The 71807-nt window shown below is 44.8% G+C and overlaps 2 protein-coding genes across 2 annotated transcripts; both read right to left on the reverse strand.

The window, feature by feature from the left end:
* Positions 1-1682: 1682 nt before the first annotated feature.
* GDF2 (growth differentiation factor 2) lies at positions 1683-4902 on the reverse strand. Its single transcript, XM_050960229.1, has 2 exons — positions 4557-4902; positions 1683-2629 (listed from the first exon to the last, which is right to left on the reverse strand). The coding sequence occupies exons 1-2, from the start codon at positions 4900-4902 to the stop codon at positions 1683-1685; spliced, it is 1293 nt and encodes a 430-aa protein (XP_050816186.1).
* Positions 4903-12339: 7437 nt separating this feature from the next.
* On the reverse strand, positions 12340-44966 carry GDF10 (growth differentiation factor 10). Its single transcript, XM_050960214.1, has 3 exons — positions 44635-44966; positions 30914-31821; positions 12340-13377 (listed from the first exon to the last, which is right to left on the reverse strand). The coding sequence occupies exons 1-3, from the start codon at positions 44927-44929 to the stop codon at positions 13186-13188; spliced, it is 1395 nt and encodes a 464-aa protein (XP_050816171.1). The 5' UTR covers positions 44930-44966; the 3' UTR covers positions 12340-13185.
* Positions 44967-71807: the final 26841 nt, after the last annotated feature.

Below are 71807 nucleotides of genomic sequence, written 5' to 3' on the forward strand. Positions count from 1 at the left end.
TTAATCTCACTTGCAACATCTGTTTCTCCTATTGTAAGATAATACTTCTGCCTTGGCATTATAAACCTCTGTAATTATGTAAACCACCAGACAGGAGGGAGATGTTAACTAGTGTGATTGGCAACCAAATGTGTTATGTCCTGCCCCACAGGGAAAGCCCATCAACACCAGACTGAATATACTGTGCAACATTAAACAGGACAAAAGGCTTTGTTGCTCTGCCCTCCCCCCACCATGAAGATGTCATGCAAGTGGATTCTGCCCATCAGCTGAATTTGCAGCTCAGCGCATATGGCAGGAAGGGAATAAAAACCCCAAACAGAAGGAACTGAGTATCTCTATGTCGCCTTGACCCTGCAGGGCAAGGTTTCTAGGCATAAGCAAGAGGTCCCCTGTTGTTTAGTCTGGGTTAGCCTTAGAACTTGCTGATTATAGAAGCTTCAATTATCTGTTTGATAATTTGTGTATCTGTTTACCTACTTTAATCTTGTAAACTCTCCCATTTCCTTTCCCTATTAATACATCTGTATATTGTTTGGCTACAAGCATTGTCTTTGGTGTAAGATCTAAGCTGCAATTGACCTGGGATAAGTGACTAGACCTCGGACTGGGAGTAACCTGAATATTGCTGTGATTCTTGGTGTAAGGGACCATCTATCACAAATGCAGTCTTACCTGGCTGGTGAGACAGATTGGAGTATCCAAGGGCACTGTCTGTTTCCATGTTAAGGCTGTTGCAGTGCTTGAGCAGTTTACACTTGATAATTGGTTGGTGAAATCTAAGGATGGAGCTCACAAGCATTCTGGGATTTGTGCCCTGCTTCTTAACAGTCTGCCCTGAGGTTACTACAGTGATGTAGGCAGCCTGACAACCTGTTCCAGTGTTAACTATACTTATGGTTAGAAAGGCTCCTATACAATCTGGGTAGGGGAAGGCATCTTAGAATGTGGTCCACAAAAGCCAGCACAATAGGCTGCCTAAGCTCCCCCATGAAGCCAGCCAATCAGAGATCCTGACAAGAAGGTTGTGTCCTAATTCCCAGTGCTCTCGTGGAGATCAGTGACAAAGGCCAGACTTCAGGGAGGCCCCTGTCTCTGCTGGCTCGTGGATTGCTCTGGGGCTTAGGTGGGAGATAGGCACCTAGGAAACCTTAACGGCAAAAACCTGGGTGCCAAGTGAGTTTAGGGGTCTATGGCATTAGGCGGCAGCTGAGCAGGGTTTTTTAGGATCATGGTGGTACCTGAAACTGGGACTTAGGCACTGGGTTGTAGGTGCCTAAGTACCTTTGTGGATCTGGGCCTTAGAGCCTCAGTTCCCATTACAATCAACTGGGCTTCTCAATCCCTTAGACTGCTCTGACAATCAGGAACCAGGCTGGCAAATCCAGCGATTTGCAACCACAAAGTTTAATTAAATTAACAGAAAACCATACTCAGATTCTGCAGAATGAATTGCAGTCTGTTATTAAATAATGTTTTGGGCTTTCAATTGCACAATATTGTAACATGGGTTTCATTGTTCCCCGTTACGTGCAATTTATTTACAGTGACTGCCATTCTGGAAAGTTTTGGTTTTAAAAACAAAAAAGCTTGCCTGTGTGGATGTACATTTACATCATTAATGTACAGATTTACACAACAGCAGAAAGGTTGGATCTTGCTGTCAAAGCTGCTGCCCTGTACTACCTGCACCCGCATTCTGCTACTTTCATCCCCTCGTAGTTATATTTCAAAGTGGGTACCCCAGCATCATCAGTGTAGAGGATGGAAATCGAATCCAATTTGGTAGGAACACAACAGGCCTTGGCAGCTTTCTTGGGGTTTTTGAGGTGCACTAAGGTTTGAACAATAGCATGTTTCGTAGGGGTCACGTTGTCCGTCAGAGGGAAAAAGCAGCCCCCTTTGCATTCAAATGCATCGTAATCTTTTGGAGCAATGACCCAGGAATCCCAGCCAATGTCTTTGAAGTTCACACGGAGGGAGGTTCTCCGGCAGTGATTGGTACCAGTGCTTCTCTTGCTTCTAGATGAAGGCTGGTGGAGTCCAGGGACGGATAAGGATTTCTCCTCTGTCTCCTCTTCCTCTTCAGGCAAAGTGCTGTTCTTTGCTAACTTCTTTAGCACGCTCTCCTGCTCATGAAGAATCATCTCCCGGAGCTCCACTCTGGTCTCCTTGGTCCCGTTGCTGCGGTCATTGGAGAACACTATTAACAAGGGCAAATTTTTAGTGTCGGGCATAACACTGATGTCCAGCTTCCCACAAGCGAAGTCACCCAGAGTTTTCCTCTCAACAACAACTTCAAGCTTGTTTTTAGTCTTTGATTTGTCTGCCCTGACCCATCTTTTCACAGCACTGGACACCTCAAACATTTCCCATCCACATTCCTGGATATCTTGGGTGGCAAGGAACGAGTTGGTGCTTTCTGGACTTTCCCAGAGGTCTTCATCCAGAACATCATAAATGACCATGTTGCCTTCCAGTCTAGAGAGAGGCCCAATGTCCCTATTACAGGATATGTGGATTCTCAGCTCCGCCCTGGTGACATCTTCGTGCCGTGGGATAGAGACGTTGAAGAGCAAGATGTGTTTCTGAATTGGGTGTTCTTCCAGGGAAGCCATAGAAACAACATCTGCAACAGGAAATTAAGAAACGCTGTCACCCTGCCTCCTATGAGAGAGGCGAACCCAATGAGGACAAAAGCATTTAGCAAGCTGCATGCTATATTTCAAAAGAAATGCCCACCCTCTACTAGAAGCTGCTGGGTGTGAAGTTACACCATGGCCACTAGCATTAAATAAAATGGACTGGCTTCACTCCAGAGTTATAGGTTTAAAACCCAGATGGCAGTCCCTAATGGTGGCAACTCCACTGGGGATCAAGTTGCAGAGGTCCACAGTAACCACACCTTCAGTTATGCTCTGTATGTGCATGAGTGTGGCGTGCTCACACATAAGGAGACAGCATAGCCCTGAAAGTAGGTGGTGTTGGCTTGTAATGGGGACATGACCGGGGCAGCGGGGGTGTGTGCAAACGTAGTGGCTTCCCATAGAGGCTCTGCCATGTGGCCTTTCTAAAGAGCACTGGCAGGAATTAAAGCTGTAAACCTCCATGGAGGTTTGTAATACAAATCCCACTGCCATTACCTTGGCCTTGGTTGAATCCCCCTCCAACCCCCCTCTCAGGTGTAGGGAGCTGTAATTTATATCTCTAGTTTATGCTCTCCTGGGCCAGCTTAGCTGAGTTCCCCAATACCGCTAGCACAAAAGCATCTTGCACTGGGGAAGAATTAGAGAAGACAATCCATTCTTTAAAAGTCTGAATTAGAAGCTCCAGGTTCTGGCTAGCTTGGTGGATATGGAGCTTCTCACCTCTAAGTCCCTGGTTCTGTTTCAGCCCAGATTGGTAGGGCTTGATATTCAGATGTAGGTAGAGCACCTGTAATTCCTGCTGAAGTCCATGGGAGCTGGAGGTGCTAGGCATGTCTGAAAGATCAGGCTGGTTGTGTTTTGGGAAGTTACCCCCAGCTAATAGCTGTGTACTGATCTATGTAAGATGAGTGGATGGGTGTCAGTCCAATCTAATGGACAAGTGTCCATCCTGCCAAAAGCATCTTCACAATGGCCAATGAGAGCAGAGGATGCAGCCATGGAGACTGCACTCTATAAGGGTCCTTCTGTGTTGGAGATGGTTGTGGGGGAACGTGGAGATGGCTATAGTGCTATTTGTAAGGGGTCTAGTCTGTAAATAAATGGAAGCTTGGATTCTTCTTGGCTGGTTCCTTTTGCCAGCACTAAATTCACTTAAGCTCTCCCACCGCCTGCTTTTATTGCTTCTTTTGATGGGGCTTTTTAAATCTTTTAGTTGTATGTTATCTTAGATGGACACAGTGTTTAATTTATAATGAAAGAGGTGCTGGAGCTCAAGCAATTACGTCCCGGGGCTCAAGCAAATTTTTTTACATTCATAACTAATGCAGCAAGCCCAGACGTGCTGGGGCTGAGCCCTGGCAAGCCCTGGCACAGATTAAGCACTGGATGGATGGACATTTTACTGATGGGCTAAGCTGAGCAGGGCCTGAACCTTTTGGGCCAGATCCAAACACTCCAGAACTCTGAGGGTGAGGGCAGATGTTCATAACTGAAATCTGGAGCCATATTTCCCGCTCGGCTTCTTTCTTTGCAAAGGGCTGGAGCAACACCCTGGAGCCAAACATCTTCAAATGTTCCAAAATCTAGACCCAAATTGTGCAGCTCAGCCCAAAATCTCTAGCTTTGAGAAACAAGTGCCGGGTTACCAAGTTGTGGTGATTCAACTGAATTGGTATGAAAAGAAAGGGGAAATGGTACAATGTGAAATCAGAGAAAAGGACTTAAGACCTTGAAAATTATAATAAAATAGGGAGCAGTGGAAAGGATAACAAAACAGACTATGGCTAGGATTTTCAAAGAAACCTAAGGGAATTAGGTTCCCAACTCCCTTTGAATTTCAATTGGATTTGAAACTGACTCTCATGCGTCTCTTAAAACCCCAACCTATATGCTTAAAACATCTCATACCTTCAGTACTGAAGCTCCGCACAATATTGGATGCAGGGATGGAAGACTTGTCTGTGGCATATCTGTTGTACAGGTCAATCATGAATTGTGGTGGCTCCTCTCTAGACCTCTCTTGCGAAGGGATGCCCGATAAGTTCAAACTCCTCAGGAAATCAGCTTTCATGTTTTCCAGGAAGGTTTTAAAGTTGAAATGGGTCTCGCCCTCCACCTCTCCGGGATCACCAAAGGATTTATCAGAGTTCTCCATAGCTGATAATTTGCCCCAGGCTTCCAAGGGCTTGCCTCTTGCCAAACAAGTGATGATGTTGAAAACAGACAATGCAGCCATCACCCCAAAATAGTGCATTTTTCATCTGTTCACTTTCCAGTGGAGAAGGGAAAAAAGAGAGGGATATTCCAGTTGATTAGCGCTCTCCTTTCATTTAGAGGCAGAAGAAAGGGAAACAGAAGGCAAACAACTTGAGCTCTGTTCCAGTCTGTTGCAAACCCCAGCCTCTTGTCAGTTGTCAAGCCTTATCTTAGCCATTGATGCCATGCTTCAGTTCTGTTATCTAGCAAAGCTCTTAAGTTAATGAAGATTCTATAAACATCTGAAAAAACAGGCTGGACACTGTATACTATAAAGAATTCACATTTCACCTCAGTGTCATTGCTTAATTATGTTCTTTGCCAACACTGAAAGGGCTTCAGGGGAATTTTTTTCGGGGGGGTGACAGGGGAAGGAAAAAGACTCTGGTTTTCCCCAGTCCCCCATAAAAATAAAATAATAGGGAGTAAGAACAAACAGCTCTATTAGCAGGGAGCAAATATCACCCCTCAAATCTATACCTTGGTCCCTTAATGCATGTCCTTCAAAAATCAGTCATCCGGTGGAACCTTGTTCTGCAAGCTGTGATCTCATGACAATGAAAACAGCCTTAAAATTCCCTTCCATTTATCAGCCAAGAGCTATTATTTGTACACAGTGAAATATCTGTTTTGTGTCAAGTTTGCCTCAAATTGTTTGCCTCAAATTGTCCATTTTTAGCTTACATCCTTTGGTGGAGGGGGTAAAAAAATTCTGTCGTTAGCATATGTTATGTAATGTATTTTCCTAGATTCTTGTACATGAGGTCGTTGGTTAAACTAGTTCACTCCTATGTCACTGCAACAATAACTGTTTGTTCTTGAAGATAAAGCCAGGCCTACTAAGCCTGAATGAAACATAAAGTCCCTATGAAGACACTGAAGACTAGCCAAGAGTATCTTTGTGCGCCATGTGAATATAGGCCAAGGCAAAAAATAAGAATTATGACATACTTTTGTGTGCCTTAAGGAGGACAAACTCCAGTTAAAATATTACAAATATTGCCTGATATTTAATCTAATTTAATATAATCATTCTAATGCTCTAATCTAAGTGTACATAATCATTTTACCTAATCTATCTGTGTATTATTTTTAGAGCACCAATTAACCCCTAGTCCTGGTGATATGTTGTCTCATTGGTACTATGAGACCTCAGATCACCTAAACAAAATATCTCACTGCAAAGACTCATGAAAGTTTCTGCCTCTAACTAGGTCTCATTGCTGATCATTCTTCAGATTTCTCGCAGGGCATATCTAGCCCACTGCATAATGCAAGCTCTCTGTAATTCAGTTGCTTCCACCTGTTTCTCTTCAAAGGCGACCTAGAATCCTTGGTTCTGGTTTCTGCAGCAGTTCCTAGAAGGTTCATAGATTCATAAAGCTTAAAGCCAGAAGGGACCACTCTATCACCTAGTCTGATCTCCTGTTTATCACAAGTCATTAAATTTCACCCATGTACCTGTGTGCTAAGCCCAGTGGGTTGCGTTTGACTACAGCATGTCTTCCAGAAAGGCATCCAGTCTTGATCAGAAGACACTAAGAGATGGAGAATCTATTCTCCCCTTGAGAGTTCATTCCAGTGGTTGATCACTCTTTCTGTTAAAAATTTGTGCTTAATTTCTCATTTGAATTTGTCTGGCTTCAGCTTCCAGCCATTGGTTCTTGTTATGTCTTTCTCTGATAGATTAAAGGTCCCCTTAGAACCTGGTATCTTCTACCTGTGAAGGTACTTAGACACTGTAATCAAGTCAGCTCTTAATCTTGTTGATAAACTCAACAGATTGAGCTCTTTAAGTCTGTCACCCCAAGGCATTTTCTCCAGCCCTCAGATAACTTTTGTGGTTTCTTGCTGCACCCTCTCCAATTTTTCAACATCTGTTTTAAAATATGGACACCAGAACTGGATGCAGTATTTCAGTATTAGTCTCACCAATGCTGTATATATAGAGAAAATCACCTCCCTACTCACTAGTCCCTAGTTTATGCATTTAACTATACATTAGCCTTTCTTGTCACAGCATTACACTGGGAGCTCATGGTCAGTTCTTTGTCCTCTCTGACTGCTAAATCCTTCTCAGACTCACCACTGTCAGGACACAGTCCACCATTCTGTACATATAGACTGCATGGCTTGTTCCTAGAAGTGGAACTTTGCTTTTGGCTGTACTAAAATGCATTTTGTTTGAAAGAGCCCACTTTACCAAGCAGTCCAGATTGCTCTGTTTGGCTGCCTTTTCCTCATCATTAATCGCTCCACCAACCTTTGTCATCCACAAATTTATTGTCAATGATTTTTTTTAATGTTTATTCAGATATCATTGAAAATGTTGAATACCATCAGGCCTAATAACAATTTCTGTAAAACAGCCCTTTTCAATGCTGATTCCCCATTGATAACTACTACTTGAGATCTGTCAGATAGCCAGAGCTTAATCCATTTAACACATTCTCTATTGATTTTTGTATAGTGAGAATTTTTTAAAATCAGAATGTTGTGTGGTACTTGGTCAAATACCTTAGATAAGGCAAAGTATATCACATCTATGCAATTACCTTTATCGACCAAACTTCTCATCTGAATATAATCAGGTTTGTTTGACCAGACCTATTTTCCATAGAGCCACATAAACTGGCATAACTTTATTCTCATCTTTTTGTTCTTTAGGAATTGAACCACAGATCACTTTGCCATTATCTTGTCCAGGACTGGTTTCCTGTTAACCAGCCGACAGTTATCCAGGTCATCTCACTTGCCCTTTTTGAATATTGGCACAACCTTATCTCTCCTCCAGTCTTCTGGAATTGCTCAGGTATTCTACAATTTATTAAACATGAACATCAATGGATCTCCTCAGCCAACTCTTTTCATATACTTGGTGCAAGTTTGCAGGGCCTGCTGATATAAAAAATGTTTACCCCTTGGAGATATTTTCTAATATTCTCCACAGTAAGTAACAGACTGGAAAGCATTTCCTCAGTTAATTTGGTCATCAGTGAAATGGGTTATGGAAGGATTTTAGCAAGAGAAGAGAACCTGAACGGAAGTGGTTGAGCAAATCCACTTCAAAAGAAGATCGGACACAGGAAACAGGAGCAAGGTTGTCATTCCCCTAACTGCAGCTGGTGACATCTGCACCATTAAGAATGATTTTAAATGGACCAGAGATGACATCTTAAGTTAAGAGCAAGTGCAGTTGCTAAAATGGTCATATTACAGCAAAGTCAACTGCCTCAAGGATCGAACCATCTCTCATTTGAACCAGTTATGAAAAAGTATTTTCCATACCTAGAAGAAATAATTTGAATAGGGAATGTTTAGTTAGATGCTATCAGTTTTATTTTTTATTTTGGCTTGTGGGTTTCCTCTGTGCTTACCCCGGATGCTTTTGTTTGCTTATTACCTTTAAGCTGAACCCTCAAGAAAACTATTTGGGGTGCTTAATTCTTGTAATTGTTTCTTTTAAGATCTAGCAAAAAGCCTAAGTTCCAGATGTATATTTTCCCTTTTAATTTTTAATACAATTTACCTTTTTTAAGAACAGGATTGGATTTTTGGTGTCCTAAGGGGTTTGTGCATGTTGTTTGATTAGTTGAAAGCCACAGCTAATTTCCTTTGTTTTTTTCTCAGCTCTTGGTTGGGTGTGTGTGTGTGTCCCAGTCCCAGTCCCAGTCCCAGTCCCACAGGGAGGAATTCCCAAGTGCTCCTTCCTGGGTTCAAAGGGGTTTTTTGCATGTGGGAGGTGACAGCGTTTACCAAGCCAAGGTCAGAGAGAAACTGTAAACTTGGGAGTTTAATACAAGCCTGGAGTGCCCAGTATTAATTTTTTAAATCCTTGCAGGCCCTCCACTTCCTGCACTCGAGGTGCCAGAGTGGGGATTCAGCCTTGACACCAGTTCTCTGAGCAAGGTATCCAACTGTGCCTAAACTAGGGCTTTTGCTGGCATAGTTATGCTGGGCAGGGGGGGTAGATTTATTTTGTTCATGCTTCTGACATAGCTCTGCAGGCATAACTTGTAAGTGTAGACCAGGTCTTATGCTTTTTAAATGCACCCATTGTGTACAGGGGAGGATTTTTTACCTGCAGACTACAGGCCTTATGTGGATCAGTTAGCTGTTGCTCACAGCTGCCTGCATTATTGTGATTTGGTGAGCAAGTCTGTGCCTCAGAAGCAGGCCCTGTACTTTTAAGTAAGACTCTTATCAGCACCCTGGCCTAAGATGTAGATACTCACATCAAACAAAAGCCTTTGGATCTTACCCTTCTATCTAAGGCCTGGTCTACACTACGATTTTAGGTCGAATTTAGCAGTGTTACCTCGATTTAACCCTGCACCCGTCCACACGATGAAGCCCCTTTTTTCAACTTAAAGGGCTCTTAAAATCGATTTCTTTACTCCACCTCTGACAAGGGAATTAGTGCTGAAATCGGCCTTGCTGGGTTGAATTTGGGGTAGTGTGGACGCAATTTGATGGTATTGGCCTCCGGGAGCTATCCCAGAGTGTTCCAGTGTGATCGCTCTGGACAGCACTCTCAACTCAGATGCACTGGTCAGGTAGACAGGAAAAGCCCCATGAACTTTAAAATTTCATCTCCTGTTTGGCCAGCGTAGTAAGCGGATCAGCACAGGTGACCAAGCAGAGCTCATCAGCACAGCTGACCATGGAGTCCCAGAATCACAAAAGAGCTCCAGCATGGACCGAACGGGAGGTACTACATCTGATCACTGTATGGGGAGACAAATCTGTGCTATCCAAACTCCGTTCCAAAAAAAAAAAAAAAAAGCCAGAATATTTGAAAAAATCTCCAAAGGCATGAAGGACAGAGGTTATAACAGGGACCTGCAGCAGTGCCGCGTGAAGCCTACCAAAGAACCAGAGAGGCAAACGGCCACTCCAGGTCAGAGCCCCAGACATGCCGCTTCTATGATGAGCCATTCTAGGGGGTGCCCCTACAACTACCCCACCCTGGTGCTTCCCTCCTCCCCCACCCCTCCCAGGCTACCTTGGCAGTTATCCCCCCATTAGTGTGATGAATTAATAAAGAATGCATGAATTTGAAACAACAATGACATTATTGCCTCTGCAAGTGGAGATCAAAGGGGGGAGGGGAGGGTGGTTGGCTTACAGGGAAGTAGAGCGAACCAAGGGGGCAGGTTTCCATCAAGCAGAAACAAACAGAACTTTCACACCGTAGCCTGGCCAGCCATGAAACTGGTTTTCAAAGCTTCTCTGATGCACAGCACACCCTGCTGTGCTCTTCTAACCGCTCTGGTGTCTGGCTGTGTGTAATCAGTGGCCAGGTGATTTGCCTCAACCTCCCACCCCGCCATAAACGTCTCCCCCTTACTCTCACAGATATTGTGGAGCACACAGAAAGCAGTAATAACTATGGGAATATTGGTTTCACTGAGGTCTAACCGAGTCAGTAAACTGCACTAGCGAGCTTTTAAACGTCCAAAGGCACATTCTAACACCATTCTGCATTTGCTCAGCCTATAGTTGAATTGCTCCTTACTACTGTCCAGGCTTCATGAGCCATGGGAGCAAGGAGTGGGCTGGGGTAGGTGCGACCATGCAGTAGTGCCGACTGGGAGAGCAGCCTGAGGCAGAAGCCTCCAGCTGGCATGATATTCCAGGCAGGACTGAATCTCTATTAGACAAAACTTAAAGAAGAGAATGACTTGGAGTCATTCCCGATTTTGTCCAGGCGCCCCCAACCGACCTCACCGAGGCCAGCCAGGAGTACCCTGGTCTGCCCAGGCACCCCCGACCAACCTAACCAAGGTCAGCCAGGAGCACCCACTGGACGACGATGATGGCTAGCAGTCATATTGCACCGTCTGCCATCCACAAGGCAAGGCAAGGCAAGGCAAGGCAAGGGGATGCTGCTGTGTAGCACTGAACTACCGCGTCTGCCAGCAGCACCCAGGAAACATACAATGACAGTGAGCTGAGTGGGCTTCATGCTTGCCGTGGTATGTCATCTGCACAGGTAACCCAGGAAAAAAAGTGAGAAATGATTTTTTGCCGTTGCTTTCACAGAGGGAAGGGAGAGGGAGGCCTGACAACATGTACCCAGAACCACCCACAACAATGTTTTTGCCCCATCATGCATTGGGAGCTCAACCCAGAATTTCAATGGGCTAGGGAGACTGAGGGGACCGTGGGATAGATACCAACAGTGCAATGCTCTGAAAGTCGACACTAGCCTTGGTACTGTGGACGCACACCACCGACTTTATGCACTTAATGGGGACATGCACAATTGACTGTATCAAATCTATTTAAAAAAAAATTGACTTCTATTAAATCAACCTAATTTCGTAGTGTAGACATACCCTAAGAGATTGAGTGCAGTCCTTGGATGTAGGAGCTGGGGAATATCAAGTAGGTGGTATTACTTCTGTATAAGGCATTAGTGAGACCGCTACTGGATACAGTGTCCTGTTCTGGTGTCCATTCGCCAAAGAATGATATTAAACTTGAGAGTTCAGAAAACAGCCATGAAAGAGATTTTTCTAGACCTCAAAACTACTTAGCAAGAAACTAAAGAAACTTTATTTGGTTTAACCAAGAGAATGGTAAGAGGTGACCTGATCATGGTATATGAGTACGGTAGAACCTCAGAGTTACGAACACCTCAGGAATGGAAGTTGTTCATAATGCTGTACATTATGGTTGTTCTTTCAAAAATGTACAGCTGAACATTGACTTAATACAGCTTTGAAGATTTACTATGCAGAAGAAAAATGCTGCTTTCCCTTTATCTATTTTTAGTAGTTTACATTTAACACAGTACTGTGCTGCATTTGGATTTTTTGTTTGTTTGTTTGTCTCTGCTGCTGCCTGATTGCATATTTCCAGTTCCAAATGAGGTGTGTGGTTGACTGGTCAGTTCATAACTCTGGTGTTTGTAACTCTGAGGTTCTACTGTACCTACATGGAAGAAACTTCTCATAGTAGACATCTTATATCTAGGAGAAAAAGATATAAGAGCCAGTGATTTGAAGCTGGACAAATTCAGACTAGAAATGAGGCACAGTTTTAACAAGGGATGGGGGCAAATAAACATTAGAACAACTTGCCTAGGGAGAAGATAGATTCTTCATCATTTGAAGGCTTTAAATCAAGGTTAGATATCTTTCAAAGACCTGCTCTAGCTCCAAACAGAAGTTATGGGTTTGATGCACAAATTAGTGGGTCAGGTTCTCTGGCCTGCATTATGAAGGAGGCCAGAAGAGATTATCAAAACAGTCCCTTCTAGCTTAAGATAATACAAATTATTATGACAAGCATAACTAGGCTTTTCCAAGTAAGATAACTTTGATTTCCTTCTAATTAGCACAATGCAATAATCTATATTTAGAGACATGAAACATGCATGAGATTTAGAGAACCATTTTAACTAGTTTAGATACTACTGTACCTTTAATTTATTTAGCTTTTGTTAAAAGCATTTAACAGTTGATCTAGAGGATATAAAGTATAACTTACAAAAATATAAATCTTGGTTATTTTTAGTACTTAAACATATTACTATATAGTTTGTGTTATTCAGCGAATATATATGTTTAACAATCTGAAATTAACCAGCAAACTAGTGACTGTGGGAAGGAGTTACATACGTCTTTTGTAATATATATATTAGGGAAAGGTAACCAAAAGTGGTTATATTAACATACTGTATATATAAAAGCTTATACAGTACACTAGATTTGAATCCCAAAGGAAAATGTACATATTAAGCCTTTTATTACAGCATTCTTTTTCAGTATAAATATGTGGATTAAAAGGTATAAGTGAGTGTTTAGGCAAAAAAAATTACAATTTTTGTACAAAAAATATGATTCTAGAGTAAGCCTGCCTTTGCAGAGTCCATTTTTCACCTTCTTGGTTAGCTGAAGAGATAAAACAGTCAAGAAAATAGCACGTACAAATGTATCTTAGTCCTCAGTTTATGGCAAACTGTTTAAGTAGAAGTGATTACACTGAATACCAGATTTCTTAGCTAGCCAGGTTTTGTTTGTTTGTTTGTTTTTTAAAGTGGGGAATTTCTGGCTGCTGAATCCCTGTTAATCTGCAAGACACATGGTGACATTAAGGGAGATCTTTTGAGGGGAGCTTGTGTATTACTTTAGAGTCTCCTCATTCTTTCTGAGGATGGAGTTGTACACCTGCATTCATTCATAAACACAGGCCAATTGATTTCCCATTCACAACTTTCCCAGTGTAGCCGGGCAGGGGGTGCTGGTCTCCTTAAAGGAGCATTGGCATACACTTATCGGCAGGCACAGGTCTCCACAGACATATTGGGGTACACCTTTAAAACCACATTTTTGTTCTCATCTAAGAACAGGACGCTGAGGGAGTTCATCTTGTCAGGAACGCAGCAGGGTTTGGGAATGCCTGGAATGATTCCCACAGCTTTTACAATGCTCTGGATTGTGGCATGATTCGATGGCCGGACAATCTGAAACAGAGAAGGAAATAAATTACCTCTTCATTTATGGGAAGTCACTTTCCCATGGGCTTGGAAAAGAACAGCAGGGTTTTTTTTCTTTTTTGAACAAATGAAAATATGAGCCCAGACCATAGGCTTCTCCCAGGCCAGTGAGTCAGAGGGGTGCAAAGCACAGAGACACCCTCACCCCCCGCCCCCTTACCTGGACTGGATTCCTACCCAAGAGGGTGCTATCAGTCATGCTGCAGTGCTCATACTCTCTTAGCTTATGCCTATAGGAGAGCACTGGCAGTAAAGCTAGCACTCCATGCCCTAGGATAGAAGGCATGGCTAGGCTACTACAGCTTGCAGCTGGAGTGAGGCATTTCCCTATCCCCGCTATGTAGACAGATCTCACTGCCTCCAGCCCCTGCCTGCTTCCCTTTTCCTCCACCTCAGCAGGCCTCTGGCACCCAGAGGCCTAACATGATGCTTGGAGGAAACCATTGGAACAAAAGGAAAAGTGGTATGAAGTGAGTTTGCAGTTCAACTGGTGCAACAGTGGTGCCTTAAACAATACATAGCTCATGTTACTTTTACTACTGATTTTCTAATAGCAACAGACCAATGCTGTTCAGCAATGGGGAGACTTTAAAAAGGTATGCCCAATGGAAATAGTTTAGTACAGGATAACAAATTAAGCCAGGAATAAGTTCTCAGTATTTGGATCCTGGTACTGAAAGCACACTTCATCCAGTACTCTGCAATCCAAAAAATGCAGTTCAGCTCCGGCTTGTTGCTCAGTTATGTTATTAGGCATGTAACAGCTCTTCGCCCATGCTGGCCAAGCCCAGCTGCAGGCGGTTTAGGTACAGGGTGGTACCACAATTCCAATTCATGTCATACACTACCCAATTTACATACAACTACCTTGGCAACTAACATCTTACTTCTTGCATGTAAGGACCAATTGCTTTGCAGATTTGAGGCAAGCTCATCCTCTCAGGGTATTCCTTCCTACTCTGCTTACTATAAACATACCCACAATAGTTAGTTTAGTTAGTTTCTGCCTCCCTTGTTTACTAACAATAGTTAATTGTTTCAGCATTTTCTTGTTCGGGCTTGTCTTAACTTGAGGATGCTTATACCTTAGTTAGCACTAAATTTGATAGTCAAACCTTGATCTGGCCCTATGGGGAAACATTTGCCACGAACAATTGTGTACCAAATCTGTGCACACAGTTTCCGCAAACACATGCCTGCAGATCTGAAAATCCAGGGTTGCATATGAAAGAAGTCCCTTCACCCACTATTGAAATGCAGCAGCCTCTAGGATGAACATGGCAGCTGTTGAACAGCACACAGCAGCATTACGCAGCTATTTAGGATAGAAACAACACCATATGCAGTTGAAACTGTAGGATGATTTAACAAGGCAGAGTCAGTTCTTCCCTGCGATAACAAGAACATTGCTGCTTTCACTGAAATGAAATACGTGGCATGCGCTTGATTTTTTTATATAGAGGAGAGGGTTTTAGGAGAAACAGGTTTGATCCTCCTACTTCAACAATCACAACATAATATCCCTTGCTGCTTTTTAGTGACAGCAGCACATCAGTACAAACTCAGCCAAATGCTCTCAACCTAAACCAAGGAACTTGGCACCACTATGAGGATATGCTATGTGCTGCTTCTTCAGGGTTCCAAGACAGTGTCCTTACAACAAGTCTTGTCTAGTGCCTTATGCTTATTCAGGCCAGGCTCAGAATTTTGCCAGTCTTGTAGGAAGCCCGGCCCAAGTTTTGAGGAACCGTGGGCTAGCTTTTGCTTTATCTTTGTGCCAATACATGCTGTTAAGGGAAAGCTCGCAAGACTTGGAGCTGAAGGCACAGCAGGGATGGTGCTGAGGCATGGTATAATCATGGGCCACATGTTACATGGTAGTGAGTTTAAGCTACACACGGCAGGCCAAATTTTGTCCTACTTTACTCCTTATCCAGTCCCACTTCAGGAGCAATTTGGTCCTAAGAGTACAGAAGGGAGGGGCTGAAGCAGGAAAAAATACAGCCAGGAGGTGTGAGATAAAGTAGCCATCCCACACCTTTTATCTTACACCTTCAGACCCTAATTAGTTGCTTTCCTCTCCTACAATCTCACCACATGAGAAGTTATACCTACTTATGCCAATTTCCTGACTTACACCACCCTAAGAATTGGGTGTTATCTCATGGCTTTGACTTCTCCCTCCACGGGAAAAAAGAAAAACCAGGCAACACTTAATTAGTTTCAGGAAAGTTTCTTTGTTGGCTCTGAGCCTTGGATAAAGTGAAACTCATGGGTTTGAAATTTTGCAATGGCTGAAAGTGAAAATAGCTCTCACTTGTGGCACAGTCTCCACAGTTACCAGACAGGACGAGGGTGTGTTGCAGCAGGGAGCTTAATAAATATAGGAACTTCCTGGTAGAGGGAGTTCTCTAGTTGTTGCTGAAAGGACGATTCTTGTGTTTACATCCTTACCCTACATGGTGTCAGCAGTGGATCCATCTCGTTAAAGGAGTAGAGGAAAGAAAAGAGACTTGGAAAATCAGAGGAGATCTCTGAAAGCAGCAGCAAAAAGGAGGCAGAGCCTTATCTCATCTCAGCAATGGAACCCATAATGCAAATGGCACCATCAGAGACATCTGATTTTGTCAACTCAGGCAGCTGGCCTGGCTGGAGCTGGAGATTTCAGCAATTCCAATAAATTTCTGGTTTAATAGAGAAGACAGAAGAGTACCAGGTAAATGCCCTGATATTTGCCATGGGTGTTGCTGATAACTTATGTGCCTTATCAGTCACTGATGAGGAAAAGAAAAAGTGCTCCAAAGTGAAAGAAGCTTTTGATGTCCATTTCTTAGGCAGATAGAATATTATATATGAAAGGGCCAAATGTAATAGGTGGTGCCCGGAACAATGGGAAACAGCTAAGACATATTACTGGAGTAATAGTAGTTCATAGCCTCGCAGAACATTGCAAATATGGAAGGTTAGAAGAACTAATAAGACACAGAATAGTTGTTAGTATAAGAAAGACCAATTTATCAGCACAGCTTCAGTTAGATCCTGATCTCACACTAGCAAAAGCTATAGCAAAAGTGAGAATGCAAGAAAACATAAAGAAACAGCAATGTGCTAGCAGCACAGGGAGACTGCATTAGAAAACATTGACACAGCAAACAGAAAAGGACATATGTGAATGGAGCAGTCAGACCAAATGTACAACATAAGAACAATGCACAACTGCCGCGGGGAGAGGCCAAAGAACTGCCATAGGAGGGAAGCTTGGAAAAGTTGTGGAAGGTATGGAAAGACACCATGCCACAAATGGCAACAACGTTCAGCAAAAGAGGAAGAACACGGGAGATGCGACTAAAGGGGACATTTTGCAATAGTGTGAAGTTCACCAAGAGTAGCGGTAATGATCCAAGAGCAAGTGTATTCATCAGACGACAATGAATCCAACCTTCTAGGTACTTCATCTCCAATAGAACACACAACGCCTTCGTACATAAGCATAAATATACAGTCAAACTCTTAAAGTTACTATTGATACTGGGGCAACAGTCACTGCAATTCCAAATACAAATTTTAATTGATCCCAGGATGGAGATCTGCAAAGACCAGGGATGGGCAAACTTTTTGGCCCAAGGGCCACATTGGGGTTGCAAAACTGTATGGAGGGCCAGGTAGGGAAGGCTGTGTCTCCCCAAACAGCCTGGCCACCACCCCCTATCTGCCCCTTCCCACTTCCCATCCCCTAACTGCCCCCCTCAGAATCCCTGACCCATCCAACCCCCACTGCTCCTTGTCCTCTAACCGCTCACTTCTAGGACCCCCTCACCCCTAACCATCCCCTGAGACTCCACCTCCTATCCAACCGCCCCGTTCCCCGTCCTGACTGCCCACCTGTCCCCTATCCACACCCCCGCCCCCTGACAGGCCCCCCGGGACTCCCACACTTATCCAACCCCCATCCCATTCCCCAACCCCTGACTGCCCCCCCCCAACCTCCACCCCTTATCCAACCCCTCAGCCCCAGCCCCAGCCCCCTTACCATGCCACTCAGAGCAGCATGTCTGGCAGCCGTGCCGTGCCGCCTGGCCAGAGCCAGACACACTGCCATGCTGCTCTGCAGGAGCACGCAGCCCCGCTGCACAAAGCACTGCCTGCGTGGCGGCGTGGCAGCGGAGGAGGGGCCGAGGGCAGCCTCCCTTGCCAGGAGCTCAGGGGCCAGGCAGGATGGTCCTGCTGGATGTGGTCCTCGGGCCGTAGTTTGCCCACCTCTGACAAAGACCAAATAAAATTTATGTGAGGCTAGTATACTGGATGTTTTGTGGCTAAGTTCCTAGGAAAACTGGAGATGGGACAGAAATTTCTATCTAGAGCCCCAGTTGAGCAGCCACCAATGGAAGAAGAAAAGGCTTTAGAGAAAGATCTCAAAGTCTACATTGATCTAGTTCTGGCAGCAATTTCAGCATCTGTTAGCTGACTTCAGCAAATTAGAGATGAACAACTAAAGGAAGAAACTTGCCAGAAACTGACTCAATTCTGCCAAAGAGGGTGGGATGGAAGGAGGCAACTTCCAATAGACCTATTACTGTACTGGCAGGAACAAAACAACCTTCACATTGCTGATTGCCTGCTTCTGAAAGGATAGCACATTCTTATCCCTTGGTACTTCAGAAAGAGGTGGTCTTCAAAATCCATAAGGGACACCAAGGTATAAACTTATGTGGGGCATGAGCACAACAATTCATATGGAGGCCTGGTCTGAGCAGGCAAATTCAGACCTTAGTAAAGGGCTGCAAGATATGAAACAAGAAAAACAAAACAAAATAAAATAATCACTAGAACCATTCCTCTCTACAAAGCTATCTGACCAGCCTTGGCAGCAGGTAGTCACAGATTCATTTTTCTGGAAAGGCCACACATACATTATTATAGTTTATTACTTCTCCAGATATATTGACTTGGCTGTAGTTTCACAGGCTTCATCAGCACAGGTCATCCAGAAATGAAAGTCAATATTAGCTAGCATGGAATTCCTGAAGGCCTCATAATAGATAATGGACCTCAATTTACCTTTGAGACATTCCTAGCATTTTCACAGGAGTTTGAACAACATACTAGTAGTCCATAATAACCCAGAGCAACAGGAAGGAGGAGAGAGCAGTGAGAGTTTCACAAGACTTACTCAAAATCAGTGGACCCATATAAAGCACTCGGCATTTTGGTCAACCACCACTTACATCTGAACTATCTCCAGCAGAAGTTCTGCTGGGAAGATGACGGAGGATGCCTCTACCTTAAACCTAAGTGGCATGACCTGAAGGAATTTTGAAAATAAGATGCTGAAATAAAAGTTCAGCAGCAACAAAATGTCAGTGTTCAACACATAACAAAAGCACTACCTGAACGGAGACCAGGGAACAAAGTGTGGAACAAAAGCATCCAGACATCTGAAACTTGGCAGAAACTCCTCGATCCTACCTAGAGGAGAGTCCAAAAGGACTTCTACAGAGGTATCGGGTTCATCTTCAATATTTCCCAGGAGTTCTCGAGTTGCTGCTTCAAGCACGGCTCTTTGTGTTCATACTCTCGCACTACAGCACTGATTTTTCCACAATGACGCAATGCTAGATAGATGCTCGTAGACATGGAGCCAGATCCATAGCTGGTGTAAGTCAGCATAGCTCCACTGAAGTCAATGCAGCAGTGATGATTTACATCACCAGAAGATATAGATGATTGATATTGACAAGGGTACGGTCCTGGAGATGTTGTTAGCAATATGTCCTCCCTGACATTAACCATGCCTCTCTGGAGGGAACTGGATGGCTCAGGAGATGGTAAGTGGCTACAGAGCTGCTCCCCATTAGTTAGTGTAGTAGAATCCAGTAGTGACTAAAAGTCATGAGGCTCATTTGTGAAATTCTCACTGATGATGGTGAACACTTATGTGAGTAGTCCTACTGAGAGGTTGCTTGCCAGCATGAGGAACGATTCCAGTTGTGTGGGATAAGTCTCATGACTGGAATACTGGTGCAGGTGGGATAAAAAAGGAGATGTTTGTTGCATTATACTTCAAGAATATATTCACTTGCGCTGAGGTCCAGAAGGAGGTGAGAGGAAAATCAGTTGATAGACTCTGGGTGAAGATAAAAGGGGGAAAAATAGAGGTGATATCATGATAGGGGTCTACTATAGCCTACCAAATCAGGAAGATGAGGTGGATGAGGCCTTTTTAGAACAAATAACAGAAATACTCAAAACACAAGACCTGATAGTAATGGGGGACTTTAACTACCCAGACATCTGTTGGAAAAGTATTATGGGAAACACAACATTTCTAGTAAGTTCTTGGAATGCACTGGGGACAATTTTTTGTTTCAGAAAATGGGGGAAGTAAGCAGGCAGACATCCATTTTAGACTTGATTCTGATCAACAGGGAGAAATTGGTAACAAATCTGAAGGCAAGCCCACTGATGGGGGGCAAAGGGGGCAATTGCCCAGGGGCCCGGGTGATTTAAAAAGGCCTGGGAGCCCCCAGCCACCATTGCCAGCAGCGCAGCAGGGCTAAGGCAGGCTTCCTTCCCATCCTCGCTCTACACTGCTCCTAGAAGCAGCCAGGGTGTCCCTGTGGCCCCTGGGAAGGGGATCTCCACACGTTGCCCTCACCCCGAGCGCAGACTCCGCAGCTCCCATTGGCTGGGAACTGCAGCCAATGGGAGCTGTTGGGGTGGTGCCTGTGGGCAGTGGTGCATGGAGACCCCCTGATCCCCCCACCTAGGACCCGGTACCAGAGGTGTGTGCCAGTCACTTTTGGTAGCCGCTTGAGATAAGCACTGACTCTCTGGCCCTTTCCTGCACCCCAAGCCCCTTTCCAAGTTTAAAGCCTGCCTCTCCTCCTGCACCCAAACCGACCCCGCACCCCCTCTCCCACTCAAACTCCCTCCCAGAGCCCACCCCCCCATCTGTACCCAAACTCCCAGAGTCTGACCCTGCACCTCCTCCCACATCCAAACTCCCTCCCAGAGCTTGCACCAGCACCCCCTCCCACATCCCAATTCCCTGCCCCAGGCTGGTGAAAGTGAGTGAGGGTGGGGGGCAGGATGGAATGAGCAGGGGGCAGGGCCTCAGAGAAGGGGTGGGACAGGGGCGTGGTCTCAGGGAAAGAATAGGGCAGGGGACAGGGTAAAGGTCTTTGCGTTTGCGCAACCCTACCAGGTGGGCATGTGAAAGCCCTGGCCATGCCAGAAGAGCACACCCAGCAGCACAGCCAGCAACTCGCTGGGCACCAGCGGCACAGCTGGCAGCTTGCTAGGCATCAGCCAGCATAGGTGCAGCACTGCCCAAATGTCAAGTGGCCCGTGTCCACGCAGGCATGGCTTGTGCATGCATGGGGGCCCGTTGATTGTTCTGCCCTGGGGCTTGGAGTTGCTGTCAGCAGGGCCTGTCTGAAGGTGAAAGGCATTTTGGGTGAAAGTGATCATGCATTACATCTATGACTTCTTCTAACAAAAAGAAGGAGTGAGACCAGCAAAATAAGGACAAGGGACTTCAAAAAAAGCAGATTTCAACAAATTCAGGGAACTGGTTGATGAGGTCCCATGGGAAGAAAATCACAGGGAAAAAGAAGTTCAGGAATGCTAGCAGTTTCTTAAGAAGACATTAAAGGCACAACTGCAAACTACCCTGATATGAGGGAAAGATAGCTTCAATAATAAAAAGCAATTCTGGCTCCACCAGAAGCTTTTTAATGACCTGAAAATCAAAAAGAAATCCTACAAGAAGTAAAAACATGGACAAATTTCTAAGGGGTGCAAAGGAATAGCACAAGAACAAAGGGAAAAAATCAGAAAGGCTAAGGCAGAAAATGAGTTACACTTAGCAATGGACATAAAAGGCAGTAAGGCGAGTTCTTTAAACATATTGGGAGCAAGAGCAAGACAAAAAGTGTAGGTCCTCTGCTTCAGTGGCTCTCACTTTATCCAGACTACTGTACCCCTTTCAGGAGTCTTTGCCTTGCTTACCCCCCAAGTTCCACTTCATTTAAAAACTACTTGCTTACAAAATCAGATATAAAAATACAAGCGTATCACAGCACACTGTATTGAAAAAGTCCTGACTTTCTCATTTTTTGCCATATAATTATAAAATCAATCAATTGGAATATAAATATTATACCTATATTTTAGTGTATAATGTATAGAGCTGTATAAATAAGTCGTACGAAATTTTAGATTATACTGGCTTTGCTAGTGCTTTTCATTTCACCTGTTGTAAAACTAGGCAAATAGCTAAATGAATTGCTGTACCCCCTGGAAGACCTCTGCATCCCCCAGGGATACAAATACCCCTGGTTAAGAACCATTGCTCTCCTTAGTAGGGAAGGTGTGCTCATAACTGATAATATCAAGAAGGCTGAGGTATTTAATGCCTATTTTTCTTCAATCTTCACTAAAAAGGTCAATGGCCACCAGATACTCAACACAATTAATATTTACAACAAGGGGGAAGCAACATAAGCCAAAACAGGAAAAGAAAAGATTAAAGACTATTTATATAAGTTCAATGTACTCAAATTGGAATGGCCAGATGAAATTCATCCTAGGGTACTTAAGGAACTAGCTGAAGTAATCTCAGGACCATTAGCAATTACCTCTGAGAACTCATGGAGGATGGGGGAGGTCCCAGAGGACAGGAGATGGGTAAATATAGTATCAATCTTTAAAAAGTGGAACAAAAAGAACCCTGGGAATTACTGATCAATCAGCCTAATTTTGATACTGGAAAATATACTGGAACAAATTATTAAGCAATCAATTTGAAATCACCCTGGAGGATAATAGGGTTATGAGGAACAGCCTGCATGGATTTGTCAAGAACAAATCATGCCAAACCAAACTAATTTCCTTTTTTGACAGGGTTACTGGCCTAGTGGATAGGATAGGTGGGAAGCAGTAGCTGTGATATATCTTTGTTTTGGTAAGGCTTTTGACACAGTCCCACATGACAGTCTCATAAGCAAACTAGGGAAATGTAGTCTAGATGAATTTATTATAAAGTGAATGCACAACTGGTTGAAAGACTATACTCAATATAAATTGTTTATTGTCATACTGGGTGGGTATATCTAGTGGGGTCCTTCAGGGTTCAGTCCTGGGTCCGGGTACTATTTAATATTTTCGTTAATGACTTGGATAATGGAGTGGAGAGGATGCTTATAAAATTTGCAGATGACACCAAGCTGGGAGTGGCTGCAAGCACTTTGGAGGACAGGATTAGAATTCAAAATGACCTTGACAAATTGGAGAATTAGTCTGAATTGGACAAGATGAAATTCAATAAAGATAAGTGCAAAGTACTTTACTTAGGAAGGAAAATCAAATGCACAACTGAAAAATGGGGAATAACTGGGTAGGTGGTAGGACTGTTGAAAAGGATTGAGAGTGGGGGGTTATAGTGGATCATAAATTGAATATGAGTCAACAACGTGATGCTCTTGAGAAAAAGGCTAATATAATTCTGGAGTGTATTAAAAAGAGTGTCATATGTAAGACATGGGAGCTAATTGTCTTGCTCTATTTGGCACAGCTGAGGTCTCAGCTGGAGTATTCTGTCCAGTTCTGGTCCAACACATTAGAAAAGATGTGGAGAAAATGGAAGGAGTCCAGAGAACAGTGACAAAAATGATAAAAGATTTAGGAAACCTGAGGAGTTTTCTGAGGAAAGGTTAAAAAAAACTGGACATGTTTTTTGACTATGTTTAGTCTTGAGAAAAGACTGAGGGGGGACCCGATAGTCTTCAGATATCTTAAGGGCTGTTGTAAAGAGGATGGTGATCAATCATGCTCCAGGTCCACTGAAGTTAGGATGAGAAGTAATGGGCTTAATATGCAGCAAGGGAGATTTAGGTTTAATATTAGGAAAAACCTTCTAACTCTAAGGATAGTCAAACCCTGAAATTGGCTTCCAAGGGAGGTTGTGGAATCCCTGTCACTGGAAATTTTTAAGAACAGGCCAGACAAACATCTCTCTGGGATGAAGTAGGTTTACTTGGTTCTGCTGCTGGACAGGGGGCTGGACTAGACGACCTCTTGAGGTCCCTTCCAGCCCAACATTTCTATGATTCTATTGTTGGGGGGATCTAAGTGAACTGGTTAGTGGAACTCAATTCCTAGCAGACAGGCATCCACACTATCAAAACTGGCCACCATCAGAAGTGGCACTTATTTGGCAATCCCAGCAGCCAGGCTAGTGATAGACAGGCCATGGAAATGGGACTTATCCCTTACTTCACAGGTAGTCTCTTTGAGCCAGGGGAGAGGCATTGGGCAAGGTGTATCAGCGTGCAGTGCTGATTCCTGTGTTTTGGGCATAGATTTAAGACTTCACTCTCTAGTCAGTTTCTTATTAAGATCCCAGCAGAAAGGAAAACACTTCTCTCCTGATTTGTCAATGCTCAGCATCCCAGATGTATCACATGGCTCCAGCATTGTATCCCGCAAAGAGAGCCCTTTGTTCTTTAATTACAGCCTATCAAGCTCCCATTTCCATGTTGGTTGGTCCAGGACAAGTTTTCAGAGCAGCCTGAACCTGACCTCTAACTTTTATGACATCCAAAATCACATGCACACATTCTTGACCACTTCATTTCGAGTGACCACATTTTTACATGTCCCAACATTTGTATTTGCCCTTGCAAATAGCATTTTCTCCCCCCACCCACCTCCTAGAGATTAAGTAGCTTGGAAGTGGATAAATGAAAACTGTATCCAAGAATTTAGTTTTCCTTCTCTGTGCTCAAATTGTGAGTGCTCAAACTTAGAAGCAATGACAGAAAATTTGGCTTTATATCTCAGTATTGTATTTATTTTCTCTGAAATACAAGTTGTGAGCAGCCAGCAAGCAGACTTTCCAGAACAGTGGGACATAACAAAAGACAGGCCCAAACCAAAACCACAGATCTGAACCCACACAGATTTTGGAGCTGCATCTATCAAAATTTCAACTCTGTGGCTCAGATGCATCTACATGCCTAATACTTCTGAAGGCCAAGTAGTGACAGCATGAAAACTGGATTCATTTTGACACCTGAATACTTAGAGAGAAGTACGTCTATAGTTTGCTGTTCCTTATCTTAGAAACAACTTAGCCTATTTATGATATATTTCAGATTTAAGATTTTTTTTGTATTCCAACTAAGAATTCTTCACTCACTTTTGGCCCTGTGCAGTGTGGAACAGCAGGTTTTAACACAGAAAAACTGACATAATCAATTTGTTCACAAGAACCCAGATTTGTTGGAGCAAAGGGGCTTACGGCTGAAGCACAGGATTGGGAGTCTGATGTGGATTCTATGCCACAAACTTCACAAGTGGCCTTGGGTGATCTCTGTGCCTCAGTTTTCCCATCTGTAGAAAGGGATGACACCTATTTCAGTTTGTGGAGAGTCCCTGATGTAAATCATTATCCGTTATTTGTGTGCAGGTTGGGTAATTCATAGGTTAAGGCCAAAAGGGTCCACTGTGATCATTTAGTCTGACGCACTGTATAACGCCGGCCATAGGATTTCCCTCAATTAATTCCTATTCGAACTAGAGCAGATCTTTTTAGAAAAATATCTAATCTTGATTTTAAAATTGCCAGTGATAGAGAATTCACCACAACTCTTGGTAATTTTTTCCCCAATGATTAATTACCCTCATGGTTAAAATATTGTGCCTTAGTTCTAGTATGAATTTGTCTAGCCTTTGGATCTTGTTTGTTTGCTGGATTGAAGAGCCCCTTATCATCAAATTTTTATTCCTCATAAAGGTACTTATAGTCTGTAACTAAGTCACCCCTTAACCGTCTCTTTGTAAACTAAGTAGATGGAGCTCCTTCAGGCCTGGTCTACACTACGCATTTAAACCGATTTTAGCAGCGTTAAACCAATTTAACTCTGCACCCATCCACACAACGAGGCCCTTTATATCGATATAAAGGGCTCTTTAAACCGGTTTCTGTACTCCTCCCCGACGAGAGGAGTAGCGCTGAAATCGGTATTACCATATTGGATTAGGATTAGTGTGCCCGCAAATCGACGGTATTGGCCTCTGGGCGGTATCCCACAGTGCACTATTGTGACCGCTCTGGACAGCAATCTGAACTCGGATGCAGTGGCCAGGTAGACAGGAAAAGCCCCGCGAACTTTTGAATTTCATTTCCTGTTTGCCCAGCGTGGAGCTCTGATCAGCATGGGTGGCGATGCAGTCCCAAATCCAAAAAGAGTTTCAGCACGGACCATGCGGGAGATACTGGATCTGACCACTGTATGGGGAGACAAATCTGTTCTATCAGAGCTCCGATACAGAAGACGAAATGCCAAAGCATTTGAAAAAAATCTCCAGGCTATGATACAGAGTCCACAGCACCATGCTGCTTGACAAGCATAACGGAAAGCCAAAGAATCAAATGGACGCTCATGGTGGGAGGGAGGGGGTACTGAGGACTCCAGCTATCCCACAGTCCCCAGCAGTCTCCGAAAAGTATTTGCATTCTTGGCTGAGCTCCCAGTGCCTGTAGGGTCAAACACATTGTCTGGGGTGGTTCAGGGTATAGCTCGTTAATTTACCCCCCTCACCCCACATCAAAGAATAGGGAAAAAAATCGTTTCTTGACTTTTTTCAATGTCACCGTATGTCTACTGCATGCTGCTGGTAGACTCGATGCTGCAGCAGTGAACAGCAGTATCCTCTCCCCTCCCCTTCCTGGTGGCAGATGGTACAGTGCAGTAGGACTAGTAGCCATCCTCGTCATCATCCCATGAGTGCTCCTAGCTGGCCTCAGGTGACTCCCAGTCATTCTCAGTAGATGGTACAGAATGGCTGGTAACCGTCTTCATCATAACAACTGGGGACTGAGCTCCATCAGCCCCCTCCCTTTCATGTGTAAAGAAAAGATTCTGTACTGCCTGGACTATCATACCAGCGGGATGCTGGACTCTTCTCCCTCGCACCATTTATTGTCCTGCCTGGACTATTATAGCAGCTGGAGGCTGCCTCCCCGTCATTTTATCTCACTAACAAGTCAGTGTTTCTTATTCCTGCATTCTTTATTACTTCATCACACAAATGGGGGGGACACTGCATCGGTAGCCCAGGAGGGTTGGGGGAGCAGGGAAGCAACGGGTGGGGTTGTTGCAGGGTGTCATAAACAGATAGCTAAGGGTTAATGTCTCTTTCACCTGAAGCACCTGACCAGAGGACCAATCAGGAAACCGGATTTTTTCAACTTTGGGTGGAGGGAATTTTGTGACTGAGGTCTTTGTCTTTGTTTTTCGTCTGCCTGTTTTCTCTGAGCTTTGGAGAAGTACTTTCTACTTCTAGTCTTCTGTTTCTAAGTGTAAGGACAAAGAGATCAGATAGTAAGTTCTATGGTTTCTTTTTTTTGGTATTTGCATGAATATAAGTGCTGGAGTGCTTTGATTTGTATTCTTTTTGAATAAGGCTGTTTATTTAATATTCTTTTAAGCAATTGACCCTGTGTTGTATCATCTTAATACAGAGAGCACATTTGTATGTATTTTTCTTTCTTTTTATATAAAGCTTTCTTTTAAGACCTGTTGAAGTTTTCTTTACTTCAGGGAAATTGAGTCTGTACTCACCAGGGAATTGGTGGGAGGAAGAAATCGGGGAGATCTGTGTGTTGGATTGCTAGCCTGATTTTGCATTCCCTCTGGGGGAATAGGAAAGTACTTTTTGTTTCCAGGATTGGGAACAGAGAGGGGGGAGTCTCTCTGTGTAGTTTCACAGAGCTTGTGTCTGTGTATCTCTCCAGGAGCACCTGGAGGGGGGAAGGGAAAAAGGATTATTTCCCTTTGTTGTGAGACTCAAGGGATTTGGGTCTTGGGGTCCCCAGGAAAGTTTTTCAGGGGGACCAGAGTGCCCCAAAACACTCTAATTTTTTGGGTGGTGGCAGCAGGTACCAGGTCCAAGCTGGTAACTAAGCTTGGAGGTTTTCATACTAACCCCCATATTTTGGACGCTAAGGTCCAAATCTGGGACTAAGGTTATCACACAGGGGCACCCCCTAGAATGGCATGTAGCTCATCATTTCTGCAGGATCTGACACGGAGTGGCTGTGCTCTCTGGTCCTCTGGTACACTGGTTCTGTAGCACACTTGCACCACATTCTAGGCAGGATTGACTCTATTTTTAGATACCATAAAGAAGGGATTGACTCGGGGAGTCATTCTCATTTTTGTCTTTGCGCCCCCGGCTGACCTCAGCCAGGGGCACCCATGACAGCAGCAGACGGTACAGAATGACATAACCGTCATCTCATCGCCAATTTACAATGGCATGGCAGACGGTACAGAACAACTGATAACCGTCTCTGCTGTCTTGCAAAGGCAAATGAATGCTGCTGTGTAGCACTGCAGTACCACGTCTGTTAGCAACATCCAGTAGACATACGGTGACAGTAAAAAAAAGCTAAACTGGCTCCATGATGGCCGTGCTATGGTGTCTCCCAGGGCAATCCAGGGAAAAAGGGCGTGAAATGATTGTCTGCCGTTGCTTTCACAGAGGAAGGAATGACTGACGACATTTACCCAGAATCACCCGCGACACTGTTTTTGTACCATCATGCATTGGGGTCTCAACCCAGAATTCCAATGGGCGGAGACTGCGGGAACTATGGGATAGCTATGGGATAGCTACCCACAGTGCAACTCTCCAGAAATCAACTCTAGCCTCAGACCATGGACGCACACCACCAAATTAATGTGCTTAGTGTGGCTGCGTGCACTCTACTTTATACAATCTGTTTTACAAAACCGGTTTATGTAAAATCGGAATAATCCCGTAGTGTAGACATACCCTCAGTCTCTCACTGTCAGGCAGGTTTTCCAATCCTTTAATTATTCCCTTGGTTCTTCTCTGAATCCTCTCCAGTCTGTCAACATCCTTGTTGAACTGTTGACACCTGAACCGGACACAGTATTGCAATAGTGGTCGCCAAATACAGAGGTAATACAACCTTGCTACTCAAAAATCCTCAGTATATGCATTATGCTCAACTGCTTATCTGAGCAGTTTGCATGTACACCTGCATTTTCTATGTAAGAACATAAGAATGGTCATTCAGAGTCAGACCAATGGTCCATTTAACGCAGTATCCTGTCTTCCCAAGAGCGGCCAATGCCAGGTGCTTCAAGAGGAATGAACAGAAAAGATAATAATAAAGTGATCTAACCCATGTTGACCATTCCCAGCTTCTGGCAAACACAAGCTAAGGACACCATCCTTGTTCATCTTGGCTAATAGCCACTGATGGACCTATTCTCCACAAACTTATCTAGTTCCTTTTTGATCTCTTGGCCTTCACAACATCCTCTAGCAAGGAGTTCCACAGGTTGACTGTGTGTTGTGTGGAGAAATACTTCCTTTTGTTTGTTTTAAACCTTCTGCCTATTAATTTCATTTGGTGACCCCTAGTTCTTATGTTATGAGAAGGAGTAAATAACACTTCCTTATTTACTTTCTCCACACCAGTCATGATTTTATAGACCTCTATCATATCCCCCTTAGTCATCTCTTTTCCAAGCTAAAAAGTCCCAGTTTTTTTAATCTCTCCTCATTTGGAAGCTGTTCCATATCCTTAATCATGTTCATTTCCCTTTTCTGTACCTTTTCCAATTCTAATATATCTTTTTTGAGATGGGGTGACCAGATCTGCATGCAAAATTCAATATGTTGGCATACCATAGATTTATATAGAGGCAATATGATATTTCCTGTCTTATTATCCATCCCTTTCCTAATGATTCTCAACATTCTGTTCACTTTTTTGACTGTCACAGAATGGATGTTTTCAAAGAACTATCCACAATGACTCCAAGATCTCTTTCTCGAGTGGTAACAGTTAATTTAGACCCCAACATTTTATAAGTATAGTTGGGATTATGTTTTCCAATGTGCATTACTTTGCACTTATTCACATTGAATTTCATCTGGCATTTTGCTGCCCAGACACCCAGTTTTGTGAGATCCCTTTGTAACTCTTTGCAGTGTGTTTTGGACTTAACTATCTTGAGTAATTTTGTATCATCTTCAAATTTTGCCACTTCGCTGTTTACCCCTTTTTCCAGATCACTTATGAATATATTGAATAGGACTGGATCCAGTACAGAACCCTGGGGGACACCACTATTTACCTCTCTCCATTCTGAAAACTAGCCATTTATTCTTATCCTTTGTTTCCTATCTTTAAACCAATTACTGATCCAGGAGAAGACCTTCACTCTTATCACACGAAAGCTTACTTTGCTTAAGAGCCTTTGGTGAAGGACCTTGTAAAAGGCATTCTGAAAATCTAAGTATACTATATCCACTGGATCACCCTTGTCCGCATGCTTGTTGACCCCCTCAAAGACTTCTATTGGATTGGGGAGGCATGATTTCCCTTTACAAAAAACATGTGGACTCTTCCCCAACAAATGCACATTTGTCAGATTTCTGAAGCTGTATAAGTTGTGCCCTGCTTTGAAAGTATGTGGTTTAAAAATCCAAGTCTCTACAAAATTATCTCCACATCTTACAAAAACTCCATAGATTATCCTTTCTAGTATTTTCTGCTATTTCTTATCGTGCTCTGTTGAGAGCACTGATGATATCTACACATTTGAATGTAGAAGGACATCTCCAGTGAGTGTAGAAAACTCATTTGTCTGGTAGTGCTGAATGAGGAGTTAGATATAAGATTGCTTTGACATACACAGGTTTTAGCAGCAAAGAAAAGCAGGAAATCATAATAACCATAATGTACATCTGGGGTAAATCTAGAAGGCAAAGCTCCCACAGGACTTCATCTTGGAACTTTATTAATATGTTTCATCTACTTCTATAGAAGGGATTCAAAACACAGCAGTAATACTATTGTATTGTATTGTTGGGCCCCATTAATGTAGAATCTTCCCTCCCATCCAAATGCAAGCTGAAGATTTAGTGCGTGTGATAATAGTTTAATCCATTGTGTATGCCTGTGTGCTGTGGTTTGAGGTCCTAAAACTAGAAATATTGGGCTGAAATGTAAGTTGAAGATCCATATTAAGAAAAATTTCTTAATGGCAATATCTGTTAGGCTTCAGAATAGACTCTGAAATAATTTGGTGGAAACCCCATAGAGGACAGAGCATAGGACTGGAACTCAGAAGACCTGTGTTTGTTTCCTGGCTTCACCACTAGCCAGCTGGATGACCTTGGGCAAGTCATATCACCTCTCTGTGCCTTAGTTTCCCCAACTGTAAAATGGGTATAGTGATACTGACCTCTTTTTAAAAAGGGCTTTGAGATCTGTGGATGAAAAGCACCATTTAAGAGCTAGTTATTTGCATTAAACTAGATTGAGTAGAGCCCTTGAGCATTATGAAGAAGGGAAAAATCCCACAATAGCAGGAGCAGTTGGATAGAGTAAGTAATCTTAAATCAACATATTGCAAATAAAGACAAGTGCATCAGCAGTAGAGACTCATACTACCTTGGGCATTGGAAACTCGCAAGCCCCAGCACAGTAATATGCTTCGAATGACTTGGGAGATATGATCCATTCATTCCAGCCAATGTCGGCAAAGTCCACTTTCATATATCTTCTAGAGCAAATCCTGGGCTCGTTCCATTGTTTTCGTCTGGCTTTCTTCATGGTTTTCTCATCAAAATTTAGCATCTGAGATTTTGAGAGCACCTCTGTGTTTTCCTGCCCTTTCCTCCTCCGGTCCTTGCGTGAGGTTTTGGGTTTTAGGGACTTGTAGGCACTTTCCCATATGTCATGTTTGTTGTATTTGTTGTTGTTATATTCCACCTCCGGCAGCTCGTTGTTCTGGATAGAGCTGGAAAGAAATATGTCCCTCCTGACCCGGGTGTCTGTGGAAGCATTGGGGGATAGGCTGGGATCCCCATCACTGGAAGGGAATGGGTCATATCGCTGTAGAGTCATGGCCACACTGTTGGGTTCCGATATGGCCAGGTCATTAGCATAAACCAGTATGTACGGTAAGTGACTGGTTTGCTGTTCGGTGAAGCCCTGGTATTTCTTTCCAGAGTCAAGCTCCACACAGAGGATGAGCTCACCATCCCGTTTAGATTCCTTTATGATGTGTGAGATGTCCTTCATCTGCCAAGCCCCCCGCCTGTGGAGGAACACCGTGACATTGCCTTTCACCAGCCCATAGGCGGAGTTCTGGAGAATGCTTCGGAAAAAGAGGCTGAGCCGTGGGATCTGGGGCAAATGGAGGAGGCGGCAGGATGAGTTCTTGGAGCGTTTGCAGAACACTTCCCGGTGCCGGGGGCGCTTGTCCGAGTAAAAGTGGAATGTGGCAGTAAGGATCAACTCTGAGTCCTGCATGGATGTCAGATTGAAGCAGTACTGGGGCTTCTGGTCCAATAGCTCTGCAAGAGAGTGAAGAGAGACCAACAGATCAACACTCAGGGGACAATATATAATTAACCATGAATGCCAAGAGTGGCTAAATAGTTGGGCTTACAGACCCAATGCTCTTCTTATGTACCTCACTGCAGGCCAAGAGTGACTGGGCTCAATGGCGTTACACCAGCTTAAAACCAGGCTCAGTGAGAGGAGACTCAAAGCACCTAGAGACCCCAACAAGGTCAGTGCCCCAGTGTGCTAGGCTCTGTGTAAACACCCAGGACTCCCTGCTCCCAAAGAGTTGATAGTCTAGGCAACCAAAAGGAAGATGATCATCCCTGCTATATAGATGGGGAACAGAGGCATAGGGCAATTAAGTGACTTGCCCAAGGTCACAGAGAGTGTGTGGCAAAGACTCCCACAGGACTGAATCCAGACCTTTTGTATTCTGGCCCACTGCCTTAACCAAAAGACCAGCCTTCCTCCCAGTTCCTTCTGCTCCTCCTCATTCCCAGGGCCGCCCGGGGGGGGTGGTAATTTGCCCCAGGCCCCACAGGGGCCCCCACGAGAGTTTTTAGGGGGCCCTGGATCAAGGTCCTTCACTCACTCCAGGGGCCCTGGAAAACACTCGCGGAGCCTGGGCCCCCAGAGCTTCTTCCGCTCCAGGTCTTCGGCGGCAATTGGGCGGCAGGGGGTCCTTCCGCTCTGGGACCCACTGCCGAAGACCCCAGGCCCCCTGAATCCTCTGGGCAGCCCTGCTCATTCCCATTCATTCCCTCCCTCGCTCTCTTTCCTATGTCCCTCCCACAGGTCCTCTCCCCCATCCTGGTAGAAGGAACAGCCTCGACATTCAACAAGCCTAGAGCTCAGGAAGCCAGCACCCAGGATTTGCTTTCAGCGAACACACACAGATGCAGGGGTTGTTCTGCTGCTGAGTCACCATCTACCCACGGGCTGTGACAAAGCAGCTATGTCCCCCATAACAGTTACCCCTCCCCTTGTGCATTGTGCTGGAGCCAAGCAGGTTCCTCCCAGTCACCAGGGACTCTGATGCTAGCGCTGAGAGCAGGGAGACAGTGTCTCCTGTGCTCATGATGCACCCTCTATGAGTGCCCAGCTAGCACGGAGGAGGACCCAACCTGAATGATGGTTGCAGTGTGGCATAGTGCTGAGGTTCTCAAACTGGGGGGGCATGCGCCCCCAGTGGGTATAGAATGTATTCTGGGGGGGATGCAAAAAGCATTATGAAAAAAATTTACTGCGCACATTTAGAGCTGGGCAGCTGAAGAGCAGCGGCTGCTGTCTGGGCACTCAGGTCTGAAGGCAATGCTACCAGCAGCAGCAGCAGAGAAGTCATGGTTCCAATGCCATACCAGAGCTGAGTGCCCAGCTAGCAGCTGACACTCTCCACTCTGCCTTAAAAGCTGAGCAGAGAGCAGTGGCTGCTGGCTGGCCAGCCAACGGGGGCACAAGCTACTACAGACACAAAGAAGAGGGGCATGATCAAATAAATTTGAGAACCACTGGCATAGCGAACGGAGCAGTGACCGGTGACCTGGGTTCTACTCCTAGCTGTGCCACTACCCTGCTGGGTGACTATGCACAAGTCACTTTATTTCTCTGTGCCTCAGTTTAACCAGTAAAATGAGTATAAGGATACTGCTCTGCTTTGCAAACTGCTCTGAGACCTATGGGTGAGAGTACTAGGTAGAGCTCAGTATTAATGTAGTGGGGACAGGACAGACTAACAGGATGGGGCACAAGGGAGGGGGAGTGCAAAGCAGAGACAGGATGGGGTGGCTGCTTCAGGCTTTCCCATCCCTCCTTTTGACCTTCTTCATGCTCTCCTGCTCCCTCCCCCAGTCTGGTCTTGAGGACCTCTCATTCCCATTGACTCCCCTCAGACACCCCTGGCTTTGTCCCCACTGCTTCTGCTAGGTGAGATGCTCCAGTCTCCTCGGATGCCCTTCCCCCTGCTCTGGGCACCCTGAGCAGGGAAGAAGGGACTATTTGTCTCGAGCAAGGAAAGTCCCACAGAGCTCTGAGACTGAGGCAATAGAGAAGCTTCTAACTGGAGATGGGCCATAATCAGCCCCTGTGAGATTTGAGGATATTTAGATTGGGAGCCAGTTCCAAGCTTTGGGGCTTGCCCATGGCAACTCGCTGGGTAGTTCGTAGGCCATGTGTACCTTAGAGGATCATCAGTTATGTGGCATTAAGGAGAAGCCACCAGAGTCAAGCCAAAAAGGAGGAAGTGTTTGTGGCTGCTGGGAAGTGGGGCTAGCAGGGATTTTTGCCCTTTGTGAGTTCTAGCAGCTCTGCCTCCCCTTTCCAGGCAACGTGTCTGCCTGTCTGCTTCCCCCTCACCCCAATGCCAGTTCCCAACAGGAAACAAGCAGAACCCACCTGAGGAGGAATGCGTGTAGAGCTCAGTGGGGGCAGGGCTGTGGCGGCCACAACAGGTGAGGCAGCAGCACAAGGCTACCAGTTTCATTGCAGGAGAGGCCTGCCTGTACTCCAGCTTCTTTGCAGAGGAGGGCCAAGGCAGCGAGAGGGAGTCAGAGGTGAGAGATGCACAGGGGAAAGAGGCCAATGACAACAGATCAGAGGTGTGTAACCCTAGAACACTCAGTCGTAGGGGTATAAGGATGTGGAGGTTCTAACCTCCCCCTCTTCCCATGCTCCCACTTCTGCAAAGAAAGTAATCCACAGATCCAGAGCATAAGACTGGGAATCAGGAGATATGGGTTCTACTCTGACACAGGGTTCAGGAGGGTTTGTACTCGATGTGGCTAAGCCGTGCTTCCCCAGCTACACTATTCATACAGCTGCTAGCTCTCATTGGGCTACCGCAAGTATGTGTATGTGGGCTGGGGAATCGCACTCCTAAAATGTATTGTAGACGTAGTCACTTATATTCCTTGCCTCAGCTTCCCTATCTCTATAATAGAGAGAAGGGCTTACCTGCTTCCCAGGACTTAATACTCAGCCCTTATATGCTCTTATATAGCTCTTCTCGTTCACTGATCAGAAGGCGCTTTACACAAGTGATTGGTAAAACTACTCCTGTTTGACAGAGGGGAGAAGAGAGGCAGAGAGAAGAGAAGTGAGTTGGTCACAGTCACACAGTAGCTCAAGAGCTGAGACTAGTAGCCAGGTTGTATTCACAGTCCAGTTCCGTATCTGCTAGACTCTGCTGCAAATGTTTACAAAATGCTTTGCTAGCCGTTGGTGCAGGTACACACAGAACTTCAGTGCAATACAGTCTCATATCCCTTCTCCCCATCACCCCCTTTCTCCACCCCCCAACTACTAGGGATAGGGACATGAAATCAGAGCTCTGCTAATTCTTCCCCACCAGAAACTAATTCATAATCGCACCAATCAAGCACACAACTGATGCTGAAGAGATGCTGGATGTCCTTCTGCAGTGGCCAAGCCGTAGCAAGAGAGCCAGGTGAAATGGATTTGAGAGGTAAAGGCCCCTCAACAGCTTTAGCTAATGTGAAATGAAGCTCCTAGACTTTTAACCAGGCCAGGCTGATCACAGGGCTGGTTGCCAGTTCATTTCCTATGCAAGCTACCTGGGACCCAGTTATTTTCTGAGGCTACCTTTCCCCTTCTGCCCCACCCCAGCAGTTGTGATCAGTGGGGAACATCAGCTGCTGATTCCCAGGGGAACTCACTATCTGGGGGTAAGGTGCCATCAGCTGCAAGCACACAGCATAGTGCTGATGTCTGCTTTACATGCGCAAGGTTCTGGATTTGAGTCCCAGTAGGACCAGTTGATCCAAAGAGCCACCAGTTGCAATACAGAATGGAAGAGACACCTTCATCTAGGCCTACTTGTAAGTATGTAAATTAACTGGTAATTAATATGACTATTTCCAGGAAATAATCAGACCGGAGATTAAAGAAGATGCAATGCAGAATATGGGAGGGTGTGGAATATTGCTCTCTGTTTTGGGAAGGCAATTGACAACAGAAAACACATCTGAGGTTCCCAGAGTACTTTAGATAGGAACTAAGACTAATATTCCTATAAGTCAGGTTAGTATGTTTCCCTATTTTACAAATACATTCTCTCATTTCTGTTTCTCTGTTTAAGACCAATGTTTTCAAACTTGGCTGTTTGATTTTCAGAGATGCTGAGTACCCACAGCTCCTGTTGTCTTGACCTGTGGCAGTGGGAACTCATCATGTCTGTAAATGAGTTTACTTCTACATTTAGGAACTAAAATAGATGTAAATCCCTAACCTTTGAAGATTTTCACCTATAAAGCTTGTCTGAGGTCACCCAGCAAACCTATGGCACAGTGGGACTTCTAATCCTATACTTTAACCAGTAGACCATGCTTCCTCCCTTGTATGCAGCATTTGGGGGCCTAGTTTAATGCAAGGGGGGGTTATCTACTTTGCTTTTGTGTATAGGTCCAAATTCTGGTCCTACCGTAGTCAGTTGTAAGTCTCCTATTGCCCAGGATTTGATCCTTAGAATTCAAACCTGACTCTTAAGCTTGAAGCATTTCATTCTGCATGCAAAATACCCGTGTAATCATGGAGCAAGTAGCTATTCATACCATCCCCTGAATTGTCCCATAAGGTACAGATTATTCAAGTTTTAGAGGGCCGTTTAGAAATGGCACCAGACTCAGCAGACGGTGCCCTCGATCTGTTATATATCAAAACGAAACCTTGGTGTTTTTACTTTTGTGACACAGTCGCAATGGCATTCCAGGCTCAGAAGAGTGGTAGCTTCCCATCTAATTTATCCATAGCCCTAGGTGTAAAGCATTTACATTGTCAAGAGCTGCACAGATCTGAAAGATGTAAACACTGCAGGGAAAGTCTGTCCTTGGATCCCCCATAGGGTTCCCACTGAAGACAATGGAAACCAAGGACACAGCTGACAACAGAATGTAACGCGCCAAGGAGAGCAGGAATTAGGACGATCTAGGCAGTATAAATAAAAGGAGCAGGATGAAAGCAAGCACAGGAAAGCTTTGGCTGGTTGTTAATCATTAGATCTGTTAGGCTGTGCAATAGCCTCAAGCAGTCCAGGTTCCACTCTGTCCTCCTGGGAGACATTATGGGGCTTGTCTACATCAGAAAGTTGCAGCGCTGGTGAGGGAGTTACAGCGCTGCAACTTTGAAGGTGTACACATCTGCAGGGCACCACCAGCGCTGCAACTCCCTGTTTGCAGCGCTGGCCGTACTCCCGTTTTGTCTCGGGTGTAGAGGATCCAGCGCTGGTGATCCAGCGCTGGTGATCCAATGTAGACACTTACCAGCGCTTTTCTTGACCTCCGTGGAAGGAGGAAGCCTCTGGTAATCAAGCTGGTCTCCTTTCCCGGTTTGCTCTCTCGTTCCCGGAGCCCAGAGCAAGCAGGTCTCCTTCCCTGCGGTTTGCTGGGTGGCTCCGGGAACGAGAGAGCAAACCGCGGCGAAGCGGGTCTCCTTTCCCGGTTTGCTCTCTCGTTCCCGGAGCCCAGAGCAAGCAGGTCTCCTTCCCTGCGGTTTGCTGGGTGGCTCCGGGAACGAGAGAGCAAACCGCGGCGAAGCGGGTCTCCTTTCCCGGTTTGCTCTCTCGTTCCCGGAGCCCAGAGCAAGCAGGTCTCCTTCCCTGCGGTTTGCTGGGTGGCTCCGGGAACGCGAGAGCAAACCGCGGCGAAGCGGGTCTCCTTTCCCGGTTTGCTCTCTCGTTCCCGGAGCCCAGAGCAAGCAGGTCTCCTTCCCTGCGGTTTGCTGGGTGGCTCCGGGAACGCGAGAGCAAACCGCGGCGAAGCGGGTCTCCTTTCCCGGTTTGCTCTAGCGTTCCCGGAACCCCCCTTGAAGCCGCCCAACAGCGCTGCAGTGTGGCCACATCTAACACCACTTGCAGCGCTGGTTGCTGTAAGTGTGGCCACTCTGCAGCGCTGGCCCTATACAGCTGTACTAATACAGCTGTAACAACCAGCGCTGCAAAACTTTAGATGTAGACATGGCCTAAGACTGGGCATTACACTGGAATGTCTTGTAGAGTATAATGCCATGTCTTGGGGTAGGGCTGATGGACTAAACTCCCTAATCAGTTTATTTCCATCTGATGTCTCTGGCACTATGTAGAGCAAAATGAATACTTTTACCTGCTAAAACCAACTTTTTACTTGCTCCTAGAACACATGGCGTCCCCTAAAATGCCATTAGCCTTACAATAGTCTGTGAAGTGGTGGTTCATTGGCACCCTTATCATATTGACATCTGCCTTGACATCAGTTGGTCTGGCTGAAAAACAGGCCTTTAATTGTTGATATTGTTGATGTTAGCTAGCCAAAGCATCTCCTTTGTTCTTACACTTCAGTATAGGCATCTAATCAGCAGTAGCATCTGGATGCCCAAACCAACCTCAGAGCCCCATTGTGCTGGGTGTAGTGCACACAGAGTAAGAAACAGTCTCTGCCCCAAAGAACTTACAGCTGAAAGAGACCAGGGAAGAATTATTAGCCCTATTGTATAGAAGAGGGGTGGAGACATGGAGAAGCTAAATGACTTGCTTAAGGTTACACAGAAAATCTGTGGCAGAGCCAGGAACTGAACCTGGACTCCCAAGTTTCAGCCCAGTGCCTTAAAGAAGTCCAAAGGCTACAGTGCTTCAAGCAGAGATGGCCGGAAAAGGGAATTTCCATTTAGCTGGAAATTCCACAATGGTGACACTTCATTCCAAGGCAGAACAAGACACTGAAATTGTGGAATTTCCATTGAAATGGCACGATCCAATGAATGGGACAATTCACTTTGGTGTTGGCTTACCAGGTGACATACCTTCAGCCAGCCACCCTGCCTGCCCCATCCATCTGCCAGGCTGGAAATGAGGCTGGCTGTTTTCTCTTGAACCTGTTGACAGAATTGACACATTCCCATAGAACATTTCAATTCAGTCTGTGCCTCTAAGAATCTGTCAAAATGACCACTTGGCAAAAAGGTTCACCGGTCTGTAACAGTAGCTCCTGACAGGCCTGACGAACTCACTACACCCAACACATTGCTTTTATAGTATTTATCCAAAGAAATTCAAGTGAGGTATCTAGTAAAAGCTTGTGTCCTATTGAGCCTCATAATTGCTGAGAGTTGTATGTACTGAGGCTATTTAAGGAGTCATGTATATAGTCTGGAAAGTAGGTTTTAAAGTCTGAGTCAAAAGCGGGGTTGATGAGCACGTTTTGACCAGACAAAGGATATATATTCACTCCCCTGCCTTGGTTCACATGTAAAGTAAATAAGCATTGTAAGTCAACACAACGGAAATCCATTTGCATACAATATCAACATGAAGATGTGAAGGCAACATGGAAACAGCTCACCAGGGAATTACCATGGGGTCATCCTGACTCTGGGGACAAAACTTTGGGGAACGTAAAGGGAAGGGAAGGTAAAAAGACACCCTTTCATCCTTCGCTGAGGAAGCAAGGTCAGTGCTTTCTGCATTTGTGAAAGGGGGACCCCCGCCCTGTTGGTTGGAGACACTGGAAGATTGCTTTCCGTGAGATAAACTACTTTAGACAAAGGTTTAGCCCATTCCAGTTAAGTTTAGATTCTAGGGAGCATATTATACTTTGTTTGATATGTAACCATTCCTCTTTCCATCACTGTTGTCATAAACAGATAGCTAAGGGTTAATGTTATTTTACCTGTAAAGGGTTAACATAGAGAACCAAACACCTGACCAGAGGACCAATCAGGAAACAAGACTTTTTCAAATCTGGGTGGAGGAAAGTTTTGGGTGTGAGTTCTTTGTTCTTTGTCTTGGGTCTGTGCCTCTCGTCTCTGAGAGTGATTTGTCTATCTCCAGGCTTTCTAATCTTCTAATTCCAAGTTGTAAGTACAAGGATAGTAAGACAATAGGTTTATATTGTTTTTTTTGTATTTACATGTGTGTAGTTGCTGGAATGTGTTAAATTGTATTCTTTTGGAATAAGGCTGTTTATTCACTTTTTTTCTTAAGCAATTGACCCTGTATATTGTCACCGTTATACAGAGACTATTTTAATGTCTTTTTCATTCTTTTTATTTAAAGCTTTCTTTTTAAGACCTGTTGAAGTTTTTCTTTAGTGGGGACTCCAGGGAATTGAGTCTGCAGCTCACCAGGGAATTGGTGGGAGGAAGAAGTCAGGGGGAAAATCTCTTTGTGTTAGATTTACTAAGCCTGACTTTGCATACCCTCTGGATGAGGGGGAAGAGAGATTAGATCTCTCGGTACTTGTGTTTCCAGGACTGGAAGCAGGGAATCTCCTAGGGTCGTCCAGGGAGGGGAGCCTGGGAGGAAGTAACAAGGAAACAAGGGGAGGGGGTTATCTCCCTTTGTTGTAAGACTCAAGGCATCTGAGTCTGGGGGTCCCCCAGGGAAGGTTTTGGGGAGACCACAGTGAGCTAGGCACTGTATAATTCCTAGCTGGTGGCAGCAATTATCAGGTCCAAGCTGGTAACTAAGCTTGGAGGTTTTCATGCTAACACCCATATTTTGGACGCTAAGGTCCAGATCTGGGAAAAAATGTTATGACAACTGTGCTCATTCACTTTCTCTTAAACCTTAGCTTTTGATAATAAACGTGTGATTACCTGTGAATAGAGCTCAGTGCTGTGATTTGATATTGGAGCTGATCCTCAGTTGAACCAGACAAGCTGGGGACAACTTAGCTGATAATTTCTGAGAGTGTCCCATGGTTAAGGGTGGGAGACTTCAGGGGAATGATCCAAGAGGACTAAGCAGTTGGGGTGCACCTACCTTTAACCTGCAAAGCAAAGTAAGGGCTGTCAGAGCCCTGGGAAGATTGTTTAGGTGGCTAACAGACTGATGCTGTCAGGGACCTGACACCCAGGTAAGCATCAGCAAATCTCGCTCCTAAAGGAAGGGAGGCAGGGGTGTTTACAAGGTGACTCATACTCCTGGGCACCCTGAGAAAGTGTCCCACTGTTGAATCAGCATTTTCTGACTGAACAGTTTTCCCACTGGAAAATTTTCAGCCAGCTCTAGTCTCAAGGGTTAAGTTTAATCACACAATCACAAGGGGGAGTCTAGTGACGGGCAGCCCTCCCAAGGGTCAGTGTTCAGGTTTGATTTGGGTAGCCGTAGCGTATCCAAGCCTCTGGAGACTGGGAAAGTGCGGCTGAACATCTCAACAAGCTTTCCCATACCGCCAACTGTGAGCAGAAACAGAAGCAGCCTCTTAGCACTTCCATGTCCTGCTGGACACCAGGCGTGGTCACTGCTCCACTCAGGAAAGCATGGAAAATAAGTGTCTCTGTGATGACTCTGAGCCATTGCTTTAGCAATATAGAGGTCCATGATCCAGATGCAGGAGCCCGGCTGTTCAGCAGACAGTCCACTAGGGGGCTCCAAAGCAGTTGCATGACTTCAGACTAGAGGTAGGCTGCATTTTGCAGAGGATTTCAACATTTCAAAATTTGGATTCGTTCCAATTCAGAACAAAACATCAAAAATGTTGATGTTCTCCACAAAATGGAATGGGACCCTGGAAAAGCCAGGTGGGCAAAGTGGCAGGAGATCAAGTTGCCTATGCAGCCTTTATTAGGCTCTCTTGGGCTTGTGCATTATGATGCAGTCTTTAAGTAGATGATTGCATTGCTTTTCCCGCATCTGCATGACCCCCCTCTCATCCAGTGCATAAGATGGAGGTACTCAGGGAAGTAAGGGTTGTGTAGCAAAGGAGGCTGGTGTCTGTTGGATCACTGCTTTGTTTGTTCACGAAGTTGGGAAGCGTGTAGTAATGCGACATGAACAGAAAGGATCGTCTTGTGGTTTAGACACACTTGAATACCACCCGGGAGAACTGAATTCTGTCCGCCGCAAAAGTGTAGGTGATTCTCAGCGAGTCACAGGAGGTCATAAATTGTGCATCCGGCTTTCTGGATGCCCAGTGTGAAACATCTGGGGCCAGATTTGCCGGCACTATACTCCGGGTTCCAGCCCAGGGCCCTGTGGATTGCAGCTGTCTATAGTGCCTCCTGTAACTGCTGCATGACAGCTACAACTCCCTGGGCTACTTCCCCGTGGCCTCCTCCAAACACCTTCGTTATCCTCACCACAGGACCTTCCTCCTGGTGTCTGATAATGCTTGATTGTCTGATAATTCCTCAATCCTCCAGCAGCATACCCTCTCAGTCTCAGCTCCTTGCGCCTCTTGCTCCCAGCTCCTCACACGCGCTTCCTCTCCTCTGGCTCCTCCCCGCCTGACTGGAGTGAGCTCCTTTTTAAACCCAGGTGCCCTGATTAGCCTGCCTTGATTGGCTGCAGGTGTTCTAATCAATGTAGCTATCTCCACTGCCTTCTAGAAAGATCTTAATTGGCCCCAGGTGCCTTGATTAACCTGGAGCAACTGCCATTTGGTTACCATGGTACTAGGGATTTGTTTAGCCTGGGGCTAACATACCTGTTCCTCACTACTTTACTGTAGCCATCTGGCCTTGCCCCATCACAGTATTTACTGGGGGACAAAGTAAGATTGCATGGGCAACCTTAATTCTGGCATTTCTTAACTTCAGAGTGCTTGATCCAACTGTCTTTTAAATAAGTAATATGATAAATCCTAATGCAAACAGCCTTATGTTACAGACGATCATTGGAATCTTAGGAAGAATGTACCCAACTATTTTTTGTAAATCTAGAGTTATCACTGGAAGAGGGAAATTTACAGATTTTATAGCTGCCACATTGTTATGCCTATCACAATAAAGGATTGCCACAGGTGTTATCTGTACAGAAATTTCATGTATGTTGCTAAAAGAAAGTGATGCTTCCCTGCCCCCCAAATTCCACCTCGCCCAAGAACTCTAGAATATCATGAAGGAACGGAAGGAAAAATCAGATCATTTCTCCCATACTGGTTTTGGACGCTCTTTATAGTTAATCTCGGAAAATAGTGATCCATATTTTGTAAATTACCACGGCCAATAATGAGAAAAGAATGTTATTTCCTTAATAATTTGGCCACAAGGGGCCTGATGGAGGGGCTTTCCTCTTTCAGGCTGCTGAAGAAAGAAAAGAGAAGAGAATAGACTAGGTTGGGAGTCAGAACTCTGGTTTGCGACCTGACTTTGCAGCTTACTCACTGTGTGAGTTTGGGCAAGTTACTTCCAATGCTCTGTGCCTCAGTTGAACTATCAATAAGATGGATATCAAAATACTCGCCTTTGTGAAGTTATGTTGATCTGTGAGCCTGTGGGTAAGAAATGCTGCTACTTAAATGCTAAGTACTATTACATTTCAATAAGTAGCATGAGTGTACATTTTAAAATAAACTCAGCCACCCAAGTGTATTCAAGTTACTTTTAAAACAGATAAACCGGAGTATGAGTAAGCTTACATCATAGGAAAGAAGGAACTGGCTTACCAGGTCAGACCAGTGGTCCAGGACCCTGTCTCAGGCAGTAGCCAGTATTAACTGCTTCACCAGAAAGTGCAAGAAATGCTGTAGTAGGACGATAGGGAATCATCTGCCATTGGGGAAGTTTCTTCCTAACCCCCATCAGTAAGTGGTTGGCTAATGCTCTGATATAGGAGGGTTTATCTCCCTTCCAAATGTCTGGGATTTTTAATAAAACTCTAGATGTGCACATTAACCTTACATGCATTCAGCTGAGCATCAACTCTGTGCAAAAAATGTTGTCCATTTTAAACTACATTTTATATAACTTACTTTTCAGCATCATAAGTATAACGTGCATTGTTATAGAAATGACTTACTAATAATGGCTTACTATAAAATATTCCATACTGCATTGCACTTCACAGAATGCAAATGTTTTTAAAAATGTAAGCAATCCTCACAACAATTCAAGTTTTTAATGTTTTTATCTAAAACATCCTGAATGCACTAAAATAAAAAGCCTCTCTTGAAGCGAGAAAAAATGATACATGTATTGGAATTCCAAAAGGGAGGATTTTTTTTTATTTTGCTAATCTTTCCTAATTAGCCTAAACAATATCTTAACCCTGTGCTGAAAAGGGTTTCCCAAAGATGCCACTGGCCCAGGCACTAATGCCAATGCTGTAATTTTTTTTAACAAAGTGCCAAATAAGCCTCAGTCTAGATATTGAACATAGCTTTTCTTCAGTTAAGTGAGGGACGGTTTCCTAGGTGGATTTAACAAACACATTTTAGAATAAAGTGTTTGGGATGCAGTAGGTCTCCCAGTAATGTAAGGCAGCAAAGGAAGACAGATTCCTCCATCCACTCTATTCTTTTTAGAGCTAATACTAGGTACCATAATCCATGGAGAGAGACGTTTTAGAAGGTCCCATAGGTGGCGCTGTTTCTAAGAGGCTTCTGGGATTCTTCGAAAGGCTTGGAAGCACAAAAAAAAGGGATGAAGTTTGCACAGTTGTCATCGTACTTCTTGGGGGCTATTTAATTATCTTAGGAGCGAGGAGACCTGTCTAAACTAGTGGGAGGCCCTTTGGGAAATGGCTTCTCCTGGCTGATAGCTTTCTGCCACGCCAAGGGCTGCTATTAAAAAGGCGGACAGTAGTTTTTTGGTAAACAAATGCGTCCTCTGTCGGCTTCTGGGCACGCATGGAGACTGGACGTGGCTCCCAGAGCAAAGGGGACGGGCAGCGTAGGTGTTAGCAGGGAAGCATCCAGCATTGCCCATCTAAGCAGGGGAGCCTTCCCCCCCCCGCCACCGACGCTCCGCACAGCTAGGGACAGGTTCGCAGGAGTCCGCCTGCAGCGAGCCTGCACCAGAGGACGGGAGCCCTGCCCCCGACCCCGGGGCCCTCCACCCCCGCAGTGCCTCTGATCCCCCCACCCCCGGGCGCGCGGAGCTCCGCAAGGGCTTACCCAGCCTGGCTTTGAAGCTGCGCACCGTGTTGCCGTCCCCAGGCCGGCTGCCTTCCCGGCTGTACTTCTCGTAGAGTTTAAGCATGTGGACAGCTACCGCGTCCTGAGCTAGGCTGCCCAGCGCCGGGGAAGGCGACGAGCCCCCCGGGGGGTCCCTGCTGGGGGAGGCGATGGCCAGGGCAGCCGCGGGGGGCCTGGGCTTGCGGCTGGCACCTTCCTCCTCCGCGGGGAGCGTGTGGCAGCCCCCCTGCCCCAGCGCCCAGAGCAGCAGCCAGCACGCCAGGCGGCTGGCCATCGGGGGGATCCTGCTGCACCGAGACCCGCGGGGAGCTGCGGAGCCGCGCGCCGGCCGGCTCGGGGATGCTGCAGCCTGGCTAGCGGCGCCCGCTGGTTGGGGCTCCAGGTTCCCCCTGCTGCAGCCGCTCTCCTGGTGCCCTGGGATGCGGGCTGGGCTGGGGAGGTGGGAGCGACCCCTCCGCGCTGCTGATGCCGAGCCCGCTCGGCCAATCCCCTAGCCCGGGAGGTGAGCGGCGCTGGCACCGGGGCTGGGGGAGGTCGGGCTGGGCTGGGGGCACGGGGGGAGGAACACACACACCCGACCATGCGCGGCTCTGAAATTGACTCGCCGGGGGGCGAGGGTTTCCGGGGGCTGGGAAAGTTTGCAGGGAGCGCTACAGTTAGTTCCCTCTGTTTCCAATACAGCGTCTGCATTAATTCGAGCTCAGCCACGGATGGGAGACACATGTCACAGCCGCGGCTGGGGCCCCAACCTGAACAGGGGAGCACCTTGGGTTCCGTAAAGCCAGGGGAAGGAGGGAGGAGAGATTAGAACATACTCATAGGAGGACAGCTAGGAGGAAGCCGCTCTGGTAAGCAAGTAGAGTGGGATAGGTAGATAGGAGCAGAACTACTCACAAAGCAAGGGGGATACACTGATAGATGCCGAAAGAAACAGAGGGATTGTTTGGCTGGATTAAAGCAAAACCTACCGTGCAATCTCAAAAGGTATTATCCCTCTCTCTTTGCTGCAAGAATGTAAAAGACGTGAAGCAATCAGCTAGCAATTGTTATGTATTCTTGGGAGAGCTAACCTGAGCTGTCCTGCCATGAAACAAGGCTCATTGCTAATTCTGAAGCAGGTATTTAAATTGCAAGGGTTGAAGGGGGAGGAAAGGCTTGGACTTTGAGCACTGGGAGCATTTCTGAGTGGGATCTGAAGCGGGAAGAGCAGGAGGGATTTCTGAAGGGTTTACTTGGGCTGGGAATTGAGTTAGGTGTATGTTGCATCATGGCCAAGTCGTCATGTGATGCAGGTTTTTCTGAACTACGGGTCATAGCTGCCCAGTGGATATAAATGTAGTTACGTGAACTGCAGTTTTCAAGTTGATCTGTGAGGAAGAGGGGTGTATTTGAACTGAATTAGTTCATTCTGCCTCTCTTTTTAGAGCTGTTCCTCCCAAAGCCAAGACAAGTTACTTTTCTTGGAGAGTACACAATGCAATAATTGAAAAAATTGTTGGAAAAAGCTCCTGTTGCTGTGTATAACACAACCTTTTTGTGATTTTCTAACCTTGGAGTGTCAGATTGGAGCAGATACTATTGAAAGCCTCTGAACCACAAGTCTGTCGTTTTTGGACCGGCGCAAAGAAAGGTTTGATTCATTTTTAGAATTAGCACCAGGCTACAGTTGCTCTGGTCCTCTTCCATGTCCGAAATGAACAATTTGCAAATACAAATTTGCTCCAAGTAAGTTGCTAAAGTATCAAACCTCCCATTAATTAATCGTTGCTTATAAATAATCCAGACCATCCTTTGATGCTTTTTCTGCTTCTCCATGGTAGCATGCTCATGACCTCCACTGGGGGCATGAGCAAACCTTTTGTTGTTTGTGGTTTTTGTCTGTAGTGTTTCTATACAATCAAGGTCCTGTGAAAAGGAGGATGAGGCAGCAGGAGGTAGTAACAAGCTGGGCTATTTTGGACCAATGTCCTATTAAAATCTTCTCTCTCCCCTTAACTCACTCCAAACTCCTCGTCAAGCCTACGCTTTGTATCAGTCTTTAACCTGCACTAAAACCTGTAGGACACTGATACTTTGACATTGTTGGGAAAGAATTAAAGAATCAACCAGGGGTGGCTAATATTTCTTGCCTTATTTTATTGCAGAACAGCAGGAATTCAAAGTCTTTACAGCTCTGGTACTTTGACTCTTTTATGCAGCTGAGATGATGAAATAAAAATGTGTCTGGTAAAGGAATTCAAATTAGCACTGGGTCACATAATTCCCCTGTTCTGAATATGGCCAATCAATGGCATCTCTAAGGCATCTACAGACAAGAGCTATGCAATTTCTGCTCATGCAGAATAATATTCCTAGCGTGGAAATTTCTACTAATTAAAGCCTTTGCCAAGTAAAGAGCCTTTTTTAAAATAGCTCAAGTCACAGCTTTGTGAGCAAGGACTTGGGGGAAATCTCACTATAGCTAGAACACACATTCAAGATTTTAAATTGCAGATCGCTTCCTCCACAACCAACATTCTGTAAATAATGTTGCACACCGTTTAATAACATTCAAATATGAAACAGCAAACAATGTTTCTTATGGAACTAGAGACACCTGTACAAAGGAACTGTTTTGACCTGGACATGTGCATTGTCACAGTAATAAATGCAGGAAATATAGGGTGAATCTCCTTTTTTTGGTTCTGAAATAAAGCAGCATTTTAAAGTCCTTTTTGTTTCTAAGAGTTTAAAATCTTTTTGAAATAATTCTTTCTTTCTTTCTTTCTTTCTTTCTTTCTTTCTTTTTATAATAATGCCAGTAGCCAGAATAATGAAGGTTAAAACTCCAGGGAAGCCGTTAAAACATGAATTATTACCAAGTTTGGGCTTTAGCCCAAATTTCTGGTTATGACCTAGCATAGGTCATTCATTTCTCACATGCAAAAATATCTTGCTCTGTGTAATGCTGCATGATTAGCCAGGATTACCCAAGGCCATTCCTTACGTCCATAATCATTCAGAACAATCAATGCGTGTGTCCTCTCTTAGAGCATTCCCAGGAAACCAGCCATCTTAAAATAATAACCAGATCCCCCTCTGCTAGAGAGAATCAATGGCCCTTGTAGCATTCATCAGGCACCTGACTGATTGAGGTGCCGAGCACCTTCAATTCCCATCAGTTTCAATGGAGAGGAGGGCACCATTCATCTCAGTGTCTTGTAAGACTGGGCTCCAAATATGGCCTCCATCAGCTCAGTGTAATGTCAAGGGTATGGCCCAGATCATGGGAGGGGAGGGAAGGAGCCTCTGAAGGAAATGTCCACCAAGATCTCATTGCAGAGCTTTTCCACATTGTCTCACTGTGGGGCCAGAGTTTGCTTCTCCCCATAGGAAAGGCCAAAGGGTGTGCCTCAAACGTGGATGGCTTGGATCTGTGTGTCTGCCCTGTAGTCCTCTCTTTATGCACAAAATGGGTACAGCACAGGCAATGACTCCTTCATGCCGCCACCACTCACAAGCCTCCATCTTCTTCTGGTGGAATTTACTCTTCAGTCCCTTGCTTCTCAGCTATGCTCTCTAGCAGGGATCCCAATTACTGCCAGCTGTAGTAGTGGTTATTTGATCTAGACAACTCTTTGCTGGGAGCTGGACTGAAATGCAAACTCAGTTCACTTAGGACAACAAATAGCCATCAGATTGCAACCGTCATGTCATCACCAACTAGAGCTTGTTGAAAAATATTATTGTGCTGTGTGGAAAATATTGATTTTTTTTCCCCACTGGAAATTCAAATACTGAAAAATGTTGGCCAAACATCAAAATATTTTGCTATGGAAATACTGTCATAGTCCTCATGGTGGGAATTGTAGTTTGAGTGCCTCCTGGTTCCATTCTCTGCAGGCCATTTCCCTATTGGGAGACAGGAGGTGGCGCAACATAGAAGTCCCTGGTCATGGTGCATGATGGGGGATGTAGTCCAGCGCAGGCGCTCAGCCCATAGAGGAGAATGGGGACATGAGGCAACTGAACTATTGTGTTTTTGGCTGAAATATTTTCGTTTTCAGACTTTTGGGTTTTTTTGGTGAAAAATCAACCTGCAAACCCCCATTTTTTTAAAATGTTGTTTAGCTGAAGACCCAGTTTTCTGTTGAAAAACAGTTTTGATGAAAAGATTGCAAAAAGTCCTACCACCCAATCTGGCTAGATACCAGCCAGCAGTTTACAGGAGAGAGGCCTTACATCCCATTGCCAGTCCCTTGAGTCAGCTAGTTCTCTAGTCAGCAAAGACTTTACTGAGGTCAGTGTTCAGTGTAAGTTCAGAGCACAGCCTGATGCAGTTAACAGGCAAGATCAATACCTGCTGAGCAACAGTCGCCAATATAAACACTGGGGCTTTTCATGAGAGCAAGCAGGGTTAGGGGGTGAAAGCTTTGGCTTGGTCTGAGGCATTATGTACTTAATGGCCAGCTGCAATATGTATCTTTTGATTCCTGCTCTAAAGTGAAATTTCAAGGGGAAAAAAATTACACAGCAGCAGCTGGGGACCACAGTCCCATTGCAGACAGGCCTGGGGTCTCTGCAGCAGTTTGCTGCTTTCTGGTCTGTACCAAAGATGAAAGGGACAAGTTCCACTTGTATAGGGAGAGTGCACTCACTGGTGCCTGGAATAGAAAAAGCATATGGGAGCATCTAGACACATGGTGAGTGCTAAGGCCCAGATCCTCACAGATATCTAGGTGCCTAACTCCCACTGGTTTCAATGGGAGCTAGGTGCCTAAATACTTTTGAGGATGTGCATGACACTCTTGTGTCTGAGTCCATACTGACCCAATGCTCCGTCAGCATGTTTCAGGGCTCCATGCTATGGTTAAGGATGAGGGTTGTGATCATTCAAATAGATTCCATAATACTTCCCCCTGCCTCACCCCGAAAGAGCAGTTCTGTTATGGAAGCCTGACCAGCCTCCATTTGGGGCTATTCATAGATTTTTAAGGCCAGAAGGAACTATTATGATCATCTAGATGACTTCCTGCCAGAGAACCTCACCCACTAAATTCTGAATAAAGGCTATAACTTCTGTCTGATCGCTAACAGATTTCTTAGAAAGCACATCCAGCCTTGGCTTAAAGACTGCAGGGGATGGAGAACCCATCCCATCTCTTTGTAAGTTGTTCCGGGGGGTTAATTGTTCTCACTGTTCACCATTTGCACCTTAATTCTTGTCTGAATTCATCTATTCATACCAAAAAAACCCAATTTTTACCTTAGGCGGCTTGGGTCCATATGGGTATTTTGCTTGTTGCCAAACACTTCTATGGGGACTTGTGAGTTTTCTTTCTTACCATGACTTTTGTGGGCCAAACTAATTCCCTGTCTTACACCACTGATTTTGTTGGAATTATACGTGGGAAAAATCTGGCCCCGTGACTTTAAACATTTTTGCTAGATTGATCACAGCCTTTCCCTAAAATAGATCATGCCAGAATGACAACCACAGAAATAATCGTTTGAAACTCTGCAATAGTCCTCATTCTCTGCAAATTGAAAAATGAGGCTTTGAACTAGAATGTTTTGTTCTCCAACCTCACACTAACACTTCATTAACATTATATAACTCTCAGGCTATTAAGAAGGGCCTATTACCAGATAGAGTGGACAGGATTATTTGACTAGAGAAAACCAGAGCATCACACTAAATGAAGGACCAAATTGATAGCTGTCATCTTCTCCTGGTCCCCATTGCCTGCCACTGAAGCCTTGGTTCATAAATTTCAGCAATTGCTTATTTTAAACTCAGCTTCAGCTTTAGCCCTACACAAACCTGTTATCATCACGTGCCTGTTGAAGATTGGGAAAGGCAGGTCCTCCATAAGAATGACACTCAAACATTGACACACAAAGAAACCATTGGTACCCCAGTCCCCTCCCCCAGGCAACTCTGGAGCCAATCAATCATAAAAAACAAAACCAAACAACTCCACCCCAGCACAATAAAATAAAATTTAGAAATAAACAAAAATCCCCTATCCTATGCAGAATGTTTAGCCCCAAAAGGGAGATTCCCTGAAGTTCACTAGAGCTTTCGCAATTACTATTGATTTTTATGTGGAAGGCTGTCCGATATGCTGATGGGTGGTAGTAGAACCCTAAGAGTATAGGGGGCAGAAATGCAGAATCATGAAACTGAGGTTATAGGTGCTAAAGAATTGAATCCCGTGTGTTTTCAAATGAGCATCTACTCTGAAAAATCCCTTTACTACGGCTCCTCTTAGAGCACAGAAAGAAAACAATGGATAAAAGGGAACCAGTATTATTGGAACCATCTGAATTGGCCGCTGTCAGAGACAGGATACTGGATTAAATGTGCCGCTTATGTGGTAATTACTCTGTTCTCTCAAAATGGTATGGTGTGGTGCAACGTTTATTGTGGGACAAAGATTTCCAGATCAAACATTTTCTCTTTGTGATGGTTTTATTTAGCTCCCAACTCTGAAAACTCATCCTGGGATCTGAGAATCAAGCTGGGCTGTTTCCTCATTGTGCATCAGCAACAGTGATAGAAGTTCTGCAGGCTGCTCTGGGCCCTTGAGGAAAACATGTGCCACCCCATTGGCATCTGTGAGTTTTCACAGGCCTCTCTGATTTCTCTTACAATTGGAACCTGGTAAACAATTTTATTGACTCCTTGGCAGGTATAGAGTCCAGCTTGCTCTCTTGGCTCTTCAGGGCAAACAGGAGACAAAAGCAGGACACGCTTATTTTTGTTACTAAAGTCAGAAGATAGTAAAGGCAGGGAACAAGGGCCTGATCCAAAGCTCATTACTTTCAATGGAAAGACCTCTGTTGACTTCAGTGAGCATTGGACCAGGTCAGAAGAAAACACCATTTTAAAATAGCCACTTATCAAACTAGAGTTCCACTCTGAAGCCTTTTTTTCCGGCATCAATAATTTTCTCTTTCCTTTACTTTGATTTTGTTTTGAGACTAACTCTGGGACTAGGATTAGCTGCAACACTGGGGAAGAGCATCCTCAAACTGGCTATGTGATAAATCCTTAGAAATGAACCTCATCTGCACTTGTAGTCGAAGTGGAACTCAGTGATCAGAATGAACTTGGGCAATATGTCCTTTGATTCTTATTAAAATGATCCCACCACCCTGTCTTAGTCAACACGATCGGCATTCGTTAACATATCCCAGCAGACTCTTTTCAAGGCCATACCTTATTCAATAATTGTTCATGTGGTCTAAAAGCAGTGTCACAAAGAAGATGATAATTCACCCTTTTTTGCTTCATGTTATTCCAGTTCCATGCTGTATTAGCATGTGAAGACCGTGTTGGTGTGTTCAGTGTGTGCACTAAGTGTGGTATGGTACAATATGGCCCAGCAGGCGACCCTGAGATATAGGTAAGCAAGGCTTCTGCTACTGTAAACTCTGATCACCTATTTCTTTTGCAAAACTGTTGCTATTCTGGGTCAACAGTTGCCTGGAAAATCACATGGAACAAGTGGAATGCTGGGCATCCATCATCATGGTGCCAATTCCTGTCTGGCTCCTTACCCTCCCTCTTCTGTCTGTGATCTGAGCTGTCACTGGGTAGCCAGAAACTTGAGACAATTTATTTGCTGCTTTGGGGGTAGACTGAGGGATTCTGAAGATCTGAGCCAGAATCTGGCTTGTATCAGGTGAGGGGTTCTCAAAATTACTAACATTGTGGACCACTTCTTCCCCTAGTGATCCTCTCAGGGACACCTACCTCCTACCTTCCCATCACCAACCAGCCCATGATTACATGAGACAGTATAGAGCAGAGGAGGTGAAAATAAATTCTTTAATTAATAAAATGCAGCACTTTGCTCCCGCCCCCTTTAGTATTTATGCTCTTTATTTCTCCTCCCTGACTGCAGGACTCAACACTTGGTAAGACCTAACTTCCCCTGGTTGCCTGCAGCCCATGCTGTTGTTGTCCCTTGGAATCACTTTGCATTTTGGTTTGGGTGGTCTTTGCATTTGCTGCCCTTCCATTTTGATGGCATCTGAAAATCTGATTACGGTTTTGTTTATACCCCTGGAAGGCCTGAAGCAGCGACTTATCATATGCCAGAGAGTTGCTTGTTTATTTGAGTTTAGTTAGCCCTGAGCACACAAAAGTGGCCATTGTTCTGAATGAGATGCACAGCCACAGTGTTGCTTGATTCTTATAAACCGGCAGCCAGTGATTCTGAAAAGAAAAGTCATGTAGGCACAGACAATTGAACAGCCAGTTTGGGTTTGATAAAATCAATCATGGTGACTGACTGGTCCTCGTAAGAAGCCGTTTGCTAGAACCACTCCTAGACTCTTCTAGTTTGGCAGAAATAAGACAAAGCTCTCAGTGAGAGAAGTGTAACAGGTAACTTTCTGAGGATGCCCTGAGTAGCGCTGCTGTTTCTCCAAAATCAACATTTACTTTGTGAGGAAAATTTAAACTATGCCAAAAAAAGATATTTTTTCCATCAGGAAAAATCAGAATAAAATATTTCATTTTAAGGCAATTTGATCAGAATAAAATATTTCACTTTTTTAAGAGACCCAGAATATTGTTTTGAATCAATTTAACAAAACATTAAACTGCATTTCTCTCAGTGCATTGCCTTATGGGTATTCAGGCCCCCATTCTCTTCTATGGGTTGGGCTCCCTGGACGATTACCTCTCGTTTAATGCAATGGGTATAGCTCTCTGACTGAGCTGTATGGTGCATCATGGAAGTCATACGGTCATAGAAATGCAGGTCTAGAAAGGACCTTGAGAGGTCATCAAGTCCAGCCCCCTGTGCTGAGGCAGGACCAAGTAAACCTACACTATCCCTTGCACGTGGTTGTCTAATGTGTTCTTAAAACTCTCCAGTGACGGGGATTCTACAATCTCCCTTGGAAGCCTGTTCCAGAGCTTAAATACCCTTAGAGTTAGAAAGTTTTTCCTAATATCTAACCTAAATCTCCCTTGCTGCAGATTAAGCCCATTACATGTCCTACCTTCAGTGGACATGGAGAACAATTGATCACCGTCCCCTTTATAAATAACCCTTAACATATTTGAAGACTATAATCAGGTCTCCCCTCAGTCATCAGACTAAACATGCCCAGGTTTTTTTAAACTTTCCTCGTAGGTCAGGTTTTCTAAACCCTTTGTCACTTTAGTTGCTCTCCTCTGAGCTCTCTCCAATTTGTCCACATCTTTCCTAAAGTGTGGTGCTCAGAAGTGAACACAATATTCCAGCCAAGGCCTCACCAGTGCCAAGTCAAGCGGGACTGTTACCTCCCGTGTCTTACATACAACACTCCTGTTAATACACCCCTTTGCAACTGCATCACGTTGGCTCATATTCAATTTATGAGCCAATGTGAATCAACAAATGTGATGCAGTCACATGACTCAGAGTGCATTATGGGAAATGAAGTCTAGTCAGGGAGCATGGTCCATATACCATGGGGGCTTGAACTAAAACCCTTATAAGGCAGGGCCCCACTATAACAAAATGCAGTTTAATATTGAACTGGCTCAAAATGAAGTGTTTAGAGAAAATCCAATAAACTGAAATAAAATACTTTTATTTTGAGCATGTAGAAATGTTTTTGTTTCCATTAAAAATGTCAACATATTTTGGTATTTCATAATAAAAATTTTCAGAATTTTTGGTCTCCACAAATATTTGGAATATAAACTTATGTTCCAATTTGGGACAAATTTGAAATGATGGTAATTCTTAATTTCACTCAGCTCTAGCCATTAGATGAATATTTTCTCAAGTGCTGGCTCAGAGATTTCCAAGACCTGGGGGGAGAAATCCCCTTACAGCTGGAATGTGCTCTTGATTCCTTATCTCTGGAGTCGTCTGTTCAGAACTCTAAACTACTATTTTTAAAAGATGCCTTTACATACACAATGCAACAGAGATTACGTCTATAGCTTCCTTCACACAAATTCTGCTCCTCTTAGCAGAGCAGTAGTTCCTAAAAGTGAGCCTTACCCTCTCCTACAATACCAGCAGCTCCTTGGGCTACAGGTGGATCTGCTAAGGACGGTAATAATTCCATAGGGGACACCCTGCCCCTTCTATGATAGCAATAGCTTGTTGGCCTTTGTAGACACCACCATGCATTGTAGAAACCCAGGTTACAAATCCTAGCTAAGGTATTTACATAACGCCAGTACCAGACTATCTTTTATTGTATTTATCCTCACACCATCCTGTGAGGTAGGGCAGTGCTATTATCTTCACTTTAGAGCGGGAACTGAGATACAGAGAAGCTAAGTGATTTTCCCAAGGTGAGACAGGAAATCTATGGCAAAGCAGAGAACTGAACCCTGTTCCAAGCCAGTGTCGTCACCAATGGGCCCTCAAGCTTCTCCTCCAGGGCATGTTTGCAATGGTTCTTTGGTGGAAGGATAGGAGATATTGACATGAACCCAATGAAACAATGATAGAACCATGCATAACAAGCACAGCTCTATGATCTTGCCATTATTTCCTACCTTTCATGCTGAAGCGCTTTGCAAACTATGCAGAGGGACCGCTTCGCCCAGCTGTTTAGCAGCACACAGCAACTCTGCACGTCAGGTAAGGACAGGAAGTGAAGAGGAACACTCTGTCCAAATAAACTGCAGAGGGCTTAAGAAGGCTGAACATAATTAGCTGATTTGGAATTTGGGTAGCGCACTAATGCTAAGACCCCTAGTATGAAAAGTCACCCGGGAAACTTACTGACCACAAGTGATCAGGGCTAGAGCAGATGGCAGAAACCATTTCTATTGGAACACATTGTCCAATTAAAACTGAAATGCTTCACAGATCAATTTTGCTTGGGAAGAAAACTAAGGAAAAATGTTCCAATCAGGCTGAAACATCTTGGTTTGACATTTTTACAATGAAATGTTTTTATTTATTTTTTTTGTTTTGACTTTTTATAAACTGCGTCTTTTACTGTAGCACACAAAATAAGAATGGTTTTGACTGGCCGGAACGGACATTTTTTTTCAGAATTTTCTTTTGTCGAGATCTTGGACATTTTCTTTCTGATTCAGAACAAAGCCAGATCTCTAACTTGTTTGCAAAACAGAACTTCTGCCCTCAGCTCATCTTTAGTGATGACTGTAGTTTTACATCATGTTCAGCACATGGCTTCTTCAGCAGCTCAGTGCTGTACACTATGCTGGAAGCAGTCTCAGAGGAAAGAGTGACAACTCCTCAATTTCCAATCTTGCCAGATGTAAGTGTCCTTCAGAGGCCTCCCAGCCTACTTGTGTCCAGCCCATCTTGACGTGACTAGTTAGATCTGAGAAGTCTGTGGCCCATGGCCACAGGGCCATCTGCAGAGGTTCTCCACACACACACCAGGTTTTTGTACCCTGCACCACACACACACCAGGTTTTTGTAGCCTGCATCTCAATAAACCCTCGTATCCTGCTAGAGAAGCAAACCTGTCCTAGTAAAATGGTTCAAGTGAGCTGGACAAAGACCATCTACACAGCTCCAGCTCCTGTGAAGCCTGTGTCCCCAGTGGTTCTGCTGAGGGAGGTGGCAGTAGGGGGTGTGAAACAACATGTTCTGCAATTGGGAAGGTCTGCGGAGCTCTGCAGCAAACAATAAAACATTCAGTCAAACAAATCTCCAAATCTTTCCCTCTTTGTGTCCTTCAGTGGGCAGGCTCCTTCTCCGGGAGCCGAAAGCAGCCTTGGTGCCGCCGTGTCCTGGAGTCAGTGAGCTAGTAAAGCGGCCTGGCGAAGTTGTGCCAGAGCAAAAGCAACTTTCAGCCGCCCTGTCTTTAGCGAGCAGTGTTAGGTTTTTATGGGCGTCGTTATGTTTTTATGGTTTAATGGGTTTGACTATTAGAGCAGAACAAAGCACATTAAAATCTTGCCATGGCTCATTTCCGCACTCGGTAGCAGCACTTAGCTATGTGCAGTGTGAGTCTCTAGAAAATACTAAAGAACAAAGGCCAGCTCCATACGGTGCTTCTCATATTTTCCCTGTCAACTTTTCTCTTTTTGGGCTCTTTCTGTTTTAAAAATAATCTCAGGCTGAGTTAGTTGGCTTCAAAGCTCTTGGAACAAGTTGGTTTGGAATTCACACCCCCTTGTTAACTCCTTCAGGGAGTGAGATGGTCACTCTGGATAAATGCTGCAGAAAAGGAGGGAGATCAGTGGGGACATGTTTGAAAGACATGGTATGTAATAGACCAAGTGGTGCTGGTTCTGGGCCATAGGATTGAGAGCCTCAGGCCAGGGAGTCAAGCGAGGAGCAGTGGTTCTGATCAGTAGCACCAGGAAGGTCAGGCGACAGGGAATAAAGGGTTGGGTCTAGAGAGCTGCCCTGGGATCTTTAGTCAGAAGAACATGCTGCTGGATCCAGGCAGCAGCCCAAGGGAACTTGAGAGTGATACGAATTCAGGATTCATTCTGGCTTGGGGCCTTGAGGTTCTCAGGTCACCACTAGTGAAGTGGGGTTGGACAGCAGCCCCAAGACAATGGAGAAGTGGGTGTGAGTCTGATCATTGTCACTGGGTGATGGAGTTGTGGCACTGGAGCTCTGAGGGAATGGATAATGTGGTGTTGGGCCTGGATAGTGGTAGGTCTAAGACAGCACTCGCTCCTGGACTCCAGCGTGCCTGGGACAGTGCCCTGAAGGCCTGTTTACAATGGCTTTTTGGTGGGAGAATATAAGCTATTGAAGCTATCATCAGTTGGTCCAATAAAAGATATTTCCTCACACACCTCGTCTCTCTAATATCCAGGGATCAGCATGGCTAAAACAACACTGCATATTATTAGGGCATGGTCATCTTACACATCCTCCTTGTCCTAGTCCTGGTCTGCACTAGGAAATTAGGAGGATATAACTACATTTCTAGTCAACTCAACAGCACTAGGTCGATGCATGAATTCTCCTGTCGATGCAACTACCACCTCACGAGGAAGTGGAGAATCTACACTAACGGGAGAATCCCGTCCTGTTGGTGTAGGTAGCATCTTCATGAAAGCACTACAGTGGTGCTGCTGTAGCGATTTATGTGTAGACAAGCCCTCAGCCATCTCATCTAATCCATCTGTCTAGCTAGTTATTCTCCGGGGCACAGATCCCCAAAGGTAGTTAAGCTTCCATTGTGGAAATTAGGAACCTAAGTGCTTTTGTGGATCTGGCCCTAGATACTAAATATAGATATGGGCTCTCAACCTGAGCTGCAACTTTATCAAGATGTTTTAGGGGATGAACCATGTTGCCTGGGACTGAGTTTCTTTACTAATTGTGATTTTATTAGATAGTGTGGGAAGAACATGAGGTTAGCCCTACAACTCTCACCACCAGAGCATGGGGACTGAGTGACGGAAGGATAGATGTTGAGGAGAGACTTGATGTGTCAGTGCACACAGGCTAAAGGAGCAGGGAGGGGGAGGGGGTATAAAAGGGTGGAGGAAGGATGGGAAGGGAGTGGGGGTGGAAGGCTGAAGGATCTTTAAGGGGAGGGTGATTTAGTGAAAGGCAGTGCAACAGTCACATGATGGGAGTTCATTGGAAGTCCATGTGATAATTCAGTGAGGTAAGTAAGTCAAATGACCCATCAGGGGATAGGAATGGGAGCCTGCTGTGATGTCCCAAATAAAGCAAGAGGAGAGAAATGGGGATGATTTCCCAGTAGTATGAAGCTGTGGCAGTTCTGGGTGTCGCTACTGGCAGCTGCATTTCTAGTCGGCACCCAGCAGCATGCTCTTCTCCAAAAGCTTCTCATCTTCTCTTCCAGAGAAAAGGCCTGGGTTGTCCTAGAGGAATCAGCCAGCTCTGAGTTCCATGCAGCCCCCTGAGGAGTCCACTCCAGATTTTTCACAAACTGTGGTGCCTTCTGGGAGCATTGCAGAGGAGATGTTGGGACTTTCATTAGTGTCAGGTATGGGACTGGTCTGCCAGAGGGATCTAATGCTCCTGCTTATGTCTAAGACTCTTTACATCTGTCCCCTTGGCTCCTCCAGCCCCATGCAGAGTTCTCCAGGGGTTTTTCAGTTCAGCTTTCAAAGACTCATGCCATGAGACTTGGGTTACTCTCCTTAGGGGTCTGTTTTATCCAGTCTCACCCTGCTTCCACTTGGGCTGGTCTAGAGTGATCGGATCACTCTAGCAGTGCTTGGCTGGCTCCAGACTTGTATGGGAGGTTTCTCGTGTGCTGCAGGAAGGGATACTACCAATTTGGAAATAGGTGCTTTTCTCTGGAGGCTGTATTGAACCTGAAGAAATTGTGGCCCAGGCAACATGTTGCCTTTAAAGGGGTACTTTATTACACTTTCTATAAGACTTAGTGGTCCTGGCCAGATCCCAATATGGGTTATTTTATTCTGGTTATCTAAATTCCCTTCCTCTTAGAACTGAATCAGAGAGTCTTCACTTCCTGTCCTAAATTGTTGGTTAGTGGTGTTATGTTTTACTGTAGAGGCAGCAGCTGGTTAAGTAATTGTTAGAATCATAGAATACCAGGGTTGGAAGGGACCTCAGGAGGTCATCTACTCCAACTCACTGCTCAAAGCAGGACCAATCCCCAGACAGACTTTTGCCCCTGATCCCTAAATGGCCCCCTCAAGGATTGAGCTCACAACTCTGGGTTTAGCTGGCTTATGCTCAAACCACTGATCTGTTCCTCCCCCCATGTATGATTGATTAGTAAAGTAACTAGAGAACCATGTGACTGCAAGGTGCTTTATAAATGCAAGAACTTTCTCATCAGGACACCTCACTGGTAGGAATATTGTCCTAATCCCTAGCATAAATTCTCCTTTGCTCAGTTTTATCACATTATAGCTAGGTTCACTCCAGAAAGTTCTTCTCTCTCTCTCTGTCTTGAGTGTTTACAGCCTTGAAATACCTGGACATTGTTAGCCTACTTCTGGGGAGATGATAATTTAAGTTGCACGGGTGCACACTGATCTGATCAGCATGGTGAATGGAGAACGTAGGCAGCCACAGGGACTGGTTGAGTTTACTTTGGCTATACTGATTGAGGAACTGTTATGCTTATTTGATCAACACGATTTTTCTTATCTGAGAAATCCCCTGAAATGTGCCTGTAGTGTGGAAACATATGGGCTCTGCAAGCTTTGGGTGCTACTCATGTATACCCAGCCAGGAGTGGGTACAGTATGAGACTGAATTACAGAGATTCCTTGACGCTCTGTTCCTTTTAAAATCATACCCATAATACTCTCTCTCCTCCTAGAGTTTCTTCCTGCTATTTAATCATCAGCAGGGTCTTCCTTTTGTTTTTCTGTGTCTTAGTTTATCTCCTTAATCAAATGCAAAAGAGGTTGAAGTTGTCAAAATGTTAGAACTCTCCCCTCATGTTTAAAATAAAGTGAAAGAAAAAGCATGAAGGGTAAAACTTTCAAAGGCTCCTAAGCCCCATTTTCAAAAGTGACTTGGACACTTAAAGGGCTCATTGAAAGCCAATGGGACATAGGCTCCCAAGGGCCAGATTTGTAAAGGTTTTGAAATGAATGGGAGTTTGGCACTTTTGAAAATGCCACTAGGCACCAATCTGCATCTTCATGAGCCTAAAGGCCTCTCCAAACCTGGGCCTTAGTGCTTAAGTCACTTTTGAATATAGGGCACAGGCTCCTAAGTCACTTAGGGTAACATTTCAGAAGTGCCTAAGTGCTGAGAGCTCTGCACAGTAAAGGTCTCTGCCTTCTCCGCAGGGCATGAATTGCACGGGTAGCATAGACCTGATGTTCAGAGTTTTGTGTCAGTTCTAGGCTTGGGCCAGGACTTTGAGATTCACAGAGGAGTCTGTATCTCAACTCCTGGTAGAAGAGGAAGATTTGCCCTTTGTAGACACTAGCTCCAGATGGATTGCAATCATTCTTTGGGGGAACCTACTTATTATAACCCATCCCTGGAAGCAGGGGAGGCTCCAGGCCCCAGCATGCCAAGCGCATGCTTGGGGCAGCAAGCCGTGGGGGGCGCTCTGCTGGCTCTGAGAGGGCGGCAGGCAGGGTGCCTTCGGCGGCTTGCCTGCGGAGAGTCCGCTGGTCCCGTGGCTTCGGCTGACCTCTAGCAGGCAAACTACCTGAGGCAGCCTGCCTGCCATGCTTGTGGTGGCAAAAAACCTAGAGACGCCCCGCCTGGAAGATTGTTCAGGTGTTCTGACCTGTTCTCCCCAGGGAAGATTCCCAAAGAGTAAATGGCACGCTCCAAAGCAGAGGCAATGGCTTCCCAGGGAAAAGAGATGGAGGGGGTTCGGATTTGAAGGAGTAGTCAACTTCTCGCCACAAATACAGATCAGCTTAGGCTAGTGTTACAACAATGCCAACAATCAATGGCAGCATACAAGCAACCCCCAGGGCTGTGACACAGTCTGCGGAATATTTATGGATGTCATGGTACTGAGAGATGTGATGGTTTTCACCATCTCAACAGACTGGTCAAATCAATGTGCCATTCTGTAGAGTAGTTCAGGAAGAATTCAGTCCCATTACATAATATAAGAACATAAGAACGGCCATAATGGGTCAGAGCAAAGGTCCATCTGGCTCAGTATCCTGCCTTCTGAAAGTGGCCAATTCCAGGTGCCTCAGAGGGAATGAACAGAACAGGTAATCATCAAATGATCCATCCCTGTTGCCCATTCTGATCTTCTGGCAAACAGAGGCTAGGGACACCATCCCTGCCCATCCTGGCTAATAGCCATTGATGGACCTATCCTCCACGAATTTATCGAGTTCTTTTTTGAACCCTGTTATAGTCTTGGCCTTCACACCATCCTCTGGAAAAGAGTTCCACAGGCTGACTGTGTGTTGTATGAAGAAATACTTCCTTTTGTTTATTTTAAACCTGCCGCCTATTAATTTCATTTAGTGGCCCCTAGCTCTTGTGTTATGAGAAGGAGAAAACAACACTTCCTCATTTACTTTCTCCACATCAGTCATTATTTTATAAACCTCTATCATATCCCCCCTTAGTCATCTTTTTTCCGTGCTGAAAAGTCCCTGTCTTTTTAATCTCTCCTCATAAGGAAGTTGTTCCATAATGTTCCATACCCTTTGCCTGCTTTTTCATGCTCTCTTACGAAACCCATGAGGTTTGTTCTTTTAGATTCTCTCATGGAAATACATGTGCATCTCCCCTTGAGTTGCATGTAATGGGGAGCTGAAGAAGCTATTTAAATTGGCAATGTTTCATTTTATATCAATGATAATGTATTTATTATTGGTCTGATCCAATGCCCACTGAAGACAATGAGTCTTTTGGTTGACTTCAGTGAGCATTGGATCAGGGCCAATATTTCCTTTTGATATTAATTATAATCTGTTTATTGACCAGGAAGCCATCAGTGATATGGAAACAACTTAAATTATTAACAAGTCTGCCATTTTGGAGGAATATTTGGATTCAACCACTGAATTTTTTCACAGATTCCAAGTTCAGAATGGGTCACTCTGATCATCTAATCTGACCTAATTTCTAAAGAGCTTCATTTGCTTCGTGTAACCTAAGTGGGAATTAAAAAGGTGATCAGCTGCCCAGTCAGATGTTTTCAGGAGAGAACAATCAGATATTGAGTTCTGTTACTAGGAGTATCTAGATTTCAGGCCGGGTGGTCCAGTGCTTTTATGGCTAGAACACTGGACTAAGACTCAGGAGACCTGGGTTCTTGTCCCAGCTTTGCTACCGGGCTGATGAGTGACCTTAGACAACTCATTGCCCCTTTCTGTGCCTCAGTTTCCCCATATCTAATGTGGGGATATTTATACTGATCTTTGTACAGTGCTTTGAGATCTGGTTGAAAGCATGATCTAAAAGCTAGATATTAGTTATTTTTATCATTAATATTGACTTGTGGGGAAAATATCTTGATCCATATTTACCTCAAGGATTAACACGGCTTGATGTTTACCCGAAACATTAAATTAACATACTCTCTATATTAATACCTAAGGCTACAAATCGGTCACGGATTCCGTGATTTTACATGCTCTCCACGATTTCAACCCCGGGTGCCGGGGCTCATTTTTCCATGATATATTCTTTATTGCCCGTGTCCTTTCCGTGACTTTTACTAAAAATACCCATGACAAAATCTTAGCTTTATGAATACCATACCTTTATCTGGCCGGCTCCCCATCATGACCATGAATTTTACAAGTGTAACAGTTTTTCCTTTAAACTTTCCAGACAGGAGTTAGAGGCAGAAGTCCTGGGAACAAAATTGATATTGACCCTTGGTAAACCAATCTGGTAGCAGAGATTTTCATATGTGATGTGATTGTCTCTTGAATTAATTCAGGGAAAACTGTTACTCACTTGGCCAAGCATTATACAGATATTTGGATATACAATCTAATAGGCTACCCTTGTTCAGTATCATTGATCTCTGATGAAGTCAACAGTAGAAACACATTGCCTCATCAGCATATCTGTTTTCAACCAATGGTAGGACAGCAGGATTTACTTGTGTATAACAAGCAAAGGGCTAAGTGTGTGTGTGTGGGGGGTGCTTTCAGTGGGTTGTGAGATGAATTCCTGAAGAACTGGGGCATACCGGTGCTCTGATTTGGAATCCTCTGTCTTAGATTCCTGGCTGGTGAGTCTTGCTCGTGTGCACAGGGTTAGATTGAGGGCAAGATTTGGGGTTGAGAAGGAATTTCCCCCAGGTAAGATTGGCAGGGACATTAGAGATTCTTCTGCAGCATAGGGCTTGGATCGCTGGCTAGCATCACCTGCGTATATCTCACCTAATCAGTTCCCTGCCATCATAGGAGCCTTGAGCATTGAGGACACCTCAGTCTCTCATGTTCCTTGCCTGCGGCACACAAGAGTTTAGTTTTCTGAGGACTGACATGCTTTAGTTTAACTGAAGTCATTGGGCTCAACATAGGAATGGAGTGAAATTCATGGCCTGTGATATGCAGGTCGACAGACTTAATGGTTCCTTCTGGCCTTAAACTCTATGAAACTATAATTTGGATGTAGTGGGTGGTGACTGCATAGATGTTGGGCTGCATATTGAGTCCAGGCAGTCCTTTATTCGCATGAAGTGTTTTGTAGACTGTTAGCACATTAATATAACTCTCTAGCTATTGGTGCTTCATAAAGCTATGATTTCCCTGCAACAACGTCTTAAATGCAGCCAGGCTTTGCACATCCCAAGAAACCCAGCGGTAAGGACCTTGTCTGAATTTTTTTCCCAAAGATGAGAGCGTTTCCATATGTTGAGGCAGAGAGTTTGCAATGTATGCTAAAAAGTGGACTATGACCAAGTGGTGGAAAGAGCCCCATGGTGGAAGGGGTCCCATTGAATCTTTTATTTATTTTGCAGTTCTGATTCATATTTTTCTTTTTGCTACACAAAATGCAACATAGTTTCTCAAAGATTTCAATTACCTATTGTGTTAATGACCACCCATCTTCCACTTTCACAATGTAAATGGCAACACTGAAAATGGAACAGAGACAGCATTTGCTGAATCTCATGCGCTACCTACAAAATCAATGCAAATTCCATCACCTGTTTTATGTGCCTCATAAGCTCTAATACACAAGATCAGTCACCTTTCCCCCCAAGAGCTTACAGTCTAGATCAGGCAAATACAACCTAAGAGAGACTGCCTCTTACCATAACTTTGCACAGCCCCAGCGCAATGGGGACCTCACATTGGTTGGGGCTCCAAAGTGATGCAGTCTATGAACAATAATAATAAGTGATTTCCTAAAAATATCAAGTCTAACGGATACACTCCATGAGTAGAATTAATTTATATATAAAAGAAGTCATATACATTATTTACACTGACTATTCCCATCTTGCAGTCAGGGAATGCCATTCGCATAACTTTCACACATAGAAAGTGATTTGCCATTTTTGTTGGGTGAAAGCTCGCTTTCAAAACAGAAAGTAGCCCCAGATACACAAAAATACTTTCATACCTGGATCATGCATTTAACATAGCAATGTTTATATGGAAAAAAAAGATTCTGTATGTGTTTCTTTTCATATTCACTTTAAAATGAAATGGAAAAAGCTGCATTTGTGAGGAATTTTTATTGGCGAAACATATCATTTACTTTGGCTCCATAAATCAAAGTGCAGTCATGCTGCAAAATATGGGTAGCCCCTTCAGAAATGTTCCATCAGGAGGTATAGAGGTGCAGTATATTATACTTGCTGTTTCAAATAAATAGCTTTCTCTATTCCTGTTCATCTGTATATAATATCTTTTATTGCAATGTGGTGCTTTCCATCAACTTGGTTAATTTTGTTCCTGGGATTTAAGATGTAACTGATCACTACAGTCCTTGCTCTTGGGACAAGGTATCTTTTTATCTGGCATGTCATTTTAACTTTTCACCCATTCTTTTTATATTCTTTTCTTATATTAAACATACCAGACCATACTACAAGGAGTCCAAACAGCCATGTGCCCAGTTTTGTATTTTACAGTTCCTTTCTTTTCCATTTTTTTCTCTCATCATTTTATATATTCTTTGATCTTGGTTACACACATCCCTAGATTCAGCAATTGCAAAAAGGTGCAAGATGTCTTGGGGGGCTGTTCACTGGAAAGACCCCCATTGATTTCAGAGGGCTTTCATTCAGGTCCTAAGGCCCCATTTCTGCAAGGTTACCAAGCATATGCTTAAGTGAGCACTTATGTGCTTTTAGACACCTTTTTTGATACTGTATTGAACTGGGATCTAGATGCATAAAACTTGTGCATTGCAATGACAGTTTGTGCCTCTGCTTTGCTAAGCCATTTCCAGCCCAGTGAGTAGTAAGGCTATGTGACTGATGAAGAACAAGTGGAGCGAAGGAGGTACACACCCATGCCCGTTATGCACCTATGTAATCCATTACAAGCCCCTGATTGCTGTTGCCACTGGGTTAGATGTGGGCTGAGCCAGAACTGATCTCCTGAGTGTTGAACTTCTGGCTTTCAAAGGGTTTGTCCCCGATGGACAGGTGTCTCCATACGAACACACCACCACCTATCATGCCAGTCTGCAAATGCGCTGGCTTGGATACTGTTGTACATCCACTTAAGGCCCCTGTCCTGAGCCCAGCACCGCCTTTGAGTAACTGGGCTGGCTGCTGGGAGGTGGAGAGAAGGCTTTGTTTCTGGACTTGTGACTGTGGGGCTGCTCTGTCTACCCCTGTCATCCTGAGGCTCAGCAGCCCTGCTCCCTCTGTGGTGGGAGGACAATCCACATATCAGCAAATTGTCCAGTTTTGCTATCAACCTGTCCTCTCTACCCTCTTCTGTCAGCGCTCAGGGAGTTGCTTCATGCTGTGCAGGGTTCACCCACATCTGATTCCCCTCAATGCCTGCCTGGTCAGAAGAGCTGCCCAAGTCCTTATACCAAGGAGCCCTTTGCATCCCCAGAGGAAGGTGGACAATTGGCCCTAAAGACCCACAAAACTATTTTTTTTATCCACCTTCAAATCCCTCCTTAAAATGCTCCTTTGCTGTGACGTCTGCACAAAACTTGACAGCGGTTAGTCCACTGGTGTGCAGAGACCACTGCCTGCCATGTTGACCCATTACTGTCCCATTGTTTCCTTGTGCCTCCCTGTCAGTCTCTCTATATCCACCTGCTGTCCATTGTCTTATGCTGAGATTGTCAGCTCACTGCAGCAGGGGCTGTCTTTTGGTTCTGTGTTTGTGTTTGCATAGCACCTAGCACCCTGGGGTCCTAGTCTAAGACTAGGTCTCCTGGGCATGACAGCAATACAGATAATTACATACTACTAATAATTGACTCCCTCATAGAGAAACCAAAGACTGACTGGACCAAGGAGACTGAACTCTCCCCTGTAGCTCAGCGATGAGGCATGGTAGGAATGAGGGACACTTGCTTGGCTTGTGATCTGCTATGGAAAAGACTCCAGCACTAGCCATCCAGCTGAGAGTCAGCAGGATATTTTCAAAGTTTTCATTTGTTTATTTTGATGAAAATTTTCATTGACATTTCAAATTTTAATGAAAAAAATGAGGGGAAAGTTGACAATGTTTTTGCTATTTTTTCCTCCCCAGTTTTTTGAGCAGATGATTGAAATGTTTAATAGTTGGATGATTTGTCAACATCTCAATTAAATTAACAAGGAAGCAGGATATGTGTCAAAACTTGCCTGCATTTTGTTTCCAGTGCTTACCCAGCTTCTTTCAACTGGATTAAACTGACACAAATTTTTTTTAAAAGAGAATATAATATAAGGCAGATAATGATAATACTTTGCACTAAGGTAGTTTTAATGCTAGGATCAAATAAATTACTTGACACTGGATGATGGGTAGAGAAAAAAGTTACATTAACTGGGTTATGGGGGATTTATGTCCCCCAAATGCATTCAGGAACCAAGAACAATTCTTTAATGTTTTAGGGGGAAAACATTATTTAACTAGCAAATTGAAAGAATTAGCAAGTCTCATGCAGTGTGAGCCTATATGCAATTTTCACACATCACCTTCAATGTGGAGTGGTCAGGGCATAAAAATTCACTGCATTCTTCACATGGCTTGCAGCTCTTTTGGTCAGCTGACCTTGGGCAAATATGGCAGGGTCCACTGCCAGGTTTGTTAGGTGCTCCTGTGTTTTTTCAAGGGTAGCCAAGAGATGAGAGTGCTCTTTGGTGGGCATGGTGAGATGACGGGTGTCAAGGATTCCTCTCGGTATATGTACATCTATGAGTCATTGTTCTGGATTGGCAAGGAACAAGCAACTTCTTTATCTAGATCAGGTACATAGAACTACTAAAATACAGGATAACTCTACAACACTTTTGGGGTACAATTTGTACCCCAGATCCTTTTTGGACTCAGGAAAAATATTTGTCATGCAAAAACACCCACATTTTTTTGATGCTGAATTGTGTACATTTGCCTAAGTGACAATGTCCTAAAACAGCCAATAGTCCATGAATTATCACAACATATATGCTTGTAGGGTACAATGTTACCGCGTGAATGTGGCTGAGGGTTAAAAACCTGAATTAATTAACCCTCTCAAGCCCCATATGAAGTAGGTAAGTATCATTATTACAGCTAAATGAATGATGAGGGGGAAAAATCTGCAAAGACCCATTTGAATTTGAAAGCAAAACTGAATCTAGCTCTGTTCACAACACTTTTGTATTTGCATTCTGCTGGCGTCTTAGCTGTTGAGTTTCATTTTCAAGAGTAGACATGAAAAACAAATGTTTACTTTGCATAGTCATAGGAAATGAGGGTTGGAATGTATATTTAACACCATTTCTGGCTGGACTGTTTAGGTACATGAACCATAAGGTATTGATTCCGTTACCTGATTGCGTATATAACTAACCAATACAGCAAGAATTAACAATGACAAACCTTTAGTAACAAGTCAGTGTCATAGTTCCAGAGTAAACTGTGCCCATATCCCACTTCCCTGGTCCACGCCAGGAGCGCCTAGTTAGGTCTCAGATCTCCAGCTTACTCTGGGCAGGGATCTCTGTCCTATTCTCATCTGACCAGGGCTACACATCTCTCTGCGTTACACTGGTATTCACAGCAAGCCAGTCTGCTTACTGCCTGGCACCTGTGCTTTGCTCTCTGTCTCTGAGGCCTAAAAACTGCCAACAGTTACAAGTTACCACCTAGCTCTCCCTAAGCAAGTGCATGTATTTTTAAGGTAAAAGCATTACAGAAAAAACACAATACAAGCAATAAACAGTTTTAAACACACGCTAAGTAGTCACCCATCAGTCTTACAGGGTCCTAATAAGCCTAACTCTTTCTAACCCTTCTGCAAGGGTTGGGGGGCCCCCTTAGATAGAAAGTTCTGGATCAGACAGGAGGCCTTAAGTCACATTAAAACTCAGCCTTTTTATGCCAAAAGGCCTTTCTTTGTCAGTTGATTTCTGGAAAACTCAGTTTGAACAGTATATACAAGCCTTCCTAATGGGTGGTACTCCCCAGGTATAACCTGAATGATTCACCTTAATTCCGTGCCCACCCCCCACCTTCCCCCACTGCTTTTAGTTCCAACCATTCATTAACATCATACAATATGTTCCCCCAAAGATCCTGCATGTGGTTGCAATATCTGTCACAAACAGAACTATTGTAATTAATCACTGGGCATCTCATAAATCTAGGGCAGAGGATGAATGGTTAATACTGCTAGTGCAGATGGTGCATAAAGTGAAATGGCCCATTATGGAGTCGTATGAGACTCAAGAGGGTTTGGGCAGTAGTGTGAGAGAAGACAAAGCTGCTACAAAGCCTTCCCAAGTAAACAGGAGTACTTTCCCCAGAAGATCAGCTGGAATATTTCTTTAGATGGCACTGGCATGGCCCAGACAGGATCACTCTCTACAGTGAACCCCATACTTTCTGAGCATTGACACTGTGCTGCCAGTTATAACGTATTGGTCAGTGTGCATGAGTCACTGCCCTGCCCTGGGCCGGATGGATGAGCAGAGCCATTCCCTGAAAGAGGCACGCTCCCATCCCCTGGGATGGTGAGTGCAAGTGGGCATCCAGGCCTAGCCTGATGCTCTTTGTCTTGCACACTCAAAACACCACTTGATATGGGTGCAAGTTTGGGGTTTTCAAGGCATGTAGGACTGATCTGTGGTGTGTGCGTATTCTGTACAAAAATTGTGAGCCTGATCCAACACTGAGAGCTTTTGCTTTTGTTTCAGTGGGTGTTGAATATAAAGAGCTCTTTGATTGCATGGCTCAGCACTCCAAAGTCAAGAATGGCCATCAGGAAGGTTGGCCCCTTGTGTGTGTCCACTGCCAGGTAATGACACCTGCACATCCTTCAGCATCATCTCATCCCCCCAGGGAGTTACACTCCTGATCAAGTGGTGAATCCCGGACTTTTACATTCTATGAGGTAGGTCCTTTCTCTTTACCGCTTTAGGGGTTCTGCTGGTGCATAGTGACCCTGACCGTCGTGTCCCCAGAGACCCAGCATGGGGGTTTTGCTTTCTCTGATGCCCTGAGACCTCATATTTCCATTGAACATCACAGGGTGTGCATCTAAATACATCCCTCACAGACTCAGTATTGCTGCACTCCTTTCCCCTACTGCTCTGTGAGCATCCAGTACCACATGGCATCATTTCCATAGGAGCCAGCCAGAATCACACTGACGTTACCCGCAGCAAACCTACCCTCTTGCTGGGCCAGTAGCATAATACTTGATTGTCTAATAAAACAAGTCACAAATAAGTCCCACTATTCTCTGCACAGCTCTAGTTCATAAGCATTTTCTGCAGGTTGATTACGCCATCTCCGGGCTGGTGCATTGCTTGTCATCCTCTCCACTGAGTCATTCTTCTTATGAGCAGGGCCAGTGTAACAACTAGGCAAACTAGGCAGCTACCTACGGTGACAAGATTTGGGGATGCCAAAAAGCGGTGTCCGGTGTCACAGGAGTCAGCTGGGTGGGGCAGGGCAGGGAGCGAGGCCTCCATAACAAACCCACCCCTGCAGCAAGAGGTGCCACGCAGGACGGTCAGTGGGAGCCTGCGGCAGAGCAAGGAGGAGACAGCCGCTGGGTGCAGCAACCAGCGCGGCCGAGGGACAGAGCCGTTGGTGGAGGCAGGACGCGGCCCTGAGCTCAGGTGAGCTTCACCCTCCAATGCACCGCGCCTGGGGCCGGCCGCAGCCACCTTCTGGTGCGAGGGAAAGTGAAACTAAACCCCGCAGCACGATGGAGGGGAAAGGGCTGGCGCAGGTGCCACCTACAAACACCAACGTCCCCGCCCCCAGTGACACTGTGCCAATGAGGGGAGCCTGTCCTGATCCCTAGGTAGATCCTCACCTGCTCCCTGGGAGAGCCCGGCTCTGCCCTCCTTGCCCCTGTGTCCCCCCCCAGGATGGTGCAGTACTCAGAGCCTGGGAACCTTTAGAGACCCTGCGAGCTCAGGGCATTCTCAGCCTCCTCCTTGCTCATAGGTTCCCCCAGGCCAGAAGGGACCATTGTGATCATCTCCTCTGACCCCCTTGTATTAATTCTAATGAACAACACCACGTTATGCAGTATTCATTTTTGAAAGTTTATAATAAGCAATGCTCCAGGGGGAGGCAAGGGGAGGGGAAGGCAGGGCGCAAGACAGAAGTTTTGCCTAGGGCGCAAAATATCCTTGTACCGGCCCTGCTTTTGGGCTTGTACTGGATCTTTACTGATTCACTCCAAAAATAGAGGAGCTCTGTTAGCCCTGCTAGGTATCATCTGAAAATCCCTCCAGGAATTATATGAATTATGGGTCTGCTCTCTCAGTCATGAGCCAGTAAGGATCGAAAGCAGGTCACTCTATTGTTAGAAGGGATCCTACAGACATGAGTCTTTTTCACTACACAGCCCAGATTCATTCCCTGAGTATTGTCCAGTCTGTGCACTGAATGAGGCAGGGGCTCTGTGGAAAAAATAGAAAGTGATGATGTAATTAAAGATTGTCTCATAATGCATAGGCACAAGGGGGCTGGATTAAGGTTGCACAGACATCCTTAATACTGGTATTTCCTAATCTTTGGATACTTGACTTTGCAACACTACACGCACAGAAACCTATAGTAAAGTATTACATACTGTGATGGGGCAAGGCCAGATGGCTACAGTAAAGTAGTGAGGAACAGGTATGTTAGCACCAGGCTAAACAAATCCCTAGTACCATGGTAACCAAATGGCAGTTGCTCCAGGTTAATCAAGGCACCTGGGGCCAATTAAGATCTTTCTAGAAGGCAGTGGAGATAGCTACATTGATTAGAACACCTGCAGCCAATCAAGGCAGGCTAATCAGGGCACCTGGGTTTAAAAAGGAGCTCACTCCAGTCAGGTGGGGAGAAGCCAGAGGAGAGGAAGTGCGTGTGAGGAGCTGGGAGCAAGAGGCGCAAGGAGCTGAGACTGAGAGGGTGTGCTACTGGAGGACTGAGGAATTATCAGACAATCAAGCATTATCAGACACCAGGAGGAAGGTCCTGTGGTGAGGATAAAGAAGGTGTTGGGAGGAGGCCACGGGGAAGTAGCCCAGGGAGTTGTAGCTGTCATGCAGCTGTTACAGGAGGCACTATAGACAGCTGCAATCCACAGGACCCTGGGCTGGAACCCAGAGTAGAGGGCAGGCCCGGGTTCATCCCCAAACCTCGCAGCTCCTGATCAGACACAGGAGGAGT

Source organism: Gopherus flavomarginatus, chromosome 6 (genome assembly GCF_025201925.1).
Source record: "Gopherus flavomarginatus isolate rGopFla2 chromosome 6, rGopFla2.mat.asm, whole genome shotgun sequence".
Taxonomy (NCBI): domain Eukaryota; kingdom Metazoa; phylum Chordata; order Testudines; family Testudinidae; genus Gopherus; species Gopherus flavomarginatus.

What these genes read in the sequence shown, in the direction of transcription:
- GDF2 (XM_050960229.1), bottom strand. Translation starts at nt 4,902, where the DNA reads ATGCACTATTTTGGGGTGATGGCTGCATTGTCTGTTTTCAACATCATC. An exon ending in GCGGAGCTTCAGTACTGAAG is followed by an intron (nt 2,630 to 4,556) that starts GTATGAGATGTT and finishes TTCCTGTTGCAG; the next exon opens with ATGTTGTTTCTATGGCTTCC.
- GDF10 (XM_050960214.1), bottom strand. Translation starts at nt 44,929, where the DNA reads ATGGCCAGCCGCCTGGCGTGCTGGCTGCTGCTCTGGGCGCTGGGGCAG. An exon ending in CAGCTTCAAAGCCAGGCTGG is followed by an intron (nt 31,822 to 44,634) that starts GTAAGCCCTTGC and finishes ACTCTCTTGCAG; the next exon opens with AGCTATTGGACCAGAAGCCC. An exon ending in GCGAGTTTCCAATGCCCAAG is followed by an intron (nt 13,378 to 30,913) that starts GTAGTATGAGTC and finishes TCTCTGTTTCAG; the next exon opens with ATTGTCCGGCCATCGAATCA.